This window comes from Trachypithecus francoisi, unplaced genomic scaffold (genome assembly GCF_009764315.1).
Source record: "Trachypithecus francoisi isolate TF-2019V2 unplaced genomic scaffold, Tfra_2.0 Lachesis_group9, whole genome shotgun sequence".
NCBI classification, from domain to species: domain Eukaryota; kingdom Metazoa; phylum Chordata; class Mammalia; order Primates; family Cercopithecidae; genus Trachypithecus; species Trachypithecus francoisi.
The window spans coordinates 25,929,693-26,001,781 of NW_022681474.1; positions in this window are offsets into that span (position 1 = coordinate 25,929,693).

The window sequence follows — 72,089 nt, forward strand, 5'->3', positions numbered from 1 at the left end:
CATCATAATACAAAAAGACACATTGAAGAGGGTAGGAAGGATAGTTTCACAGTACCCATATCATTCCTCCCCCAACTCCAGGCAGCACAGTGTGGAGAGAGATACCATTTGCTTGATGGAAAGAGAAGGAAGTAAGTATAGGACTTTTCCTTGGACCCCAATAGTGGGCCTGCCAAACTAAAACCCAGTGCAAGGCAGAATCTCTCAGCCCCTTATTCCAGGCTAGTACTTGAAGACTGAACCTCTAGAGCCATCCAGGTACCACTTGGGAATTCATATTCCCTGCAAAATGGATTTGAGGTTCAGCCTACATCACCATTGGTCAAATACAATGGCTGTGGGTACTGAATAACCCACAGTGACAGATAGGCCTCTGTGGTTGGGGGCTTGGAATTCAGCTTAATGACTCATCAGCCTCAGCAGTCACGGGATTTCAGACTGGCTGCAGTGATCTTGGGCTTACAACATCCCCTAGTACTACAATGACTGTGGCTGTCACAGGCTTAGGGGCCATAACAAATGACCTGCCTAGAACTTCTAGACAGGCTTACTACTGAAGAACATTCCCAGATAAAGCCAGACCACAAAAACTGGAATAAGTACCTACTTCTTCAATGCGTAGACATTGCTGTATGACCATAAGTACAGGGGCCATTGAAAACAATATGCTAAGAATAGATAGGGCTCAAGGACAGTATCTCCAGTTAAACTTTTAATGAACTCCAGTAGGCGCCAAGAAGGCAGACAAATAAGGAAGAGCCTAGAGACAAGGAACTAAGCAGAAGGTTACATCTGGGTAGAGAAAGTTTGTTTTGCATTGTGTTATTTCTGCTGACGTGAGGTTTATGGAGTATAAATAAAGTGAGGTGGAGGCTCTGTGCACAGCTGCCATGTTCTCTGTTTGTCTTTGTCTCTTGTGTCTGTTCATTCTTCACCACCCCCAGTGCGGTCCTCAATACATAAGTATCAAGAACGATCAGTGAAACATGACGTCTTCAAACAGACAAAATAAAGTGCCAGCAACCCCAAGGAGATGAAGATGCATAAACTTCATGAAAAAGTATTCAAAATAGCTATTTTAAAGAAGTTCAATGAACTTCAAGAAAATACGAGAAAAATTCAATGAAATGAGAAAACTATGAGTAACCAGAATAAGAAATTTAACAGAGAGATTGAAATAATAACAACAACAATAATAATAATAATAATAAAAATCAAACAAATCCTAGAGCTAAAAAATACAATAAACCAACTGAAAAATGTAATAGAGAGCATCAATAGCAGAATTGATCAAGCAGAAAAAAGAATCTGTGAACTCAAAGACAGGCTTTTTGAAAATATACAGTCAGAAGAGAAAAAAGGAAAAAAGGGTCAAAAATGATCAAAACATATGGGATTTATAGGATAGCATCAAATGAGCAAATCTATGAGACATTGATGTTCAAGATGGAGTAGAGAAAGATAAAGGATAGAAAGTTTATTTAAAGAAATAACAGCAGCAAACGTTTCAAACCCAGAGAAAGGTATAAATATCCAGGTAAAGGAAGGTCAAAAGTTACAATCAGATTTAATCCAAATAAGACTACTCCAAGACATAATGTAGTTAAAATGTCAAAGATCAAAGAGAAAAAGAGGATGCTGAAAGCATCAAGAGGAAAGAAACAAGTCACACACAAGGGAGTCCTCAAATGCCTAGCAGACAGAGAAAGACAACTCAAAAAAAGCAGTATAACAAAATGGCCAATAAACATAGGAAAATGGTTTCAAACTAATCAATAAACTAGGAAATGCAAGTTTAAAAATCTATCTATTTTTGCCTATCAAATTAGCAATATGTAAGAAACAATAATATCCAGGATTGGTGAAAATACCAGAAAGTTACTAGAGTCAGACTGGTTTTGTTTCTTATCTCCTCCTCTTACCAGCTGAGGGAACTTGGGCATGCCATTTAATTTCTCTAGGACTGTTGTCCTCAGCTGTAAAATGCAGATAACATTAGTAACCACCTCACAGTCCTTTTGAGGGGATTAAGTGAAATAATACTTATAAATTGTTTAATGTACCATCTGGCATATAGCAAATGCTCTGTTAACACTAGTATTATGATTATTATTATTATTGGAAGCTAGAATCCAAATACACTGATGGAGAAGTATAAATTGGTAAAACCTTCCAGAATAAAAATTTGACATATGTATTAAGGCTTTAATATTGTGCATACGCTTAACTTAATAATTCTACTCTGTCAATTTGTTCTGAGGAAACAGGACACAATATGTTTACAAAGATATCTTTTATGACTTTTTTGTATTGACAAAAAATTGGAACAATTTAAATACCTAACAGTAAGGGAATGGCTAAAAATTTTGGTTTGTCCTTCTACTAGAATTTCATTCAAAGCATGTTTTTTATTTATTTATTTATTTATTTTTTTTTTTTTTAGACGGAGTCTCGCTCTGTCACCCAGGCTGGAGTGCTGTGGCCGGATCTCAGCTCACTGCAAGCTCCGCCTCCCGGGTTCACGCCATTCTCCTGCCTCAGCCTCCCGGGTAGCTGGGACTACAGGCGCCGCCACCTCGCCCGGCTAGTTTTTTGTAGTTTTTAGTAGAGACGAGGTTCCACCATGTTAGCCAGGATGGTCTCGATCTCCTGACCTCGTGATCCGCCCGTCTCGGCCTCCCAAAGTGCTGGGATTACAGACTTGAGCCACCGCGCCCGGCCGCATGTTTTTTAAAGAATATTTAATGGCTGAGAAAAATGATACTATGTGAAAATAGTGGCTATTATTGGTCAGTAAGACAGGATTACCTGTTATTTGTACTTTTTATTAATACTCACTTGTAGTTTAAATTTTTCCTGTAGTCAGTCAAATACTTTTTTCACATCTATTGCATATTAGGTACTATACAACGTGTCATAAACATGGAAGGGCACTGCACTCATGCAGCTTCCAGTCCATCCCTTGGAAGATTTGGAAGGTGTGTTACTTTTATAATAATGAGGATCATTTATAAAACAAAAAGGGAAACTATATTAGTTTGCAAGGGTGGCCATAACAAAGTGCTACAGAAATTTATTTTTCAGCGTGTGGGTGTGTTTTGTTTTTAAGAGACAGGATGTCCCTCCATTACCCAGGCTGGAGTGCAGTTGTACAATTAGAGCTCACTGCAGCCTCAAATTCCTGGTATCAAATAATCCTCCCAGCTTGGCCTCCCAAAGCATTGGGATTACAGGTGTGAGCCACCATACCTATCTCCCTTTTAATGAAACTAAAATTGGGTCTATATAATAAAAGAAGCTTCTGTTTACAGAGTTACATGACCATTTTCACTACTGCTGTTCATCAGTGTCTCATGTTCCCTGCCACACCCAAAGGCAGATTTTATTATCAAAGGATGCATCTGAATCTAGTGAGGTATTAGAATACCACCCCCTACCTCAGGGGGTCCTCCCAGAGTGCCTAATTCTGGGCTGAGATAGGGTTCCTGGACTACACAGGGGCCCCCAAGTCTGGAACAGACTTGAAGTACAGGGAAACCCTGGAATGTCACTGTTTCCCAGAGGTGATTTAGAACTGCCCATATAAGGTCACCTTCACCTAAATTGAAATCATAGCTGCCAATGCTGTGGCTTTCAAAGACAGGTCCATGTTCTTAGTCTTCATAAAGGGGCTCTCAAAGGGGCTGAAAATATGCCATTGAAGGGAAAAGGAAGAAATACATCATTTCTCAAAAGAGAAACTATCAAGGAAGAAATATTATCTCATGGTTTCTGTTATGGGCTGAATTATCTTCCCCAAGAATTCATATGCTGAAGTCCTAACCCATAGAACCTCAGAATGTGACTGTATTTAGAAATAGAGTCTTTAAGGAGATACTTAATTTAAAATAAGGTCTTATGGATGGACCTTAATCCAATATGACTGGTGTCTTTATAAGAAGAAGAAATTTGGACTTAGTTACATAAGGAAAACCACATGAAGCATGAAGGCCCAGGGAGAAGACAGCTATCTACAAGCTGAAGAGAGTATCTCAAAAGAAACCAACTCTGCCAGCACTTTCAAGACCAGCCTGGGCAACATAGTGAGACCTTGTCTTTTTATTTAAAAATAAAAGATATATTTTTAAATGGATATAAACTTTAAAAATGGAAATAGGTGCTTCTCCTCAGCTGGAGGATAACCATCTTTTCAGATTAAAGTAGAAGCAGAAGTGAAACTAGAGAGTTCAACCCTTTGTTTCAAAGATTGGGAAAGCGGGTCACCAAGGCCTCTGGATTTGCCTAAAGTCACATATCTGATGTGTGGCAAATGTTGATCTCAAGTCCAGGGATCAAGATACTGCTCCAGTGTCATTTCCATGATATTCTGTGAGGGATAGAGGAAGCCTATGTGCTGGAGGAAGCATTGGACCTGGGAGTTAGGAACCCTGAGGTTCCACCCCAGCTTGGCCACTAAGAGCTACATAACAGTGGGCAACCTGGGTCTTCTCTCTGGGCTCCTGTTGTCTTTATTTTGAGAATGAAAGTTGGATAATACAGTCCCTCCCATCTCTTAACATCCCCAAAGTCTTTCATGGGTGCCACTCATTCTATATCCAGGCAGGCAGAGTTGGCAAGGGGTCCAGATGTGTTTGGTAGAGAATGGTTGCATGACAGTGTCTAGCATACTAAAGAAAAGACCAGTGGCCTCAAGGCTTGTCTAAGGAATTAATGAAAATTGAGAATTAGGAGGTGCTATGGCTTGACTGTTTGTGCCCCCTCTAAAATTCACATGTTGAAATTCAATCACCAATGTGATAGTATTAAGAGATGGGTCCATTAGGAGTTGATTAAGTAATGAGGGCAGAACCCTCAAGAATAGTACTTAACAACATTTTAAAAGGGCTGGAGGGAACTAGCTACATCCATTTGCTCTTCTGTCCCTTCTGCCATGTGAGGACACAGTGTTTTTCCCTTCTAGAGGATGCAGCACTCAAGGCACCATCTTGGGAGCAGAGATCAGGCCCTCACCAGACACCAAACTTGTTGGTGCCTTGATCTTTGACTTCCCAACCTCCAGAAGTGTAAGAAACACATTTCTATTATGGATTAATTACCCAGTCTCAGACATTTTGTTATAGCAACCCAAACAGGCCAAGACAGGAGGTTAAAAAGATTACAAAAGATAATAAATTACAAAAGAAAATAAATGAGATTTGCAATCTTGTTCACCTTCACTTACATTAAAAAAGTGAGCTTCACTTCACTACTCACATATTAATTACATGCTGACATATTTTGCTTGCTTTCTTACAGGTGAATTCCTGTAACACAGTCTTCACTTATGTATTTATTAACACGTAAAACATCTTTACCTCCACTGTCTTCTCTTCATAAAAAGGTATGCTACTAGGTTGTCAATGTTGCTAAATGTCAAGAAATTGACGAAAGTCATTTTAACTCCTCTTTTTGGTTAGGTCTTCTTTTCTTCTTTCTTCCCTTTTCCTTCTCTTCTTTCTTCTTCAGCGTGTGATTAACTTTGTTTCCAAAAACTATTATAGCCTTACCAAAAGTTTCATTAGCATTCCCCATGCATATTTTAATTAAAGAAAACTCATGTTTTGCTTAAGTCACTGGAGAAACGAAAAGTATAATCTAATGCTAACCGTGCTTGTACTTTGCAATAATTTAAACTGGACTCCCTTCTCTGATATGAGAACAGAAACAAGGCCACAGACTAACACCCACTCTCAGAGAAAAATCATAAGTAGCACTGTTCCAAGACTGTTTCCAATGATCTCATGTCCTTTTTGGTTGTAAAGGACAAAGATCTAAATGAGGTGTTGTGCTTTGCTGTATGAAACAGAGCATTAATTGCTACCATTTTTATATGCTGCTGGAGTGTACGTGAGGTATAACACATATATTTCTACAAGGTGCCTACATCAATTGTACAATTTTTACTTGTGTTACTTGCATTAGCACTTTTACCAAATTGATGTTGGTAATTTCATTCATTTTACAAAAATTGAAATTATAAATCATCATTAGGCTTTTCCTTAAATATATGGAAAACTATTAAACTATTTTTCTACTTGTCAAACTGTCTTTCATCATACAGAGTGATTATGAAAACAAGAGGCCCTTGAAGTTTTCTGTTGCTTTTTTATTCTACCAACAAAGGAAAGTTATCCATTCTCTTTAGGTATAAACTTCCATTGCTGTAATTTTTAAAAATGTTATTTATTTCTTCTTCCTCTTCTTATAGAAAAGAGGGGCCGGGCGTGGTGGCTCAAGCCTGTAATCCCAGCACTTTGGGAGGCTGAGACGGGCGGATCACGAGGTCAGGAGATCGAGACCATCCTGGCTAACACTGTGAAACCCCGTCTCTACTAAAAAAAAAAAAATACAAAAAACTAGCCGGGCGAGGTGGCGGGCGCCTGTAGTCCCAGCTACTCTGGAGGCTGAGGCAGGAGAATGGCGTAAACCTGGGAGGCGGAGCTTGCAGTGAGCTGAGATCCGGCCACTGCACTCCAGCCTGGACGACAGAGCAAGACTCTGTCTCAAAAAAAAAAAAAAGAAAGAAAAGAAAAGAGGTCTTGCTATGTTGCCCAGGCTGGTCTCAAACTCCTGGCCTCAAGTAATCCTCCTGCCTTGGCCTCCTAAAGCACTGGGATTATAGCTGTGAGCCACTGCTCCAGGTTCTCCATTGCTGTGATATTTTTAACACACTATTGCTGGCTTGAAATGACTGTGTTTTTAAAAATGTACCAAAAGCCTTACTCTGTAGCATCAGATCTAAGAGCCTATATTTCTAGTGACTTTGATCGACTTGGCCACTTTTTTTTGAATGCTTTTAGAAACCTTTCATTTCTGTTATTTTGGTCAGTATGTCTTACAAATCACTCAACATGGTAAGTAAATTCTGAGATAGACTCTCTCGATCTACCAGATAATGATGTTATAAAAGCATCCTGCTTGTGAACTATAGTTCTTTGGCAAATAATCCTGAACTAGCCAGGAAGCCACTGAGGGCTAAAAAGAATGGACAGTTATAGGGCGTGGTCCCTGCTAAGGTCACACTCCTTCCACCCTTTGTTGTGAGCATCCAGAGCTTGCTTCCACAACCTGTGGCCACTGAACCTAAGAAGCAAAGTAAGAGTGGTTGAAGTGTCCAAAGAACAAATAGTGGATGAGATCCACTTATCATTGGTTCATAATGAGTGTACACCATAATCTGCAGGTAGTTTGTTAATTCCCTATGAGAATTTACCATCACAGAGACCTGACATATTCCAAATTTGCATATCATTCTCCCTGTAGACAGACTTACATGGGAAACCAAATAATAATTACAAAATTGCTACATGATTATGGAATTACAAAATGGGAAGTTAGTGACATTTGACTAAAAGAGCTGGATATGTCTATTTCATAAATGGGATTTTCTTACTAATGGGATCATAGTGTTTGAAGTCCATTAGTGAATATTCCTTCATTTCTGAGTATGTTTGGATAAGCGCTGTAGCATTTACATCAATAACTCACCTGGTCCTGTGTTTCCAAACTATCTAGCTCCTTTAATGATTGATGCATTCTTTATTTAGACATGTTTACACATTTAATAATATTATGGTGAAATTATCCCTGCCTGGGAGCCATTCTGTCTCTTTAAAATGATGGTCATTCATTCATCAAATATTTATAGAATGTCTCCTATGTACTAGACCATGCATTCTGTATTAGGCATACAGCAGTAAGTGAGACAAACAAGTTATACAGTCTAGTGGGGGAAATAACAATTAAACAAGCTATTACAGTAATGCATGACAAGTGTAACAGAATAAAAAGAGCAAGGAGCAATGGATCACCTTGCCTCTGCTCTAGGGGACTCAAGAGAGCTTCTGGGAGAAAGTGATGCCAAGTTCGAGACTTGAAGGATGGAGTTGGGAAAGGTAGAAAAGGTTTTTTGATAAAGGGAACTTCCTGTGTGAAGGCACAGAGGAGAGAGTGCAAGCTACCTTTAAGGCACTGAAAGAATTTTTTTTAGGGCTGTAATCCAAGATGAAGATGATAATGGCTGTGAGCTAAGCAGGACCAGATCATCAAGGATCTGATTAGACCTGTTAAGGAGACTGGATTCTATCCTAAAAGCAATGAAAGAGACTGATTGGTTTTAAACCTCGTAATGATTAGGTTTGCATTCAGAAATATGCTGGCTGTAGCACAGAGAAAGGATTTGAGAGCAGAAAGATGAGAAAATTAAAGCCAATTGGGGGCCATGGCATGATTTCGGGCAAGAATGGGTGGTGGGTTAATAGGATTAATCAAGGTAGTGGCAGTTAGGATGGAGAAAAATGGTGTTTTGAGATATATTTATGAGAGAGAACAGCTAGAATTTGATATCTAAATGAATGTGCAAGGTGAAGGTGATGAGGAATCAAAAATGACTCTAGGTTCTGCTGAGATAGGGAATACTGAGTAAGGCTGGGTGTGGGGAGGAGATGAATATAGGCCAGGATATGTTGTGCTTGAAGTGTTTACATGGAAGACAGTTGCATACATAAATCTGCAGCCCAGGAGAAATGTCTGGGCTGGAGATAAGACTTTGGAATCATTAGCAGAAGGAAAGTATTTAAAGCCACAAAAATAGATGAGTTCACTTGTGAAAAATATGGAGAATCTGAAAAGAGACCAGCATTAAATCTCAATTGGAAAAAGAGCAGGCTAAAAGGTAATAGGAGGTGGCTCAAATGAATGGGCAATGTGACCCCTAAATTCTGTCCTGCAGGTTTGCTTTGTAGAACCATGTTCCTATTCCAATTATATACATTTTTTATTTTAATAGCTTTTGGGGTGTAAGTGGTTTTTGGTTACATGGATGAGTTGTATAGTGGTGAAGTCTGAGATTTTAGTGCACCTGTCACCCGCTGTTCCAATTTTCTTAGCATAGTTGATACGTAGATATGTAGTCATGCTTGCTACCTCTTCATGGTGAGTGGGAAGTGGCCCAGGTCACTCACAAGTGAGCCTGCTCAGCACTTCCCCAGCTGGGCTGCAGTGAGGCATTCTGCCTTGGAGTAGTCTTTGAGCAACGGGAAAGAGGAGGGACTTGTGTTTCCCTCTCTGCTGTCTTTTGTTTCCTATTAGTAAAGGTTAGCCCAGGTGTATCAGTTACAGTTTAACCAGAGAAGCAGAACCAAGAGAAAGATTTTACATGGGATTTGTCACAGGGAATTGGCTTATGCAGTTGTGCAAGCTGGTAAAATCGTCTTCAAAAAGCTGTCTCCATGTGTAATGCTGGAGCTTCAAGCCCACTGGGCAGGCGATCTGAAAGGGAAGAGCATGGGTAGGCTGTGAGCCCTTGAGGGTGGACTGAAGCTGCAGCCATTTTTGTTCCCTCTCACTCTTATGAACAGGGTGGTCTTGTGCAAACCGGAGTGCTTCCTCACAGAGCTAAACACGTACACCTGGCCCAGGAGTCAGAAAAGCTGAAGGCAAACTGGGAAGGTAGATCAATTTCAGGTCCACATGCTGCTTCAAGCTAATGTGGTGAATTACCCCATCAGCAAGAGGGGTCAGCTGCAAAATGGTCACTGCCTTCCTTCTGCCTTCTGAATCTCAGAATGGTCACTGCCTTCCTTCTCCGTTCTAAACAGGTAAGTGTCTCCCAGTGACCCAGCCTGGGGCTTTGCTTTTAGAATCCCAATTCTCTCCTATTTTCCTCCAAGCCTCTTTCTTGGATCAATTCTTGAAAGCACAGGACTGGGTGGGAATTTAAACTCCCCATATTTCTGGATTGCATCATCTGGGCTCTACAAGTCTGGTGCTTCAGCCGAGTCTTGAATGATGGGAGAAGTCAGAAACTGTGGGTGAGTGCCCATCGGGAGAGCCCAACACATCCAGAACAAGTGCTTGCTTCGTCCTTAGTTGTAGCAGAGTGTTCTGGGAGGCAAGGGTATTGGAGGGAATCTGAGAAGGCTAATAGAATACAGCTATCTGTTGCAATATTTCAATGCATAATAGGACCTTTAAGTCTGAGAGGAGAATGTTTTAAAACTAGACCAGAGAACTTCAAAAGGTTTATTTTTGTTGAGTAAAGAAACTTATTTCAGATACCTGCAACCTGAAACTTACAATTTTTAGATGTTGACCTCAGAACCATTATGATAGTGTTCATGCCCGGTGAAGGCAGCTTTTATGCATATACTACATTGCTTCTGTGAGAATGAATTAAGTGGTAAATAATTATATAAACTTGTTTGTATTCATGCCATTTAATAAAGCAGTCCAGATTTAGTCATAGACCAACTTCAAATATGGTTAGTGGTAATAACAATGCTTGGCTCAAAATTAAAGAAAAGCATGGGAATTGTCAGATTATTGAAAAACAATATTTTTCAAAAATCTCTCTTCTTCCGGGCGCATGTCTCTGACACTATCTTTGCAGAAGCACAGTAAGAACAGGAGAGATCGTTTCTGTGATTAAGGCTTTTCTAGAAAGAGGATATTCTATCAAGATCTATACAGATTTATTTCCTTTACCTGAACAGTTCCATGTGATTTCTATTCTGAGTGACCACCTGTGACAGGTGATGTTTATAATAAATAAAACACTCTGTGGGCTGAGGCATTAGTGAGTTCTGCTGTGGCTTTTGCCCAACCCCCAGCTCCCTGCCTTTGATACCATGCACTTCTCTCTCACTTAAGAAGTTTTATCAGAATGCATGTGAGCCAGAGCGAGTTATACTATAGACAATGTGAAATGATAACTTATTTAAAAACTAAATCATTGGTAAACATCAGTACTTTAACACTAAAGTTTTTATATACATGGATATCGTGATATTAATATATCACACATGTTTATAACAAGGGGCGGTACCACTCAAAGGGTTAGAACTACAAATTGGTTTTGAGTGACAATAACCTTCCATTTAGCTTATGCAATGTTCCTATAAACAAAGCCTACTGATAGGATTACTCCTTTTGATTTGAGTGAATGGTTATGGGGCTGGATAGGGATTAAAACCCCAATCACCAATATTTTTTCCTGGTTTAAAATAGTACTTTATATGATTTTAAAAGTATCAAGTAATCAGTCAATGTCATGACTTTCTTGTGGAGTATATATCTATTTTAATTCCTTGATTAACTTAGAGTGAAAACAAACTGTGTGGTACTTTTAGAAAACTTTTAGAAAGCAAGAAAGGCCATGGGCAGCATTGTGCGGTTGAAGGTTGTTTGTATCCATCCTTCAGCTCCATTTCTGTCCCCACAAGAGTCCTGCAGGTTTTAGACAAGGCTCTTTTGATTGCAAGTGCCAGAAATCTCACCAACTAAGTTAACAACTCCATCCCAAAAAAACGAATCTATTAGCTCTTATAACTGAGAAGTCTAGAAGGAGATTTTCTTTTCACATGGCTAAATTCAGAGACTCAAGAGATATAGGGTGTCTCCCTCTCTCAAACACACATACACACACACTTAAAATCACAGCACCAATGTATAAAGAAAAGTTTACTTGATAGCTTTGGTGGCAGAGCCTCTGGGAGCATCTCATGACCGAGCTTGTGATGTACTCAACCTTGAAGCATTGAATGTTGTCAGAGGATGCGGTGTTCCAATTGACCAACTTAAGTCAGGTGGTGGTTGGCAACCCTACTGTGTAATAGAATATTAACTTGACGCAGAGAGATTACCGACCTTTGTCCCAGCTCCTGGGAGGAACCCCCTAAACCTTTAGAACTTCCAGAGTGATGGGAGTGTCTTTGCTATTCATGGTGGACCCCTCAGACCTAAACCTGATAGTTTATGCTAATGAGGTGACTCAGGGTTGTGGGATCACCATTCCAGAAAGACCAACTGTGTGATTACAGAATTGGGCCTTTGGGCCACAGGATATCAGTCTGACCTCCATAGAGACAAGAAGGGGGTACTGGGAATTGAGTTCAACTATGTGGTCAATGATTAAGTCATGCTTATGTAAGAAAACTGCAATAATCACTCTGGACACTAAAGTTCAGGTGAGTTTTCCAGGTTGGCAGTACTGGGAGTGTTTTATTATATTCTGATAATGGGAGTGTAAGGCATCCTTGATGATGATGAAAACTTTATATTTGGAATCCTCCCAGAACTCACCCTATGTTCCTCTGCTTCTAATTTATATTCTTTTGCCATAATAAAGCTATAATCATAAGTATAATGTTTGTCTGAGTTCTTTGAGTTGTCCTAGCAGATTATCAAGCCTAAGGGTGGTCATAGAAACCCCTGAATTTGTAGCCAGTTGGTCTGAAGCAAAGATGGTGGTGGGGGACCCCAAAACTCACAACTGGTGTCTGAATTGAGGCCAGGTTTGTGAGCACTGTTTCCTTAGACTTTGGAGCTTGATATTCTCATTGCAATTGGTTTGAGAAGTTTTGGCTAGATGTAGCAGTCTGGAGGACTGTGCCCTTAACTGTGAGTTTAGCTAAGTCTGGTACCCACTGATGGAGAAGGGCAGTTTCAGAAAGAAAAAAATGTGGGTAGGCAAAATCAACAAACTGAATCAAACCAACCTAAATCAAATAACCAGCTGCCTCCCTTTGTAAGAGAACCCATCACTCCCAGATGTATGGCCTGTAATAATGTCTCATGACTACTAAGACTTTTCAGAAAATGCTTCCCAGAACCTGTAACTTTGGGCATTTTGTGTTTTGTACCTTCCCTGACTACTGGTTCTGAAATTAAAATTTGAGTTGCATTACTAATTACTAATAACAAATTAACGTGCTACCTTTTTTTTTCTGATGGTTACTTTTGAACAGTCTTTAATGCTTAACCCAAGTCAGAGGAGTAATCTAGAATGTAAGCTTCTCAAGGACAGGCACCTGTTTGAAAACTGCCAGGTGCCAATATGGTTAATTTGGACAATGGGCCAAAGAATACGGCCTTTATTTACTTATTGCAACAGTAGAAGCAAGAGACCAATAAGAGAAGGTGCTGGCTTCCCCATTGTTCCATTTTTGTTTTTCTAGGAATGGTTCACACAGGAAAATCATCTCATTGCTGAAGGGACACTGAACAAAAGGCTCCTTCTGTTTTATGGAATGGGGTATTGGAGGAAGCAGGAAAGGCTAGGAGTGGGAAAAGTACTGAGAACTGAGTCACAGTAGAGAAAGGTGTCTTTAGCTTTAAGCCCCTCCTCTTGCCCCACACCCATTAGGAGGTCTTAGCAGAGGTGTCTGAACAGTGTCTCAGCTGAGCCCTCCCACCCTCTTCCCAATAGGTAAGCAGGCCTCCAACTGGAGTCACCTAGGCTAGGAAATGGGTATGTGTAAGAGCATGTCCAGCCAGGAGCATGCTCCTGAGTCCCTGAGTGCAGCTTCCTTCAGAGGATGCAATGCTTTGGCTGTGCACCAGCTCTAGTGAGAGGAGGGCCACTCCTCTCCCTCAGTCCTTATGATGCCTGTCAGGTGAAGTCTTTGTGATTGGCCAAGGTCTGTCTTGAAAAAGCACATGTAGGATTTTGGCTCAAAGTCGGACACCTCAGGATCCTTGTCTGTCTGTTCCTTAATGCATCTTAAGTTTCTAAAGTTGTGCTCAGCACATAGTTGGTGCTCAGTAAGTGTTATTTTTATAGGTACTAACATGAGTAGAGCCACTGCAGATACTTTAGGGCTTATTCCATGGATCCTAATGTTGCCAAATGTTAGAGCAGCTGGCTCCAAAATTGATGTGTTCCAGTAAGCGTGGGATGATGGGTCCTGCCAAGTTTCCAGCAGGATGAACACAGTGAAAGGTAGAATTGTGGTCTGCAACTGGAATATAGCTAAAAGACAAGCACTGGCAAAAGAAAAAAAGAAGTCAAGAAATGAATCAATGGTTACAGCAACGTGCTTTTGTGCCAACTAGATGGCCATGTAGCTTTATAATTCTAAACACTCATTTGAAGAAGGCAGTTTAGATTATGAAATTTGCAACAACTCTATGCACCTTTTGCCATTTGTCCTTTGGACTCATTCACAATGTCATGGTCATAGTACTCTTTGTTCCCCATACACCAGCAGAAGAAATATCTTCCTATCTCTCACTATGGCATATTCTCATTGAAGGAGAGGGCTCTGCTGATGGTTGCATGCAGCTCCCCCATCTGTCCCTTCAGCTTGTGTGTTTGCCCAAATTCAGAGCTTTAACTCACAGTTTTACTCTACGACATGGAGTACCTTTCAATGCTCAGTGTTAACTCAGTGAATTGAAGGGATTAAAGAGACAGCTTTTCTAAACAAGAAAAGCCTCTTATGTTGAATGCTTCTTGAAAATTTGCAGATTTTCATTTCATTGCTTTATAAATGATTACCAGGAAGTCATATCTTTGTAGTCTATAAACAATGTGATGAAGTGCAATTTTTTTTCTCGAATGGATTTGTTTTTAAAGAAACAAAGCTTGTGTTCAAAGGTTTCAAAGATGTTTTCTATGATCCCGTGTTATTTAAAACTCATTCATTAAACACACCTGATGAATAGGTCTATTACATTTTCTTAGCTGATTAAAAGCTCATTTTGGAAGGGTGGAATGAATTATCACACAATGATTTCATTGCAATACATCTTTGTAGGTGTCTGGCATTATAAGGAATTGAGTTACAAATTGCTCTACAAATTGACAGGCTAGCAATCATTATTTTTCATGTATTAGCTTGAGTCAATCTTTGATCTCATCATAGTTTCAATGGTAGAGGAGATAGAGGTGGTGAAGACTTATTACTTTTCCAGCACAGAAAATTATGCCACAAAATAAAACATGTACAGGGTTGTCATAATGGCCCCAATGGTGATGACAGGAAAAAAGAGTAGTTGCAGCTATCCTTCAGTGCACAGTGAAATAGTGAACAATTTGTTAAATATTCCCTGGAGACAATTAAACTGGCATATGATCAGTTTGGAGGCTGCCAAGCCTCAGTGGGAGCCAATTAGAATTCACCAAAAATGAAAATGGATGAATCTGAAAAAACAGTGTTAGATTTATGAGGGAAAGCAAACATATCATTGAGCCAAGAATAATCTTGGTGAGCACTCTCTAAAAGAGATTGGTAAATAGGTTGTATAGTGGTATCATGTTCAGTGTTTTGAGTGTTTCTTCTGCAATATTTTAAGCCATTACTGCAAAAAAATTAAATTAGTCTGATTTAGCCTACACAACATGAGAGAATCATTCTGCACATTGCAGCCATTATTAATTTTGTTCCAGAAGCAGCCTTACATGAAAGATTAGAGTAATTTTTCTTTTCTTTTTGCATTTAAACTACAGATAAACACTACAGATTGCTGCAGATGAATGCTACTGAAATGCTAAAGACTGTATGACCATTCCTTTTAAAGTCAGATACTCAATTGTGAAAGATGTGTGAACAATCCAGTGATGGATGTCCATTAGTTCAGTGCTGTCAAGCCGAGTTACTATTCCACATCTCTGATACTGATGCTGTTTTTGCAGTCATGATTGAGTCGTTGAAGAAAAAAGTACTCTACAGAGTTCTGCCCAACTGTGTCCAAACTAGCAGCAACTTGAAGTATCATTGGCTTACTCAGCAGCATCAGAACCCACAAAGCAAAGAGGTTAGATCCATCCAAGAGACTTTTCTGCAGTAGTAAATGGATTTGCCCTCTTTAGAGCAGGAAGCCCAGCTCCAACACAATCATTCTTATTGGAACAGACTAAGGAATTTACTTCAAATGAGGTTGTTGGTTGTCCTGTGAAAGCTGTGTCAGAATAAATATTCAACTGCTCTTCAAAGGCATAATTTGGTCTCCCATGAATCATTTGTGATCCATGGGCTGGATATAGGTGACTTTGTTTAAATGGAGGGAAAACTTCTTTCATTCTATTAAAACTTCTATAAAGCTCAGGTACGGCAAAAACACTTGAACATTCAGTTCTTTCCAAAGGGGCCATTTTTATATGCCAGATGTCCTGAAGCAATAACCTTTGTTACTTGTTTACAATAAATTTTGTTAAGGGAAAATTTCCAAGTGACAGATGTCAACAGTAACATCCACGACAGTTTAATGAAGATGTGGCTTTGAAATGTATCATTGAAGGGTAACAGTTTAAATGCAAGGCCAATACTGTCACAATTTGACAAGGTGTGATGCTTTTCACATTTTGGGGGGAAAGGCATTGTAAATTCCTTACAGGAATATGTGCCTCATCTTTCATCCTTTCCAAATCTCTCTGAACCTAAGACAACACTTGAGCCTAACACTCAGGAGATGCTTGGTAATCAAAGAGATGATGATTATGCCCGCAGTGCTTTTTATAGGGTTGTTTGGCTGACTGAGGCAACATTTAGGGTGATTGGTATATGCCAGGGGAACTAGGAATAAGGCTGGGCTGTGCCATTAAGAACAAACAAAATTCCTAGTGAAAAATTAAAAATTTCTTCTTTCTTTATTATTTTTTCTTTTTTTAAAATTATATTTTAAGTTCTAGGGTTCGTGTGCATAACATGCCGGTTTGTTACATAGATGAAGAAACCAACATGTGCCATGTTGGTGTGCTGCACCCATTAACTCATCATTTACATTAGGTATTTATCCTAATGCTATCCCTCCCCCAGCACCCCCCCACAACAGGCCCCGGTGTGTGATGTTCCCTTCCCTGTGTTCAAGTGTTCTTATTGTTCAATTCCCACATATGTCTGAGAACATGCGGTGTTTGGTTTTCTGTCCTTGTGATAGTTTGCTTAGAATGATGGTTTCCAACTTCATCCTTGTCCCAGCAAAGGACATGAACTCATCCTTTTTTGTTCCTCCATAGTATTCCATGGTGTATATGTGACACGTTTTCTTAATCCAGTCTATCATTGATGGACATTTGGGTTGGTTTCAAGTCTTTTCTATTGTGAATAGTGCCACAATAAACATACGTGTGCATGTGTCTTTATAGCAGCATGACTTATAATCCTTTGGGTATATCTCCAGTAATGGGATGGCTGGGTCAAATGGTATTTCTAGTTCTAGATCCTTGAGGATCACCACACTGTCTTCCACAGTGGTTGAACTAGTTTACAGTCCCACCAACAGTGTAAAAGTGTTCCTTTTTCTCCACATCCTCTCCAATATCTGTTGTTGCCTGACTTTTTAATGACCGCCACTGTAACTGGTGTGAGAGAGTATCTCATTGTGGTTTTGATTTGCATTTCTCTGATGGCTAGTGATGATGAGCATTTTTTCATGTGTCTGTTGGCTGCATAAATGTCTTCTTTTGAGAAGTGTCTGTTCATATCGTTTGCCCACTTTTTGATGGGGTTGTTTGATTTTTTTCTTGTAAATTTGTTTAAGTTCTTTGTAGGTTCTGGATATTGGCCCTTTGTCAGGATGGGTAGATTACAAAAATTTTCTCCCATTCTGTAGGTTGCCTGTTCACTCTGATGGTGGTTTCTTTTGTGGTGCAGAAGCTCTTTAGTTTAATTAGATTCCATTTGCCAATTTTGGCTTTTGTTACCATTGCTTTTGGTACCATTGCTTTTAGACATGAAGTCCTTGCCCATGCCTATGTCCTGAATGGTATTGCCTAGGTTTTCTTCTAGGGTTTTTATGGTTTTAGGTATAACATTTAAGTCTTTAATCCATCTTGAATTAATTTTTGTATAAGGTGTAAGGAAGGTATCCAGTTTCAGCTTTCTACATACGGCTAGCCAGTTTTCCCAGCACCATTTATTAAAAAGGGAATCCTTTCACCATTGCTTGTTTTTGTCAGGTTTGTCAAAGATCAGATGGCTGTAGATGTGTGGTATTATTTCTGAGACCTCTGTTCTGTTCCATTGGTCTATATCTCTGTTTTGGTACCAGTTTCATGCTGTTTTGGTTACTGTAGCCTTGTAGTATAGTTTGAAGTCAGGTAGCGTGATGCCTCCAGCTTTTTCTTTTTCTTAGGATTGTCTTAGCAATGCGGGCTCTTTTTTGGTTGCATATGAACTTTAAAGTAGTTTTTTCTAATTCTGTGAAAAAAAGTCATTTGTAGCTTGATGGGGATGGCATTGAATCTATAAATTACCTTGGGCAGTATTGCTATTTTCCTGATATTGATTCTTCCTATCCATGAGCATGGAATGTTCTTCCATTTGTTTGTGTCCTTTTTTCATAGAGTAGTGGTTTTGCAGTTCTCTTTGAAGAGGTCCTTCATATCGCTTGTAAGTTGGATTCCTAGGTATTTTATTCTCTGAAGCTATTGTGAATGGGTGTTCACTCATGATTTGGCTCTCTGTTATTGGTTTATAGGAATGCTTGCAATTTTTGCACATTGATTTTGTATCCTGAGACTTTGCTGAAGTTGCTTATCAGCTTAAGGAGATTTTGGGCAGAGATGATGGGGTTTTCTAAATATACAATCATGCCATCTGCAAACAGGGACAATTTGACTTCCTCATTTCCTAATTGAATACCCTTTCTTTCTTTTTTTCTTTCTCTTGCCTGATTGCCCTGGCCAGAACTTCCAACACTATGTTGAATAGGAGTGGTGAGAGAAGGCATCCCTGTCTTGTGCCAGTGTTCAAAGGGAATGCTTCCAGTTTTTGCCCATTCAGTATGATATTGGCTGTGGGTTTGTCATAAATAGTTCTTACTATTTTGAGATACATTTCATCAATACCTAGTTTACTGAGAGTTTTTAACACAAACCGCTGTTGAATTTTGTCGAAGGCCTTTTCTGCATCTATTGAGATAATCATGTGGTTTTTGTCATTGGTTCTGTTTATGTGATGGATTACTTTATTGATTTGCGTATGTTGAATCAGACTTGCATCCCCGGGATGAAGCCAACTTGATCATGGTGGATAAGCTTTTTGATGTGCTGCTGGATTCAGTTTGCCAGTATTTTAATGAGGATTTTCACATTGAAGTTCATCAGGGATATTGGTCTAAAATTCTCTTTTTTTGTTGTGCCTCTGACAGGCTTTGGTATCATGATTATGCTGGCCTCATAAAATGAGTTAGGGAGGATTCTCTCTTTTCTGTTGATTGGAATAGTTTCAGAAGGAATGGTTCCAGCTCCTCTTTATACCTCTGGTAGAATTTAGCCATGAATCTGTCTGCTCCTGGACTTTTTTTGCTTGGTAGGCCAAATTATTGCCTCAGTTTCAGAGCCTGTTATTGGTCTATTCAGAGATTCAACTTCTTCCTGGTTTAGTCTTGGGAGGGTGTATGTGTCCAGGAATTTATCCATTTCTTCTAGGTTTTCTAGTTTATTTGCATAGAGGTGTTTATAGTATTCTCTGATGGTAGTTTGTATTTCTGTGGGATTGGTGGTGATATCCCCTTTATCATTTTTTATTGCATCTATTTGATTCTTCTCTCTTTTCTTCTTTGTTAGTCTTGCTAGTGTTCTACCAATTTTGTTGATCTTTTCAAAAAACCAGCTCCTGGATTCATTGATTTTTTGAAGGGTTTTTTTTTTGTGTCTCTGTCTCCTTCAGTTCTGCTCTGATCTTAGTTATTTCTTGCCTTCTGCTAGCTTTTGAATATGTTTGCTCTTGCTTCTCTAGTTCTTTTAATTGTGATGTTAGGGTGTCAATTTTAGATCTTTCCTGCTTTCTCTTGTGGGCATTTAGTGCTATAAATTTCCCACTACACACTGCTTTAAATGTGTCCCAGAGATTCTGGTATGTTGTGTCTTTGTTCTCATTGGTTTCAAAGAACATCTTTATTTTTGCCTTCATTTCATTATTTACTCAGTAGTCACTCAGGAGCAGGTTGTTCAGTTTCCATGTAGTTGTGTGGTTTTGAGTGAGTTTCTTAATCCTGAGTTCTAATTTGATTGCACTGTGCTCTGAGAGACAGTGTGTTGTCATTTCTGTCCTTTTACATTTGCTAAGGAGTGCTTTACTTCCAACTATGTGGTCAGTTTTGGAATAAGTGAGATGTGGTGCTGAAAAGAATGTATATTCTGTTGATTTGGGGTGGAGAGTTCTGTAGATGTCTATTAGGTCCTCTTGGTGCAGAGCTGAGTTCAATTCCTGGATATCCTTGTTAACCTTCTGTCTCATTGATCTGTCTAATATTGACAGTGGGGTATTAAAGTCTCCCATTATTATTGTATGGCAGTCTAAGTCTCTTTGTAGGTCTCTAAGGACTTGCTTTGTGAATTTGTGTGCTCCTGTATTGGGTGCATATATATTTAGGATAGTTACCTCTTCTTGTTGCATCGATCCCTTTACCATTATGTAATGACCTTCTTTGTCTCTTTTGATCTTTGTTGGTTTAAAGTCTGTTTTATCAGAGACTAGGATTGCAACACCTGCTTATTTTTGCTTTCCATTTGCCTGGTAGATCTTCCTCCATCCCTTTATTTTGAGCCTATGTGTGTCTCTGCACGTGAGGTGGGTCTCCTGAATATAGCACGCTGATGGGGCTTGACTCTTTGTCCAGTTTGCCAGTCTGTGTCTTTTAATTGGGATATTTAGCACATTTACACTTAAGGTTAATATTGTTATGTGTGAATTTGATCTTGACATTTGATGTTAACTGGTTATTTTGCTCATTAGTTCATGCAGTTTCTTCCTAGCATTGATGGTCTTTACAATTTGGCATGTTTTTGTAGTAGCTGGTACTGGCTGTTCCTTTCCATGTTTAGTGCTGCCTTTAGGAGCTCTTCTAAGGCAGGCCTGGTGGTGACAAAATCTCTCAACATTTGCTTGTCTGTAAAGGATTTTATTTCCCCTTCACTTATGAAGCTTAGTTTGGTTGAATATGAAATTCTGGGTTGAAAATTCTTTTCTTTAAGAATGTTAAATATTGGCCCCCACTCTCTTCTGGCTTGTAGAGTTTCTGCTGAGAGATCTGCTGTTAGTCTGATGGGCTTCCCTTTGTGGGTAACCCGACCTTTCTCTTTGGCTGCCCTTAGCATTTTTTCCTTCATTTTAACCTTGGTGAATCTAACAAATATGTGTCTTGGGGTTACTCTTCTCAAGGAGTATCTTTGTGGTGTTCTCTGTATTTCCTGAGTTTGAATGTCGGCCTGCCTTGCTGGGTTGGGGAAGTTTTCCTGGATAATATCCTGAAGAGTGTTTTCCAACTTCGTTCCATTCTCCCTGTCACTTTCAGGTCCGCCAGTCAAATGTAGATTTGGTCTTTTCACATAGTCCCATAGTTCTTTGAAGCTTTGTTCATTTATTTTTATTCTTTTTCTCTAAACTTCTCCTCTTGCTTTATTTCATTAATTTGGTCTTCAATCACTGATAACCTTTCTTCCACTTCATCAAATTGGCTACTGAAACTTGCACATGCATCACATAGTTCTTGTGCCATGGTTTTCAGCTCCATAGGTGATTTAAGGTCTTCTCTACATTGTTTATTCTTGTTAGTCATTTGTCTAATCTTTTTTCAAGGTTTTTAGTTTCCTTATGATGGGTTCAAAATCCTCCTTTAGCTCAGAGAAGTTTATTACCGACCTTCTGAAGCCTACTTCTGTCAGCTCATCAAAGTCATTCTCTGTCCAGCTTTGTTCTGTTGCTGGCAAGCAGCTGCGTTCCTTTGGAGGAGAAGAGGCACTTTGGTTTTTAGAATTTTCAGCTTTTCTGCTCTAGATTCTCCCCATCTTTGTGGTTTTATCTACCTTTGGTCTTTGATGTTGGTGACCTACAGATGGGGTTTTGGTGTGGATGTCCTTTTTGTTGATGTTGATGCTATTCCTTTCTGTTTGTTAGTCAGGTCCTTCTAACAGTCAGATCCCTCAGCTGCAGGTCTGTTGGAGTTTGCTGGAGGTTTACTCCAGACCCTGTTTGCCTGGGTATCACCAGCAGAGGCTGCAGAACAGCAAATATTGTTGTCTGATCCTTCCTCTGGAAACTTCGTCCCAGAGGGGCACCCACCTGTATGAGGTGTCAGTTGGCCTCTACTGGGAGGTGTCTCCCAGTTAGACTACATGGGGGTCAGGGACCCACTTGAGGAGGCAGTGCTGGGAGAACCACTGCTCTCTTCACCAGCTGTCACACAGGGATGGTTAAGTCTGCAGAAATTTCTGCTGCCTTTTTTTCAGCTATGCCCTGCCCCCAGAGATGGAGTCAACAGAGGCAGCAAGCCTTGCTGAGCTGCAGTGGGCTCCGCCCAGTTCAAGCTTCCCTGGCTGCTTTGTTTACCTACTCAAGCCTCAGCAATGGTGAACGCTTTTCCCCCTGCCAGGCTGCTGCCTCGCAGGTTGATCTCAGACTGCTGTGCTAGCAGTGAGCAAGGCTGCGTGTGCATGGGACCCGCTGAGCCAGGAAGGGGATATAACCTCCTGGTGTGCCATTTGCTAAGACCATTGGAAAAGCGCAATATGTAGGCGGGAATGTCCCGTTTTTCCAAGTACAGTCTGTCATGACTTTCCTTGGATAGGAAAGTGAATTCCCCCAACCCCTTGTGCTTCCCGGGTGAGGTGATGCTCCACCCTGCCTCAGCTCACCCTCCGTGAGCTGCACCCACTGTCCAACCAGTCCCAGTGAGATGAACCAGGTACCTCAGTTGGAAATGCAGAAGTCACCTGTCTTCTGTATCAGTCACACTGGGAGCTGCAGACCGGAGCTGTTCTTGTTCAGCCATCTTCTTCTTTCTTTCTAAAAATAATTATTGTGCCCCCAGTAGGTACAAGATATTAGGCTAGACATTCTAAGTGTTATCAAGTGACTCTTTGATAACTTGGATTTTCTAATGTGGTTTGGATTGTGGATGGTGGCATCTGTTTTTTCTGTGCTGAAACTTAAGGTCTGCCAACTCTGGACTTCTAGTTATAGAAGGTCCTGATATTGGTTTATAATGATATGGGAATTCTTAGCGATTCCTAAAACAGAACCGTTTGGTGGGGCATTATCTTAAGTGAAATAACTCAGAAACAGGCAGTCAAATATTGCATGTTCTCACCTATAAGTGGGAGGTAAATAATGAGTACACATGGACATAGAGACTGTAATAATAGACATTGGAGACTTAGAAGGGTGGGAAGACGGGCAGGATGAGGGATGAGAAATCGCCTCATAGGTATAATGTATACTCTTTGGGTGATGGTTACATTAAAAGCCTAGACTTCACCACTGCACAGTACACCCGTGCAACAATCTACCCTGTACTCCCTAAATGTATAAAAGCAAAATTTAACTTCAAAAAAAGGGGGCTTACATTGTTGAACTGAGTTAATCAATAGGAGCCCTAAGGATACTAAAAGCGATCTTGCGAGAATTTACGTAGGTCATGGGTTTCATATACACCACTATGTATATGAAACAGCCACCGAGATCACTTAAGGCGTACATTTTATTCTTTTCTTTAAGAATGTTACATATTGGCCCCCACTCTCTTCTGGCTTGTAGTTTCTGCTGAGAGATCTGCTCTTAGTCTCATGGGCTTCCCTTTGTGGGTAACCCAACCTTTCTCTCTGGCTGCCCTTAACATTTTTTCCTTCATTTCCACACTTCAATGAACAGTGTGTTCACTGACTGTGTGGAAATGTCAACACATCATTATATATTTGTCCAAAGTAGCCTCCATTTATGTAAAATGGGACATCTTTTTCTGCTGGCATCACATTGGCTGGTCTGCCCCATCTGAAGTAATGCTCCTTGTTGAAGACATGATCCCCCAATATCCTGGACTTGACCATTCCATGTCCTCACTATGAAGTGAAATGTGTCCAAATATTTCCTTTGCATACACTCTGCCTGGCTACTGCAGGTATTCCTGCCTTTTGACAGAAATTACTTTTTCTTCTTAGCATTTCATTTGCTTTTAAGCATTTAACATATTAAACTGAGTGCTAGAGCCAAGTCTGATCTTTCACTGGTGTTCACGTATAATACTGGAACAAATAGTATTGGAAATATCCCCCTATCAAATATACATCTTTTCACATGGCAGCAATGATTTAATCAAATGCTAATTTATCATAGCATATTGGTAACAAATCCAGTTTATTTTTTCTGGGGCCACTGCATTTTCCAGTAATGTCTCCAGAATGAAATGAGTACATTTATCATGAAGCAATTATAAAGGTTTGAAAATGGAAATTTTCAAATAGTCAAAAATAGAGAGAATAATACAAAATAACCTAAATTTACCTGACTTCGGCAATGATCAACATTTTGCTAATTGTGCTTTATTCTTTCTCCCCTTTTTTGCTTGCTATGGTATTTTAAAGCAAATCTCATACTGTGTTATTTTATACCTAACACTTTAGTATGTATTTCTAACAAATAAGATCTATTCCCCATTATTTCTTAAAAAAACATAACTCACCATGCCATTATCACAGGTAATAAAATCAACAATAATTTCTTTAATTTCATTTAAAACCTTACTACATTAAAATTTCCCAGATTGTCTCAAAAACCTCTTTTTATAGTTTTTATAAAACCTTTTAAATAGTTTTTATACCAGATCCACATAATGCATTTTATTAATGTGTTATGTCTTTTGTTTTTTTTTTCATTTTTTTAAATTATATTTTAAGTTCTAGGGTACATGCACACAACGTGCAGGTTTGTTACATATGTACATATGTATACATGACATGAGCCATGTGGGTGTGCTGCACCCATTAACTCGTCATTTACATTAGGTATATCTCCTAATGCTATCCCTCCCCGCTACCCCCTCCCCACAATAGGACCCAGTGTGTGATGTTCCCCTTCCTGTGTCCAAGTGATCTCATTGTTCAATTCCCACCTATGAGTGAGAACATGGCGGTATTTGGTTTTCTGTTCTTGTGATAGTTTGCTGAGAATGATGGTTTCCAGCTGCATCCATGTCCCTACGAAGGACACGAACTCATCCTTTTTTATGGCTGCATAGTATTCCATGGTGTATATGTGCCACATTTTCTTAATCCAGTCTGTCACTGATGGACATTTGGGTTGATTCTAAGTCTTTGCTATTGTGAATAGTGCCACAATAAACATATGTGCATGTGTCTTTGTAGCAGCATGACTTATAATCCTTTGGGTATATCCCCAGTAATGGGATGGCTGGGTCAAATGGTATTTCTAGTTCTAGATCCTTGAGGAATTGCCACACTGTTTTCCACAATGGTTGAACTAGTTTACAGTCCCACCAACAGTGTAAAAGTGTTCCTATTTCTCCACATCCTCTCCAGCACCTGTTGTTTCCTGCTTTTTTTAATGATTGCCATTCCAACTGGTGTGAGATGGTATCTCATTGTGGTTTTGATTTGCATTTCTCTGATGGCCAGTGATGATGAGCATTTTTTCATGTGTCTGTTGGCTGTATGAATGTCTTCTTTTGAGAAGTGTCTGTTCATATCGTTTGCCCACTTTTTGATGGGTTGTTTGTTTTTTTTCTTGTAAATTTTTTGAGTTCTTTATAGGTTCTGGATATGAGCCCTTTGTCAGATGAGTAGATTGCAAAATTTTCTCCCATTCTGTAGGTTGCCTGTTCACTCTGATGGTTTTTCTTTGCTGTGCAGAAGCTCTTTAGTTTAATTAGACCTCATTTGTCAATTTTGGCTTTTGTTGCCATTGCTTTTGGTGTTTTAGACATGAAGTCCTTGCCCATGCTCTATGTCCTGAATGGTATTACCTAGGTTTTCTTCTAGGGTTTTTATGGTTTTAGGTCTAACGTTTAAGTCTCTAATCCATCTTGAATTAATTTTCATATAAGGAGTAAGGAAGGATCCAGTTTCAGCTTTTTTTTTTTTTTTTTTTTTTTTTGGTACGGAGTTTCGCTTTTGTTGCCCAGGCTGGAGTGCAATGGCATAGTCTTGGCTTACCACAACCTCTGTCATCGGTGTTCAAGTGATTCTCCTGCCTCAGACTCTGGAGTAGCTGGGGTTACAGGCATGCACCACCATGCCAGGCTAATTTTGTATTTTTAGTAGAGACAGGGTTTCTCCATGTTGGTCAGGCTGGTCTCAAACTCCTGACCTCAGGTGATCCGCCTGCCTCTGCCTCCCAAAGTGCTGGGATTACAGGCGTGAGCCACCTCACCCGACTGTCGATTCTTATAACTATACACCATTCCCCCCTCTTATTTATGCCATTAGTTTATAAGATAAACTGAGTTGTTTCTATAGGAAGTGTCACATTCTGAACTTGGCCAATTGGTTCCTCATAGTGCCAACTAACTTGTTATTCTCTCTTCCATATTTCCTGTAACTGAAATTTTGGTATAGAAAATTGGTTAGGTTTAGGTTGAACTTTTAAGACAAGATGACTTCACAGGTGGTGCATCCTATTCTAGGCATATAGTAATTTGTTGCACTAGTTATCTAGTAATGCTAAGATTGGGCAGTGTATTCAGGTGGTACCAGTTTAATACCTGCAGCATAAAGTGTGCTATCAACCTTCCTCCAAATAAACACCATTTAATTATATGCTTATGACAACAGATGTATTGACAATGAGTAACAGACTTGACCCTTCTTGACTCATACCCGCTTCAAATACACCCCTACTTTCTATATTATTCCTTATCCCTAGTTTGACATCAATTTCATGCTTCAAAAACCCACTTTTTAAAACAATGTTCTTTACATTCTATTTCTCCCAATGTGCCTATACAATCCTGTTTTTTAAATTGATTGGCACTTTCCTTCACTCCATTTTTTACCAAACATAGAGTCATCAGTGTTTTAGAAACAGACTTTTTAATGAGGCGTGGGATGCCCTTTTATTTTCTCTCTGCTGCAAAACTGCATGATTGCAATGTGGCATTATCCATTTGATAGGTTCTGGTGAGCTTCCACATGTAAGATCCCGCGGGTCCAAGTAGGCTACATGGAGGAACTGCAGCAATGTCTGAGTGCCTTGTGACACAGAACCACCTAGAACCTTGCAGTAATGAATGCTATTAAATTGATAATTATTAAAGTATAATAGGAATTAATAAAAAGTATAATAGGAATTAGTATACAGTATGATAGGAATTAATAATTCCTAATTCATTAGGCTTGAATTTTCAAATTCCCATTATTTATGTGACAAATAAATAGTAAATAGTGTATATTCTCATAAACCCCTTGAACCTCCTTTGCATGGGGAGATATTTAAGGTGGAGACAGGAAACCATTCAGAAAAAGTGTTTGGGGTAATAGAAATATTCTTTAGGCAGAAATTCAACTGGGCAATATTTATTTTTCAACTAAGCCCGTGCATTTTTCACTAACCCTTTTCTACCTCTCCATGAAAGGACATTGGGAAGAAATAATGGTAGTAACTACCATCCTGTGAGTGCTTATTGGTTGCCAATCACAGTAACAGACTTCACTGTCCCAAGGCTCTGAGAGATTATACAATTTGTACAAGAGTACCCAGGTAGTAACTGTCAAAATTTGTCTGAAACAGACATCTCTTCAACATGACACTATTGTTCTCCTTATAGAGAGTCCTAAGAACACCAGCACTTTTCCAGTTTCTAAATGCAAAGATTTGTGCAACAGCCATTAGTAATACTAGCAAGAACTCTGAAGCCAAAAGCTCGTACTTAAGGGTTTAACTTTTTTTTTTTTTTTTTTTTTTTTTTTTTGAGAGACAGAGTCTTGCTCTGTTGCCCAGGCTGGAGTGCAGTGGCGGGATCTCTACTCACTGCAGCCTCCACCTCCCAGGTCCAAGCATTTCTCCTGCCTCAGCCTCCAGAGCAGCTGGGATTACAGGCATGCACCACTACACGTGGCTAATTTTTGTATTTTTAGTAGAGATATATTTTTACCAGACATGCTGGCCAGCCTGGTCTCGAACTCCTGACCTCAAATGACCTACTCACCTTGACCTTCCAAGGTGCTGGGATTACAGGTGTGAGCCACCATCCCTAGCCAAGACAGAACTCTTTACAGTGCAGAATTACAGATTGTAAAGACAGAACTCCTTACAATAACATATTAATGGCAGTGACAGAGGGCTACCAGACTAGCACTTACCAATGAGGAGCACATGATTAAAGAATGTAAATTGAAAACATACAAGCAGTAATAGAAAAACAAATAGAGCTAGGTGCAGTGGCTCGGCCTGTAATCCCAGCGCTTTGGGAGGCCAAAGTGGGCAGATCCTTTGATCCCAGGAGTTCAGGACCAGCCTGGGAAACCAGGTGAAACTCTGTCTCTACAAAAAAATGCAAAAATCAGCCAGGTGTGATGGTGCGCACCTGTGGTCCCAGCTACTTAGGAGGTTGAGGTGGGAGGATCACTTGAGTCCAGGAGGCAGAGGCTGCAGTGAGCTGTGATCATGCCACTGCACTCCAGCCTTCTAGCCTGGGTGACACAGAAAGAGACTGTCTCAAAAAAGAAAGAAAAAAAAAGGAAAAGAAAAACAAAAGGTATATTAAGGACATGACTCTGGCTACATTGTTCTTTCTTGGCCGAGATCTTCATCCAGAGGGAACAGATGGGTGGATCATCCCATACCCAGGCCAAACTTGTACTGTGTATTATTTGTAATTTGTTGCCTATATTTGTGCATAAAATAATTAAGTTTGGTTATTCTGAATCAAAAATTATTTGTTCTTATACATTTTCAAATGTGAAGACTCTCTTCAGTTACTACGAAGGGCAGCTACCTGTCCTAGGTAGGCTTGACCAATATGTGTTGCCACCTTCTAGGTGCTGTAACAAGGTAGAAGAGGTGAGAATTGCTTTCACAAAATGACTGTCACATAGGAATAACACTTAAAAAAACAACTGTTATGCATGAACTAGAATAACACACAGAAGACTTAGTGAAACTGCATGTGCTTAGCATCAGTAAGCAATGTAGCCATTGCGAACATGCGATGCATAGGAAACTTCTCTACTTGACTACAGCAAAGACAGTGCTAACTATGTAACTTCTACATTTTAAAACCAACATCTAATAACATCTCTGCTACATGATATGTTCTCCCTCTAAAAAATGAAAGCATTACTGATAAAGCAAAAATTCAACAGATTTTTGCAGGTAGCAGCGTGAAGCAAATAGTTCCAACGAGCTTTCATTCGCAGTCATTGAAGGGGAGGGAAATTTATTTTTTGTAGAAATGGGGCCTCACTATGTTGCCCAAGCTGATCTTGAACTTCTGGGCTCAAGCCATCAATCCTCCCAACTTGGTTTCCCGAAGTGCTGGGATTATAGGCATGAGCCACTGTGCCAGGCCAAGGGGAGGGAAATTTAGATTGAGGTGTTGAGGATGAATCCTCTGGAATTTGTCCAATTTTTGGTTTGCTTCTGTGGAGGAGCTCAACCATGCATTATGTTAGTTAACAGCTCATGTCTGAGGCCTACTGAAAGGAATTTCAGGGATCATGTAGTTTATGGCCTGTCTGGAAGCAAGATCAGCAGGAATTGGATTTCCCAGATTTCCCAGGAGGTTGGCAATGGCATACACTTAAAAAAAGACCAAGGAGATAGTTTCTGCTTTTGTTTTTCTACAGTTATTTCCCCTTCTGCAGATTCTATAACTGGAATGCTTTAGCTACCCATTCTACTATTTGAGCCCATTAAAATTTTCTGTGTCATGATTATTATAAACATGTTTAGCTTTGTTTTTGTTGTCTTTTTCTGTAAGGATCCCATTAATTATGCCTATGAGAAGAAAACAAAATTAAAAGCTGTTCAGAGAAATGAGAAATGACAAAAAGTTCAGGTTGCCTTCATTATTGCTCTTCAGAAATCACAAATAGCTTGACTTACTTTTCTTTCTTCTTTTCGAACAGTTTAGTCATTAAAAATAAAAAAAAAAATGACCTCTAGTTCAAAAAAAGGCCATGTAAAAGTTCAGTATGGCAGAGAAACCTGGCTAAGGTTTCAGGGCAGTTATTTTCTGGGGAGTTAGAGTAGTAGGCTTAGCTCTGTGGCAGAATTATGAGTGGATTTTTAAAAATTGAGTTTGCCTGGTAAGGGCAAGGGAGAAATTGAGAGGGTTGCAGGGAATAGAGGGCAGTGTCTTCTTTTTCATGGAAAATGGTTTATGCTGCATTTAGCCAGAATAGTTGAGAGGTTCTGTGATGAGCATTTGTCCAGATTCCTCCTCCCTCCCTTGTTTCCTCACTTCTATTTTTGGGGGTGGGGGAACTGATTTTGTTGAGAATCTGAACTCACCTGCTTCCCTTCACAAGGAAGCAAAAAGAAAAAGGCCAGGTACTTGTCCTCACCTCCATCTCCACCAGCAAAGGGTGAGACCATGACTTGGCTTAATCAGTCATGTGTTCTCCCCTGGACCTTAGATTTAGGAGTGAGTGACGCTGAGCAGCAGGGCAGCCCCAGTTTCCAAGGTGCCTGGTGGTGACCAAGGGAGGTAGTTCCAGTGGCCACACTTGTGTGCAGAGCTGGGGAGAAGAAGGCTAGTGGTAGCAACAGAGGAGCTCACGCATATTTCTGGGCCTGATTTTCCCTGGTCTTGATGGCCAATTTAGGGAGTTACTCAATGTGCTTTTAACATCTGCTTTTTCTGCTTCAGTCCTTCAGAGTGGGTTTCTATTGCAGCAACTAAGACTCCGAGCAATGGACCCAGGCTCTTTCTGAGATTTGGACGTGGAGATCTAGAGGTGACCCTGAGCTTCTGTCACACAACACAGAGGTATTGATTGGTGGAGGTGGCCTTTCTGAATCTGCCCCCTGCCCCGTGATGTATCTTAGGACACGTTCCTTGCCCAAATCAAATGCTGAGGGAGAATGATGTCATTACTAACAGCTCACAGAGAACAGAGTCAAAGATGCATCATTTCTAGAAAGAGATTAATGTCAGTGTCCAACTCTTACCATGATAGTTGAATTCCTATTCATTGATGGAGAACGGCAGCTCTGGTAAAGGCCCCAGGAGTCTTGAGATACAGGGCTGGGATTCACTTAGCTAAGCCTGGTGGAAGACAAGCTTGTCAGTACCTTACAGTTAACTTTTCCTGATCCCTTCCCAGGGGCCCACCGAATTCATTTATGGGTGGTGAAAAGTAGCCACACAGAGCTCAGGACCGCTATTACCTGCTAAAGCATTCTGAGACACAGCTTCTGAAAATGAGAATATAATTTATCAAGCAGGGTGTGTTCAATGATTCGGAAAGATCCATATGTGCTTTTGTTTCAGCCACTCTAATGAGAATGTGTCAACTTCAGTTCTATTCTTCTATCATCAGGCTTATTCCTGATTAAACCAGAGTAGCTGCTTTCCAGAGAGGCGTGGTCTTCCTGCAGGGGCATGCGAGCTTTGCAGAGAGCAGCTGGTTCATTGTACAGGATCTTTGAGTCAGGACTGAGACCATTTCAATTGTCAAAAACCAATATATTATTCCTAGAAGGAATTTGACAACATTCCAGTATCATTATCCACCACCGATTTGAGAAGGAAAAGCAAAAGGTCTAAGGCAGTATCTTCAAGAGTGAATGATTTAAAGGAGGGTGGGATGGGTTGGAGCCGAAGGGCAATGCAAAACAAGATGTCACATTGTTTAACAGACCACAAGAAAATGACATTTCTTCCAATTCCCTGCTGAAATGAAGGTTAAATCTTCCCATCTGGAGACAACTGGTGTCCCAAGGGGACAGACTATTTTATAGTCACAGGAACTTATTGTCCAACAAGTAGATGATGAAATACACACATGGCTAGGGTTTAAATGTTCCACTGCAGGGAAGTGATCCTCACCCAAACCCAACAAAACCCTTATGCTTTTGTATAGAAAGAGAGACCCTGAGGACAAAAATTGGAATTTAGTGTGAAGCATATAATCTTTTTTCTTTTTTTCCAACTCAATACCCCATCTGCCTGAAGGGTAAAGAAACATACAATAAGCTGTATGGCAGCAGGAACTAAGAGTTTTCTCCTCTTGTAGATGGATGTGCTCTAGGCAAGGGTATGATTGTAATGCCTCATTTGTGAGGATGGGAGATTACAGAAACAAAGACAACATGACCCGTATGCACTGCTCAGAATTTATCTCTCTGCCATCTCTCTTTGGGTGTCCAGAACCAAGATCCATTTTTTTTTTTTTTTTTGAGACAGGGTCTTGCTGTATCACTCAGGCTGGAGTGCAGTGGTGACCACAGTCCACTGCAACCTTGAACTCCTGGGCTCCTCTGATCTTCCCATCTCAGCCTCTCAAGTAACTGAGCCTACAGGTGCATGCCACCACACCTGGCTAATTTTGAAAAATGTTTTGTAGAGATAGGGTGTGGATTCTTTGTTTGTTACACAAGCTGGTCTTGAACTCTTGGCTTCAAGCAATCCTCCCGCCTTGGTCTCCCGAAGTGTTGGGATTACAGGCATGAGCCATTGTGTCCAATCTAAGATCCTTTCCCAGATATCCCAGGCTGAGCTTTTCATGCTGATTCCTGCATGAGCAATTTTCGTTATACAATTTGCAACTCAGGGACAAACTGTCACAAATATGTGTTATCTTACGATTTTCTGGCCATCTCTGTACCATATCTTCAGTCTCTTAGGAAACTTTAACAATTTTCTGCCCTTAGGAGGACAGCACAATTTGACAGCAAAAAACTTCAGTCCTCTTTGGAAAAAATGTTCTCCCTGATTCTTGAATTAAAATTCATTTGTGCCAGGTGTGGTGGTTCACACCTATAACTCCATCACTTTGGGAGGCTGAGGTAGGAGGACTGCTTGAGCCCAGGAGTTCGAGACCAGCCTCAGCAATATAGGGAGGCTCTGTGTCTACTATTAAAAAATAAAAAAAATTGGGTGGATGTGGTGGGACACGCCTGTAATCCCAGCTACTTGGGGGGCTAAGGTGGAAGGACTGCTTGAGCCCAGGAGTTCGAGGCTTCACTGAGCCAAGATCTCACCACTGCATTCCAGCCTGGGCAACAGAGCAATACTCTGTCTCAAAAAATAAAAATAAAAAAATAAAATTCCATCGGTAACATACTTCCCTTGTTTTTCTGCTTTGAATAATGTCTGTGTTTTCATTGGCTAGTTCCTACTGTTTTCTCTTTATTAATATCCTGAGGAAGTCTAAAAATTGTTGGCACTTTTAGAAAATTACAAGAATTTTGACAGCATGTCTGCTGCATACCTTTTAATGTTCTAATAATATGATTATTTAGAGCCTACTATGTGCCAGGCACCATGCTAGGTGTTTTACGTACATTATCCTTAGTTTTCCTAACGAGCCTGCTCAATGTTGGTGTTATCACCCTCATTTTTAGGATTATGAAGCTCTGGCACAGAGATTAGCTAAGTCATTTCTGGACTCCGGCTGTTTTCTTGTTTAAAATTATACTTCTGTTTTATCTCGTGGATTCAGGGAGAGTCTTGTCAGCTCCATGGGGTGATTAATGTATGTTCCTGGTATTTCACTTCTTTGTGCACGCCTTCCTGCCGTGTCAGTAGTACCTCGTTCAAGTTTGTAATTGTTTCTGATCCCTTTCAAGTGAAAGCAGCTTAGTTCTTCCTTCAGCAGGGCATCAGAGTTGGCTGTTGGGTTGATAGGCATTATCAGAGGCTGCAGATCACAAGAGGTTTCATCAAATAGACCACGCTCTGGCTTCAGGAGAACAAGCGATGTGGGCATTCCTTCCCGTCACTGTGATGGAATGTTCGTAATAATTAATTTGCTATCTAAAGCGGTGTTTGAGTCAAAGCCTTAACATTGGTGAATACTGCCTATTATCTAGTTGAAACCTTGTATTGAAATTTCTAGAAACCCCAAAAGTAGTGTGTGCCTTTGAGCACACAAAATTATACTTTTTGAAATGCTGAGTTAGTCAAGAGTTAGCATGCACAGTAAATGAATTGAATTCTTTAATATTTCTCACAATGCTATCAAAATAATACATATATGAAATGTATAAGCCATGAATCTTAAAATATGGGTACAAAATGAGCAATTTAGAAAGCAATTAAAATTTTTTCTCCCCTCCTCTCCCCTCCCCTCCCCTCTCCTCTCCTCTCATCTTCTCTCCTCTCCTTTCCTTTTCTTTCCTGAGATGGGGTTTTGTAGTGCTGCCCAAGCTGGTCTCAAACTCTTGGATGCAAATGATCCACCCACCTCGGCCTCCCAAAGTGCTGGGATTGCAAGCGTGAGCCACAGGACCGGGTCAAGATTTTTAAAATAATATTTCCCCAAATGATAAGCTTCCCTCAAAATATATTCCTTGGGATGTTAACCCCACAAGTTGTTACCCTCAGAACAGAACTGGAAAAGTGACAGTGCATGTTCGTGTGTTACAGAATCTGAGGCCTTCTGCCACAAGAGATCTGTGCTTTCCTTAAACACATCGTTTTTCAAATGTGCTTGACCATGGAAAATTCTATTGGGTAATTCCTTTTAACAGACTACCCTTTGGAAAATGCTGGACAGTTAAAATGGAAAGAAAGAGACCAGCAGAAGATTTTCCAATGTGGAGTCTTCTACCAAAGCGGTCTTGAGAATTCTAATCCCTTTAGTGAGGGTTATTGCAGGTTCAAGCCTATGAAATGAAATTTGGAGTCCCTTAGCATAGGCAAGTTTGTACAGATATGCATGTGATCAGCCTTAGGCCACCTCCCAACAGCCACCAGCTTCCGCCATCACCCCTTCTTGATGGCACTCTTGGCAGTCAGAGAAAAAATCCTGTGGCCTCCATCCCTTCTCTCACCAAATGCAAAAGCCTGTTAAAAACTGAATAATCGTCCTCTTATTTGTTTTTTACACAAAATTTGGTGCATCAAATCATCTACAAATGTAAATCCGTACTTTACTACAGAGTAAATAATCTACAGTATACACTTTTTTTTTTTTTTGAGACGAAGTCTTGCCCTATTGCTCAGGCTGAAGTGCAGTGTCCCAATTTCAGCTCATTGCAACCTCCACCTCCCAGGCTCAAGCAATTCTCCTGCCTCAGTCTCCCGAGTAGCTGAGATTACAGGCAACCACAACCACGCCTAGCTATTTTTTATTTTTGTTTTTAGTAGAGATAGGGTTTCACCATGGTGGCCAGGCTGGTCTCAAACTCCTGACCTCATGATCTGCCCACCTCGGTCTCCCAAAGTGCTGGGATTACAGGCATGAGCCACTGTGCCCAGGCCAGTATATACTTTTTTAAAAAATGGGAAAATGCTACATTATAGTATCCTAGAATCAGTCTTAAGGTCAGTTTGTGTGAGCTAATCTTTTTAGATCCATTGAACAAGAAAGACTTGTTTATGTTGCAGCCTATTGCATTACATTTGTTTTGAATATGAATAGCATTTCATATCCTTATAGCTTTTCCATACCCCGTTATATCATTCTTGGGAGCTATTTCAATTAGACCAAGGCCCTTTCATGCCAGCCAAGCCTTCTCCCAAAAAGGCACCCTGGTCAGTTTTCATAAGTGCTTTTGTTGATATTACAAGCTTCCAAATGGGAAAGGTGACAAGATAGAGCATAAGAAGGTTCTATTGTCTATACATCAACAATTTTGAATTTAAAAGGAGATTGCGTGTCTTTCAGCTATCCTTAGAGGTGGGAAAACAGATTAGGATTTTTTATGCTTAAATTCTAGTGTATGGCCTCTCGCCAGCTTCCTTAGAAGACCCTGCCCAAGCTTCCGGTGTTACCAGCAGGCTTGTGACGTGCAACCTCTGAAGAGGGCCCTCTGATCTGACAAGTACACTGTCCCCCTTGTTGAGATGGAGTCTGGAAGAGGGGATTCATGGGACTCTTGGAATTTCATTCAGCCTAATGTACTTGGAAATGAATTCGCTTGTCAGAGAACAATTGACAAATGAAAGAGAAAATCCTGATTAAATTTCAGGTCTAAAAAAAAAAAAAGCTGCTTTTAATCACTTCTTAAAATAGTACACTGTTTCATCACTGAACTCACAGGCATGTGCAGGCCTGAAATTTGGTCAGTCTTCTTTTGAAAGATAAGCTTGTAAAGTCTGCGTAGCACTTTGCCATCTAAAACAAAACAAACAAATCTAGCAAGAAAGCAAACAAACAAAAAAAGCCAAGTTTATTTGACAGAAAAAATGTATTTCTTTCTAAGTCTTTCCCTACAATAGTTCAGGAATAATACAGTTTTCTTTACAGTGAAAATATTTTATTAAGAATTTTTTAGCTTTCAGGGAAATATCCAGCCCAGAGAGAGAGTCTTGACTATGGGGTCATGTTTGTGCCTTCGAGTGACAAGTCCTGTGAGATATCCATTAAATACCATTATCAGTGAGGGCTGCAAAGTGTGACCTGAGTCTGAGCCTGCTTCTGCTGTCATTGCTGCATGGCCAAGTTAATCAATTGCCTCCTTGGCACTCAGCCTACGTAGCAGGGAGAGACTAGAAATCTGCCAAAGTGAAAATTACTAGAACTTGGAATTACCAGGGAAATCAATACACACACACAAACACACACACACGTGCATAATGGGAATTGGTTTCAAATTGAGTTTCCTGGGGAGCTGACTCTGAGATGGAAATTAATTTGTAGGATGCGTATTAATGAACCTGGGATCGACACCTCTGGAAAAACAAGTAGCAAGCTGGGCAGTGGAGGAGCTGGGCTGAGATGCAGTCTCAACAAAGACCTCAGTCAACCCCATGGGAAGCTCTGATGCTGGGGTAGTCCTTCAGCATTGTCCCAATTAGCCAGGGGGCTGAGTCTTTAGATCTCTGTGTTGGCCAGTCATTGGGTTTGTCTGCCCTGGGGAAGGGGCATGACCGTGGGTGAGGTGGCTCTTCAGCTGAGGCAGTTCCTGAAGGGCACTGACAGTCAAGTGCCTTCTGACAGCCAAATATACAGCAACTGGGGGAAAACCCTTCATCCTGGAGGGGGATCAGGATGTGTGCAGCAGAGCGTGCACTGCAAAACTCTCTAGTTTTGTTTTCTGATACAGTGTACGTCAATTAATGAACCTATGAAAACAGAGCTCTGTTAGGGCAGAATGTTGTATTCCTGAAGACATCTTCATGACTCAGGAGAGGCAGTAATGGTTGGCAGCCTGTAGCAACAGTGCTGCTTTCTACAAGCTGGGGACAAGCATGGCTGTTACCACACTTACGCTTGCCTGGAAGGTTGGGGAGCACAGTTTTGATTGTAAAGAGTCTGATAAATGATGTCTCAACTTGGCCTTGTCGTTTTTTCTCTGCTGCCCTGACATAGGTCCACCCTTCCCTCACCACGATGTCCCCTCCTCTCATCCCCATACTTTATCTTCTCCCATGACCCCATTTATCCCCTAAGGTACATGATTTTCTGGCACATTTAGTATTTATTTATAATATTTTTGTTTACAAACATCCCTTTGATATCTTTCATATTATATTTCACCATTGGTAATGAAATTCTGACAACAAAGAATGCTACTAAACTTGTTAAAATATACACCGAATCTCACTTTGTTGCCCAGGCTAGAGTGCAGTGGTACAGTCATAGCTCACTGTAACCTTGAACTCCTAGGCTCAAGTGATCCTCCTGCATCAGCCTTCCTAGTAGCTGAGACTATAGATCTAAGTCACCATGCCCAGATAATTAAACAATTTTTTTCAGAGATAGGATATTGCTGTGTTGCCAGGCTAGCCCACTGCAGGCTTGAACCCCTGGCCTCAAACAGTCCTTCTGCTGTGGTCTTCCAAAGTGCTGGGATTACAGGAGTGAGCCCACACTCAGCCTGAGCTTTTTCTTTTGTTACTATGAAAGCAGATGTAAGACTTATGTGCAAAGCAGATGCCCAGAGTTTGAACCCAGCCCACCACTTACCTGCTGTGTCCATTGGGCAAGTTGTTAACTCTTTGTGCCTCAGTTTCTTCATCTATAAGGAGAGATTAAAACAGCACTTTTCACAGGTTGTTATGAGAAGTAAGTTACTATTTGTCAAATGTTTAGGACAGTACCTGGCAAACAGTAAATATTAGATAAATGTTTTCTAACTAAAGAGTAAGTTAAAATATTCTAGGCATGGTGTCTATATTTATGTGGAAAGGAGAGAATTTAGAAGAGGAAAAGAGATTCACATTGTTAATCACTTCCTATGTGTGAGAAACTGTGCTAAGAAACAGATTACCTAACCTTCATAATAGTCCTATGATGCAGATATAAACTCTTCCTTACAGATGAAGAAATCAAGGTCTACACAGTTTAAATTCAACACCAAACAGAGCTGGTGAGTGGAGAGCTGGAATTCAAACCCAAGTTGGCCTGATGTTAACGCCTCTGTACATTCTAATTCTCTCCTATTCCCACTCTTTCTTTTTTTATTATGTTTTCTTTTTTTAAAATTATACTTAAGTTCTGGGATACATGTGCAGAACGTGCAGGTTTGTTTGTTACATAGGTATACATGTGCCATGGTGGTTTGCTGCACCCATCAACCCGTCATCCACATTAGGTATTTCTCCTAATGCTATCCCTCTCCTTGCCCCCCAGCCCCCGACAGGCCCCAGTGTGTGATGTTCCCCTCTCCCACTCTTTCTTAATGATATCCCCTCAAAGTAGTCTGGTGGTTTTCCGTTTTCCAGTGAACAAAAACTGATATACTCAGAAGTGATGCCAACCAGAATTCTGAACTTCCCTGAGAACTGCCCTCCAAAACCATTAGTTTCATTTTGTTTTTGTTATTACATAAAACAAAGAGTAATGACATGAAAAATATGACTTGACAACATCATTTATATTACAATTTTCCCCATATTACGAACTTGATGCCTAAAACAATACGTTTTACGGCACAAGTTAGCCTATTTTGTATTGCTAGTTGCAAAAAGTACTCTTCGATTTTTAGGGTGTAAGAGTGATCAGATAACTCATGAGCAAATATTTCTACAAGGAAGAAAACCCCAACTGAGAAGATTAATTCATAATAAGTCACATTTTGATGCTAAAATAGTTTGATCTGAGATTCCAATTGACTACAAATTGCCATCTGTGCATAGTTGTTGAAGATGTCACTTGTGATTAACTCAATGAACCCTCTATTTGACAACCACTGACAACGGGATTTGCAGAATATATACTGGTATGTTAATTTTCAACTTAAAACTGCCAAGTGGTTGCTGGCTTTGTGAAAGTAGCTGGCTTCCCTCATTTAAGCAAACTTTGAAAGGCCTATAAAGGGAAAAGAAATGATAACTTTTACCTACATTAGCTTAATATACATTACTGTAAGGGGAAGCTATTAGCTCCTCCCCTGAAAAAAAAAAAAAAAAAAGGCCCCAGGAAGTTTTTGTTTCAGACCTCACGAGATGTGAGAACTCTTACTTTAGCCTTTTGGGTTCAAGACTATTCACATCTTCATGCAGACATGAACTTTCCTTCTATATTCTGCAGGGAAATGGAGGATAAATAGAAGGGAATCACTTTATCACCCATGTGTTTCCCAATCGGCACCAGTGGTCAATGGACTTCTAAGGAGAAGTCTTCAAAGGGCTTGTGTTCCTGCTTGAAGTCTAATGGGGAGAAGCAGGTAGATTGACCTTGATCGTATTTGGTCAATGTCATCTTGACAACAAGTAGTGGGAAGGAGAAGAGAGACTGGTAGACTAATAATTTTAAGCCATATCAGAAACAAAACACTGGCAGAGGAAGTTAAAAACAGATCTAAGTCATAAGATTGAAAGAAAGCCTTGACCCAAAAGCTTGACCCTGAAACTCTGCATCTCTTCCTCCAAATTTCCACCCAAGACTCTGCCTCATTTTCCGCGTCCCACCATTAGTCCTGCTTGTGGGATTCCCTGCACTAGCCTACAGAAATCATGAGAAATGTCCAGGGTTGGGGAGGGTCTCACCACCAGTGCTGAGAAGCTAGAGGCGAAAGAGGAAGAGGAGGTTCAAGACCCACTGCAGCATGGTAAAAATGTGTATTCCTGACATCTCAGCTTGAAACTGAATGTATTCCTCATAACAGAACTGTAAGAAATGGTACGTAGACTCTTAAGCATTTCTTTAAAAACTTTTATTTTAGGTTTGGGGGTACATGTGAAGATTTGTTACACAGATAAACATGTGCCATGGGGGTTTGTTGTACATATTATTCCATCACCTGCATATTAACTCAGTACCCAATAGTTATTCTTTTTGTTTCTCTCCCTCCTTTCACCCTGCCCACTCAAGCAGACCCCAGTGTCTGTTGTTTCCTTCTTTGTGTTCATAAGTTATTATTTAGTGCCCACTTACAAGTGAGAGCATGAAGAACTTGGTTTTCTGTTCCTACATTAGTTTGCTAGGGATGATAGCCTCCAGCTCCATACATGTTCCCACAAAAGACATGGTTTCATTCTTCTTTATGGCTGCATAATATTCCATGGTGTGTGCGCCACATTTTTAAAATTCATTTTGCCTTTGATGGACATTTAGGTCGATTCCATGTCTTTGTTATGCCATATATTTGCTGCAGTGAACGTTCCCGTGCATATGTCTTTATGGTAGAATGCTTTATGTTCCTCTGGGTATGTACCCATTAATGGGATTGCTGGGTCAAATAATACTTTGACTCTTAAGTATTATCAGTACTAAACTCCAGCAACAAGCCGTGATAAATATATATATATATTTTTCTTTTTTGTGAACTGGTTTGAAGACCTAATAACCATGGATGACACAATTACTATAAGAAAGTACCTTCCCAACTTCCTAACAATTCATTTTTAAACATATCATAGGATGGGGCTAGCTTAGAGCTGAAGGGATACAGAACCAACAATTGAAATAATCTAATAAAGTTTTAAAAGTAGGGATACGATGATTAACAAGTGAGATTAGAAAGGCTCAAAAAGGAGATTCTAAAATTGAGCAAATGGGGGAAACAAAACTTGCTTGATTTACTTTGAAATAATTTACAAAGTACGTTAATGCTAACATTTACTACATTTTTATCAGCCTTTATCTCAGATAATATGTATTTAACATGAGACGAAATACACATTAAATGTACCAATTTAATTTGTTTATCTGTTTTTATTTAAAGTTTTATGCATTTGTGTTAGACATATGCATATAAATATGTGCTACACTTTTTTTCTGAAAGATAAATTTATACTGTGATAAATATTGTGCCAAAATTCTAGGATGAGTAAGACAAATCAAACCTACTTTTTATAGGCTTACTTATATTCTCTCATTGTATCTTAGCTTTTGTAGTTTTTAGTATTATGTGAAACCCTAAGTGAGGGTTTTTTTGTGTATTTTTATTTCTGGATTTATGTATTTTATTGGAACTTTAAGTATAGTCATAGATGAAAAGAAAAAAGTTTCCTTGCTTTTTAGGCAAGGTATGCTAGCTGAGGAAGGGCTTGCTGTTTCTTTAATATTTTCTACATAATTGGATCTATTTTAGCAGTATGAGCTATTGCAGCTATTATGAACTGAACAATAGAAGAAGGCCAATTATTCTAAAGCTGCATTTAATGGCTGCTCACCTTGCACAGATATCTCTCTTAAAAATCAAATACAATGCAACATGCATTTTCTGAGGAATTCAAGAGCTAGGCAGATTTGCATAGTTAAACAGCAGCATCTTGAAGTCTGGTGACAGACATGAAGAATCTTGGGTCAACTGTACTGTTATTCTGCTTCTTAGTGTTCTTGGTCAGTTGAATTCTTAACACACTATATATGAAAACATATAAATATTATACACATATAAACATATAAATATCTTGTGTGTGTGTATATATATATATATATATAATATATATATATATTTAAAAACCAGAATGATGATTAGGAACCAATAATTTTTGTTCATAAAATCTTCTGTATGAGAGGCATGTTTTCATATGTACTTGTACTCAATATCAGTGAGTTCTCCCAAAAATAGCCTCAGAACTGCCTTGAGCAAACCAAGAAAAGGATAAAACTCAACCTCTTCCTGCAAGTGGGTTATAAACCTAAATGTGAAAAGAAAAAATCTTGTTCATATGATTGTGGCTATCTTTATGACATTGGGCAGGGTTTCAAAAGATCATATAGAAACAAAAGATTGTTAACTACATTGAACTTAAGTAAACTCATGAAAAGACACCAGAAAGAGTGTGAAAACATAAACCACAGAAAAAGATATTGACAACACATAACTAACAAAGATCTTGTATCCACAGACCAATTAAAAAAAGATAACACAATTGAAAAATGAGCAAAAGACTTGAACAAGCACTTCACAAAAAGAAAATCCAAACAACCAGTAAGAATATGCAAAGATGGTCAACATCATTAATCATCAGAAAATACAAGTTAAAATTATAGAGATCCTTGATTGGCAAAATAAAAAAATTTGTTCACAACACATGTTAACTGGGATGTGGGTGTAATGAGCTCTCTCATATACTGCTGTGTAGGAGAGAAAGTAAGTACATTCACTTTGGAAAACAGTTTGTATTATCCAATAAAATTGGAGCTACACATATCTTATTATATAACAATCTCTCTATTGGGTATATCCCTAGAGAAAGGAAGCATTTGTGTGTCAGAAGATATCTACAAGAATGTTCCAAGCAGAATTTTGATATGGTTCTTAAACAAGAAGTGAACCAAATATCCTTCAACAGTAAAGTGTCCATAAACATTAAGTGAATGAATAAATTGTACATATATTAGCACATTGAAATTCTTACAATAAAAAGATGAACTAGAGGGGTTTTTTTTGAAGAAACTGATAACCACAATATGGATCAAAAGCAAGGCACAAAAGTGGGTACAGTATATTTCTCACTGATATAAAATCAAAAACCAGGAGAAATCATACCTTAAAGATGATAAAACTATAAAAAAAAATGTAGAGAACTAGAATAGGACCACTGTAAGAATCAGGGAGGCAGTTTCCTGTAGAGGGAGAGAGAGTATTTCCACTAGAAAGACAATATTTTAAGCATATTTGTTATATATAATCATACATTGCACTACATATTTGAGTGTTTTGCATTCTCTTGTATGTCTGTACTTACTACGTCCCAGGTAATGTGCTAAGGGTCCGTCATACATCAGCTCATTTAATTCTCACATCAACCCTCACAGCTGAGGACAGTCAACCCTCCTTGGGTTCTGCATTAGTGGGTTCAACCAGCTGCTGATCAAAAATATTTGATAGAAGAAAAAAGGTTGGTTGCATCTGTGTTGAAGAAGTACAGACTTTTCGCCCTCATCATTATTCCCTAAATAATACAATTTAACAACTATTTACATAGCATTTACATTGGATTAGGTATTATAAGCAATCTAGAGATGATTTAAATTATACAGGAGGATGTGCACAGGTTATATGCAAAAACAAAGCCATTTTGTATCAGAGACTTGAGCATCCACAGATTGTGGAGTCTTTGGGGTTACTGGAACCAATCCCCGTGCATACCAAAGGGTATGTTTACAATTACGATTATTTTACAAAGCAGGGTCATTCATGTTGGTCAGGTAAGCACCTGCATATAGTGCTCAGATTGAGGAAGGAGCTGAGGTAGACTCTGACCCAGGTGGGTCTGCTGTCCAGTTGGCTGCTGAGTTGCCATCCTGTTTTACTCCTTTGTTAACCACTTAGACATCATCGCCAGTGGCAAAATCTTGACCACAAACAGACAGGTATTATACAGAGGTTAGTTCCAAAAGCATAGCTTTCATTCATTCTAAGTGACAAGCTCTGTGTTGGGTTTTGTGACTACAAAGAGGAAAATGACACTAGCCCTGCCCTCAGGGACCTGCTCCAGGACCAAGAAGAGAGTCAGGTAAACAGACAAACGAAATCAGCAGCTTATGAGGGCATTACAGTGGCGTGGGGACAAACAAAGCTGGAAGAAGAAAATAGATATCAGGCAAGAGAAACTCAGTTTTAATCAGAGCCTTTTAACCAACCAGCCCATCTCTCTGTGTTACTCCTTTACTTGTCTCTGATTCCCTTAGAGTGATCTGTAACCTGTTACTCACTTTTCCCTAAATGGACTCCACGTTTTTCCATTCCCAGTCTTGCAAGGTGTGATTCTTTTAAGTCTATGACTACATCCCCACTCTTTTCTGTTCCCCTCTTCTTCCCACTTCCCCTTTCCACCCTCTTTGGCTACCTAAATCAAACCTATCCTTTACTACCTGTAAATCTCCGGATGGTCCCCGCCAGAAGTGAGCATGACTTTTCCAACACCCTTCCGCGTTTTATTCATGCCGTGTTTGCAGGCTATTGTGCATTTGATCGTGTGTTCCAATTATTTACGTGAATGTTTTATCTTCCCTGCTAGAGTGCAAACTCCTTCAGCCCAGAGAACACAATTAATTTTGCTTTGTGTTTGTCACTGAGGCCAAGAATTGTACCTAGAACAAACACAGCCTTGTTGAATGGAGTTGGACACATAAACAGATGAGAAGTATTTGGCAGCAAGCTGACCAACCCTTTTGAGTTTGGATGGGAGTTTCGGAGCAAAGGAATCCTGAATCCTATAATAATAATAGCAACATAATCTCAAGGCATGTTTATAGTTGAGACAAATGGAATCTTTTGTCTCCATAGGCCAAAGAATACTGCAAAAAATTTATTTACAGCAATATTTTTTCCTTTTGCAAGAAAAATAAGTTATGAGGAAATATAGCTAAGTTTTCACATGGAAACTCATATGGAAAGGATGGCTAATCATCCATGATCTATTTGCCTATGCCCATGAATTCTACCATCAGCAGTAATAATTATGGAATCTAGAAGATAATAGAAGATTCCATTCATTAGTTTATATTTGCAATTATTTTATTTTTGCCCAGTGATGTTGAATGAAATCATTAAAATCCTTTCAATATTTTGGCTTGGAAATTTCCTTTATTTTTGTTTCTTAGTGGATTTCTCATTACTTACTACAGCTTTCCTCTGTTGGAAAAAAAATCCAGTTAATATACCTATACAGTAGCTAGGAAATTTAATGAAAATCTATGAAAGCTTGATTATTTTTAGAGACATCTCATTGAGATTTCTTTGTTTCCTAAATGTTTAATGATAAATAGTCCTCAAGGAGCTCAACTTTGTAACTCCCTAGAAGTTCAAATTTAAAATACTCAACCACTTCAGAGGCAAATACTCAAAAAAGAGTGAAGCACAGAAAAGATGGGATTTTTAATTAAGGTCAGTGGAATGCTAGCCTCAATTCCAAACTCCTTCTTTCTCTGATAGGGTTCAAGGACAGCTCACACAGTCTCCCTGTGGGCATTCGAGTTTTCCTTTGAGGTTTGTGTCTCCTATCTCCCCTCTCCTTAGTCTCTTAAATTACTTGGCTGTTGCCCTTGTGACAGGATAGATAAGAATTGGTCACCATGGCCAGGTGTGGTGGATCACGCCTGTAGTCCTAGCACTTTGGGAGGTTGAGGCGATCAGATCACCTGAGGTCAGGGGTTTGAGACCAACCTGATCAACATAGCAAAACACTGTCTCTAATACAAATACAAAAATTAGCTGGGCATGGTGGCGCTTGCCTGTAATTCTAGCTACTTGGGAGGCTGAGGCAGGAGAATCACTTGAACCCTGGAGGCAGAGGTTGCAGTGAGCTGAGACTGCACCACTGCACTGCAGCCTGGGTGACAGGGTAAGACTCCAACTAAAAAAAAAAAAAAATTGGTCACCATCCAATTGCATTGGCTGGGCTATTTCTGGAGACATACTTGGGGCACCTTGTTAGTGGGGCTTTGACATAAGTGCATATAGGGAGGGAAGAAGGCACAGTACTACTTCAGCAGCTCCAGCCCTGGGCCCCGAGATAACCAGAAACATTTCCAGGATGCAACACCATTGTAAGTGGCCATCCCTGCACAAGCAAGGGCCTATTGCTTTCTAAGCATTTCTGCAGTCACCTCCAAGTGGTTTCAATTCTGTACCCCAACAGCAAACAAATTTGAGCATGCTCCTTCCAATATATATATATATTTTAAAATGTACACAAATAAGAGCAATGAGATAAAAGAGTCAATATAAATAGGAATTGTTGTATTTTCTTCTACTCCCACAAGGGATCATCTCGTAAACTCCACCTTACATAGCACCAAGCTATGGAGATCATAGCTTGGGTGCTCCTTGGTTAGAGCATCTCAGCCACAATCTGTCTCTTTTTCTGCACTTGCAGCTAATAGATAACTTCTATGTTCTGGTTTCGCTGTGTGTCTGTTTTTGCTTTTGTGTTGCCTACTCTGATGCTGATTTCCTATGTATGTGCCACATACAAACTCTCTAAGAAAGGGGGCCCTGTGGGGCTTATCAATTGCTGTTTCATGTGAAGCTTTCTTCCTGACAAAGCTTTCTGCCAGGCCCCAGGAGAACTGCTGATCAGCCTTAACAGCTTTGTGCTGTTGGGGCTCAGCCATCAATGGCCAGGGTAGCAGTATTACATTTTAGCATGGGTGCCATCTGTATGGAGGTGGTCATGAGTGACAGTCAAGACAGGGACCTTGTGTGGCCCAAAGTGTGGGTGGTAGTCTTCTCCTCACAGCCATTCTTCTTGGGGTTATTGTTAGGGTCCTTGGTTAGAGACCGTGTATTCTTCCTTTCTTGTATGATTTTCCTATCCAACGCCCCCTCCCAACCTCTCAACTGCAGAGAAACAACTTACATATTAAGTTCACAATGAAGAGCCCCTGCTACTTCTTTTGTATATATACAAAATATATATCTATTTCAAGATAGGGTTTCTCTATGTCACCCAGGCTGGAGTGCAGTGGTATTATCGTAGCTCACTGCAGCTTTGACCTCCTGGACTCAAGTGATCCTCCTGCCTCAGCCTCCTGAGCAGTTGGGACTACAGGTGTACACCACCATGCCCAGCTAATTCTTTTAAATTTATTGTAGAGTTGGGGTCTCCCTATGTTGCCAGGTTGGTCTCAGACTCCTGGGGTCAAATGATCCTCCTGCCTCAGGCTCCCAAATTGCTGGGACTACAGGTGCAAGTACCGTGCCCAGTCCTTTTTGTAATATCCCCAGTGAAAAAGCATTCATTTAGCCTACTCTTTGTTGATAAAAGCCCATCTTTGAAGGAAGGTAATATGAGTTTTTGGAACAAACTGGTACATCTCAGAGTGAGTCTTTTTTGCACATTGAAACTTTCACAGGGAGTAGAAGTGGGACCCCTCTGCCTACCTCCCCCACCTTGTTGGAGAGTTTTAGATCTTAACTGATAGCAATTATTTATCTCAGTTCTCTTTCTCCAAGAACCCATGGACGTTTGTCCCAACTGTGTCTGGGCATCTGACAAAGCATGCCTTCACAGTCTACGTGATCTGAAAGCCAAGAAGATGAGGCTGTTTCTGGGCCTCACTCCACCTGTCATCCAGAACAAAGGCTAAGAGAGAGGGCTCTGCAGCCACACACCTGGGTCCCTTGTACATAGCAAGATAGTGAGATCCCATTTCTTAGTACCTACATCACAGGATTATTGTGAAAATTAATTTAACATATAAATGATTACTGTAGGTAGTATTGAGTACATCTGGCCTTTTATTGTCTAAAAGGAGTAATTTACTTTGTGATATTTTGGACTCGTGGGGCTTATTATGATTATTTCTGAAATAATTGAACAGGAAGAAAGTATGCGTCTTGGTTTTATTACCTGTGAAACTCACAACCAGCAAGTCTGGGTCTGTCTTGTTCACTACTCTATCCTCAGTCCCTGTGCTGTAGGTACTATTATTACAGTCATTTTACAGATGTGGAAATGGCATGAAGAATTAAGTGATTTGCTCATGTCATACTGTGAGTACTTGGCAGAGCTTAGATTAAGGACCCAGGCAGCCCTGGTATAATGGAGACATTGGATAAATATCTCCATTTTTTGATATTGATTTAGAAAATATTAGGAAATGTAATTACATAAAAATAAGTGTTCTCCAAGGTATTTCAGTAAGTTTTTATTTGCTGAAAGAAAAGTCTTTGACATTCACAGACTCTGGGAATGTGATCACTTCTGTTTATTGAATGCCACTCACTGGCCATAGATCTTACATGCATGAACTTGATGTTCTATAACATCCTTAGGATTAGAGATGAGCAATCACATTTTGCAGATGAGAAGCTGAGCTTCACAGAAATTGTCACCTGCATGGAGATCACAAAGCATTAGGTGGCAGAAAGGGGATTTGCACCAGGGTTCCGTGCTCCTAAATCTGTGCTTTTCTGCTGATCTGTTTCCATGGTGGTGAGGACAGCTCTGAGACAGGGCTGCTGTAGTTCCTCAGGCATCCAGAGCCTCAAGAGTAAAGACTCACTCTGGAAACGAGGGTCCTCAGGCTTTCTAGACCTGTGACACAAGCCATCTAATGGTCATTCAGTTCTTAAACTGGCCGTCAGTAACTGGCATTTATCTGATTAAGAGGCAGACAAATTCCTGTACTAAATTCCAGTGCTTGATAAACTTTCCACCATAAAGCTTGTCTTGTTTGAGATTTCTTCCTTTTAAAAAATAAAGAATCTTTATACCCTGGGAAAAGGATAATTAAAAATAAAAATTTTAAAAATGCAGACTCTAATTGGCAGAGTTTGGAAGAATGAACAATATTGGGGAGCCAGAAGGAAAGTTGGAATGAGTGTGGAAATGGGAGCAATTAACTTCTAACTTTTGTTATCTGCAAGAGGAGTTTAGGCCTATTTACCTTTGAAACCAAAGGGGAGTATGCAAGAAGCATTATTTAATGATTTAAAAAATAGATTTTTAAATATTTAAGATAAAGGCTAAAACTAGCTAGATAATAAAGCTTTTAAATATTTTACCATAGTATATTACTAACATGACTTATAGTTCAGACTGTGTCCTGATTTGGATACTTTGCATTTCTGCAGATTACTTTTTAGATCACTAATCAAAATTAAGTAATGCCTACTCTTAATTACAATGATAATTTTTCATAGCCTGCGAAGAGAATGGCAATCTTAAAAATAAATGCTTTTGTTCTAAATGAATTCTTTCAGATGATTATTTCTAAAATTCTTTCAGATTATTATTTCAAATGAATAATTTGCTTATATGAGTAATTTGTAGAGATAGTTATGATAGAAGGGGTTATGACTAGAAGTGATGGGATGAAATGAAGTAGCAAAAAATTTGGAATGAAATTAGGAAAATTAACAAGAAAAAAGAAAAATAAGATTTTAAACTTTAGACTGTGTGAAATAGTCTTCTTGGGGAATAGGAAAAAGTCCCGGCCTTTCAAAATATTAGTTAAGGCTCAACATGATGATGAGGATGTTTATTCAGCAGGAAATATCTCAGCGCTTTGTAAAGACGAAGATTATTCTCAGCATGCTTCTAATGTTATCCCACAAATCCAGAGCAGGTACAATATTGGTGTCTGTGAGTAAATATTAAATTTTAATTCCATCCCAAGTGATTATTCCCCAAAGTAATTTTCTTTAGAGGTATAAGTTGTCTGACCCTATCTACTTGGAGGCAAGGGAATGTTTGTCTTGAGGAGTTATGATCTGATCTATTCTGCAGCTGCAGAACTGAGGGTGGGAAACAAGCTCTGTGAGTGACTCTGGTTAAGGTTCTCTTGCTGACAGTCCTTAAGTCACAAAAAACCACCACCAACCCAGATACCATCTGGGTCTCACTCAGTTCATCTAGGCATTTTTCTCAGCACAGAGTTTTTGTAAGTTCTCCAGGTGCTTCTAAAGCATAGCCAAGACTGAGGACCACCCCCAGAACTACTGAGACTTGTTTACAAACCATCTCTTACCTGCAGTAAAAACCTGCCTCTGCCTTTTGACTCTCGTGAGCCTTTGATTACCATCTGTGCAGTTTTCCCTGCATTCAAGGAAGATGGGCTATAATGCCAAAGTTCTTAAGCCTTTTAATTCCTTGTCGCTTGAAGCATCTAACAAAAGCAATAGACCCTTTTCCAGGAAAATGCACTTTGTCTTTATCTTGGATATAATTTAAGCATCATTTAGAATCTCCGAATCCCATCTCTAAAAGCATAAAGTCCCTATCTTATCTAGATAATGTCAGAAACCAGATGCTCCTATTCTTCTTTAACTTGAGTTGTTGCTTCTAAAACCTGTGCCTGAGCACAGGTGATATGGTTTGACTCTGTTTCCCCACCCAAATCTCATCTTGAATTGTCATCCTTGTAATCCCCATGTGTTGAGGGAGGGAAGTGATTGGATTATGGGTTTCCCCCAGGCGGTTCTCGTAATAGTGAGTTAACTCTCACGATATCTGATGGTTTTATAAGCATCTGACAGTTCCCTGGCGTGTTATTCTTCTGCTGCTGCCTTGTGAAAAAGGACGTGTTTGCTTCCCCTTCCACGATGATTGTAAGTTTCCTGAGACCTCCCTAGGCATGCAGAACTGTGAGTCAATTAAACCTCTTTTTTATAAATTACCCAGTCTCGGGCAGTTCTTTATAGTGGCGTGAAAACTAATACAACAGGAGACTAGTGCATTTGTCATGTCCTTTCACAAAGAAGTAGAAGAGATCACTGGTAAAGCCCCATGCTGTAGTCTATTCGTGGGGCTGTTAAAAGGTTGCTTGGGCCTGGCGTGGTGGCTGACACCTGTAATCCTAGCACTTTGGGAGGCTGAGGCGGGTAGATTGAGCTCAGGAGTTTGTGATCAGCCTGGGCAACATGGCAAAACACTATTTCTATTAAAAATATAAAAAGTTAGCTGGGCATGGTGGCCTACGCCTGTAATCCCAGCTACTCAGGAGGCTGAGGCACGAGAATCACTTGAGCCTGGGAGGTAGAGTTTACAGTGAGCTGAGATGGCGCCACTGTACTCCAGCCTGGGAGATAGAGTGAGACCCTGTCTAAAAAAAAAAAAAAAAACTGTCTGAAACTCGAGAGGTACAGGGACAAGAATATAGTAATTCAAAACCAGAGCATATTTCTAACAGTACAAGCCCATAAAGGTTACAGAAAGATGCAGTGGGATGATTTGTTTAGGTTCGGGTGACCCACCAGAACCAATCTCAGCAGCAGAGTAGATGAGATTAGCTTGATTGGTTTCGTTGGTGTTCATCCACGCAACAGGGAGAGTTGATAGACATGATAGGGGCCACTGTGGAAACAATCACAGTCAACACAGGTTCTCTCTGGTTACACTGTGGCAGCTCTGGAACATGTTATTTAACTGCATGTTTTTGGATCTCATGACTTCACTGACATGTCCACATCTCTAAAGCAGTGGAAGCTCCATGCATGCACCGAAGTTCAAGCACCTTTTTTTCAAAATTGTTTTTCTATTGTTGAATGGTTTTATTTTTCATCTAAAATTTAAGAAACTGTATAATCAGTATAAATGAGCTTGTCTTATGGCAATTTAAACACAATTTAGTATTAAAGAAGACACCTTTGAAACTGGACGGTATTGTTTTATGTTACTTAATAGAGAAATTGGTTTGAATCATAGCTCCTCTATTCATCTGAACTGATATTTTTTCTATTGTGAAGGAGAAAGAAACAATGTCATCTTTAATCCCAAGAAATACTCTTCCGTTTATTTGTTTGAAAAGTTTAGGCTTCTTTGTTTTTTGGTCTTTGTGCTTGGAAGCACTCAAAGTTAGAAAATCCAGATGAAATGAATGATAGTCTTAAAACATGACTTAGAAAGAGTTACAGAATTTGTTTAAATCATTAACTCTAGATGGTGACAAGTAGTTAACTATGAACACCTTCTCCCAAAGAAAATAGGCCCAGTTTATGAATGAGTTCTGGAAAACTTTTAAGAGCAGATAATTATTATTATAAACTGTTGAAGAATATTAGAAAAGTAGAGGCTTTTTTGTTTACACAGCTGGCATATCCCTGAGGACAAGAATGACACTCAACGGGAAATTATAATCCAATTTGAGAATACAAATGCAAGTATACAAATTAAATATTAATAAATCAAATCCAGTGGTATATTAAAAATGTATGATGGAAAAATAGTTTTCATCTCATGGATAAAAAGGTGGTTCAACAATACAATTCATATTAATCAAATCACTACGTTAACAAATGAAAATGGGCCAAATTCAATCTTCAGCTGGGATAATCTTTTAAGACATTCTTTGTAAACTAAAAGTAGAAAGGGAACTCCCTTAAATCCCACAAGAAACCGAGTTTCATCCTCGGAGCCATCTCCACTATAATGGGTAAAAAGGCAAAGATAACCGCTATAACTGTCACCATGTAATGTTTTATGGAGGTTCAAATCAATAAAAACATCAGGTAAATAATCTGGAAAACTATTGTGACTTAGAAGAAAATCAGCAAATATGGTTGGAAACAAGGACATACAAAATTGATGGCATCTACAATTACTGGTTAGAAAATATAATGAACAAAATAATGCCATTTGCAATTAGTAACTCATCCCTAAAAGACCTAATAAGAAATGTTAGAACTAGGCCAGGCGCAGTGGCTCAAGCCTGTAATCCCAGCACTTTGGGAGGCTGAGGTGGGTGGATCACCTGAGGTCAGGAGTTCGAGACCAGCCTGGCCAACATGGCAAAACCTCGTCTCTACTAAAAATAAAAAAATTAGCCAGGTATGGTGGCAGGTGCCTGTAATCTCAGATACTTGGGAGGCTGAGGCAGGAGAACCTCTTGAACCCAGGAAGTGGAGGTTGCAGCGAGCCAAGATTGCACCATTGCACTCCAGCCTGGGTGACAGAGCAGGACTCTGTCTCAAAAATAAATAAATAAAAAAGCTATATTAATAAAACTAAAAATACAGAACATAAGTCAAAGCGTGTGTGTGTGTGTGTCTGTGTCTGTGTCTGTCTGTCTGTCTGTCCGTCCGTCCTGGATGGGAATAGTTTATTAGGACATAAACCTATCTTAAAATTACTGATAAATACAATCCTAATGAAAATTCCATCAGAATTTTTGTTAGAAACCTGAAGTTTATTCTAAAGGTCACACAAAAGAGGCAAATGCACAACAGTAACAAAGACATTTATGAAAAAGAACACAAGGGGTGGGGCTTCCCTGCCAGGGCAGGAAAACTTAAACCTGTAGTAAATAAAACAGTGAGGCAGCAGCTCAGAAATAGACATAGTGATCAGTGAGACCCAAAGAGGCCTGAGGCAGACTCTTGCAAATGCAGGGAGTTAGTTACGTCACAGGCAGCCTTTCAAATCTGAGATAAAGAGGGGACAACTTAGTAAATGATTACTGGACAATTTCCCACACATTTGAAAAAACAGAGTCACTATAAAGCTCTTATATGTTCACAAGAGATGGATTTAAGAAAAGACTGAAATCCTTTTGGAGGGTAATTTGTCACTATAAAAAATAGAAAACAACATTACAAAGCTAAATTGTAATTATAAAATTACTACAAGAAAATATAGGAAAGCATTTTTATAACTTCAAGTTGAAATAGGCCTTTTTAAACAAGACAAAAATTCTAGAAACATATAATTAAATATTTTTAAAAATTAGTATAAAAGAATGAAAATATGAGCAATAAGACTGAGAAAAACATTTACAATTTATCTAGAGACAGGTTCTCATTCTGTTGCTGAGGCTGGGGTACAGCGGCACAAGCATGCTCTCTGTAACCTTGAACTCCCTGCCTCAAGCAATTCTCCCATCTCAGCCTCCCAAAGTACTGGCATTACAGGCGTGAGCCACTGTGCCTGGCTACAATATATTTAACAAGCAAAGACAAATCAGGAAGATATAACTTAAAACAGCTGAAGGATGTAAATAATTCATGGAAAAGAAGATAAAAATGGACAAATGAAAAGATTCTCAATGTCACAAGTAATCAAAGAAATACAAACTAAAGCCTTTAAATGGATTTTTACCGTTCAGCTGTCAAAATTAGAACATTTATCTCAATGTTTTGGTAAAAATGCAGGAAAACACATTTCAAGAAACTCTAGGTGAAAGTATAGCTTGATGTAGCCTGTTTGGAAGGCAATTTGCCACTCTATAAAAAATGATAGAAAGTTCATGCCATTTGGGTCATGCATTTCATTTCTTGGATTCAAATCTTCAGAAATACTTATAATAAATCTAGAAACAAATGTGCGAAGATAATCTAGCATTGTTTCTTAGCATAAACAATTGGAAATTATCTAAATCTTCAGCAAAACATAGTATCTCTGTTACTATTGAATACAACATAGCTTTTAAAATAACAATAATTGAAAATCATCAAGTCACAAAACATAGCTAGAATAACACGGTACAAACAATTTTACTTATACTGCATAGCCCAATGGTCATGAATTCCCACCTTGCAGCCTTTTCTACTGCAATCAATAGATACTCTTGACTACTGGTAGGTGAACCCAAGTGTTTAATCCTTCTCTTCATGATAAAATTATTCAGCTGAGCACTGAAATACAAGATTAGATCCTCACAGAGTGAAAAAGCAAGACACAAACTGGAAGAAGATACTCACAAAGCATACATTTAGCCAATGATTTCTATCTAGAATCAATCAAAATGTTAAATAGAAACTCCTATAAATCAATAAGGTAGTAAGTCAAATTAAAAATAAGTGGCAGAAGCACATATGGGATGACAGAGGAAGGACCTCCAAAAAATCCATTTCTATGTAAAAGCAGTAAGAACATTAACAAAAGTGGAGAAAAATAAACTTTTCCAAAACTCTGAAAATTAACCAAAGGTTTACAACAATCCAAGGGCATATCTATTCAAAAAAAAAAAAAGTGTGATATCAGTAAAAACAGTGAGTTTTGGGACATTTTAACTTGCTCCATCCTCTTCCCACTTGCTCTGCAGAAGCTATGAAAGCTAACAGTGTTGTAACCATGGTAACTGTAAAAACCAGCAGCTTAGCAGCTACTGGGGAGAAGGAGAGAACAAGTTTGGAGCTGCTCCAAAAGGTCCATCCCCAGAAAATTGTTACTATTTGACCCGTCTGGCTGTTCCTGTAGAAAAGCTCCACTTTCAGGATTTGTCTCTATTTCGCCCCACTGAGATCTTGCTTTTGCCTATCCTCAGGGTGTTTATCAAGAATAATCAGTGTCAAGATTGTTTGACCTCACAACAACCTGATGTGGGGATAGAAGTTGGGTACACAGGAGGCTGATCAAAAGACTTGAAAGAAAAAAACATGGGAATAAGTTATCCACAGGGCACATTGAAAAGCTCTTGCCTATGCCTGGGAATCTAGAAGACTACATGCCTATGCAGGGCTGTGCACAAGCTCAGGAAAGACCCAGGAAAACGTTAATCTCTCACCTCCGGTTTACTTTGAAGCTCTGTGTAAATAGAAAGTGAAATCTAAGGCAGATTTGTATACTGATGCAGAGTAAAAGGCATGTTGTAGCACATACCCAGAGCTCCTTGGCAAAGGCTGGGAGGCTTGCTGGTTCAAGGAATTTAAGGAATCTCTGTTCAATCATTATCATACTCAGCACAGACTTCAGGGCTGCACAAAAAAAGAACAAAGGCTTTAAAGAACTTGTCCAGGAAAGTTGCTAAACAAACACAAAGAGCAACAGCAATGACCTGCAACAATGACAAACCCATACAGAATAAGGGGTGATCTGATTTCCAGGATTACTACATGTTTTCTTTTGAAATGTCTAATTTTCAGCAAAAATTATAAAACAAACAGAAAAGTATGGTTTATACACAGGGAAGGAAAAGCAATGAGTAGAAACTGTCACTGGCAAAGCCTAGATGTTAGACATACTGTACAAAGACTTTAAATTAGTTTTGTAAATATGTTTGAAGAGTTAATAATGTTTAAAGAATTCAGGGAAAGAATGAGAATGATGCCTCACCAATTAGAGAATATCAATAAAAAGATAATTGCTTTCTCAGACTTTGGGCTAAGATAAAGTGTAACAGAAGATAAAAATTCTAAGAAAATAGAAATTGCTGTGTTGAAAAGTAAGATATTAGAACATTTCAGCAGAAAATTTGAGCTGATAAAAGAAAAAAATCGGTGAACTTAAAGAGGAGTCACTTGAAATTTTCTAGTCTGAGGAACAGAAAATAAAAATAAAGTCAAAAAAAGTTTCAGAATTCAATTGGAATCACTGGAATACTAACATGCAAAATTCATAATCAATGTTTCAGGAGAGGAGAAAGGGCAAGAAAGTAGAAAGAACATTTTATTCTTCTATATGGCAGGAAACTTCCAAATTTAATGAAAAACATTCGTCTTTACATATAAGAGGCTTAACAAATTCCAAGCAGGGCAAACCCAGAGGTCAAAACCTAGGCACTTCAGAGTTGAAAGTCAAAGACAGATAATCTTAAAAGCAGCAAGAGAAAACTGACTGAGCACATGTAATGGATCCCCAATAACATTAATAGTTGACTTTTTATCATAAATCATGTAAGCCAGATGGCAGTAGAATGACATTCAAGTGCTAAGAGAAAAAATTGTTGGCCGGGTACAGTGGCTCATGCTTGTAATCCCTGGACTTTGGGAGGCCGAGGTGGGCAGATCACAAGGTCAGGAGTTCGAGACCAGTCTGGCCAACACAATGAAACGCTGTCTCTACTAAAAATACAAAAATCAGCTGGGCATGGTGGCAGGTGCCTGTAATTGCACCTACTCGGGAGGCTCAGGTGGAGAATTGCTTGAACCCAGGAGGCGGAGGTTGTGGTGATCTGAGATCGCGTCACTGCACTCCAGCCTGGGTGACAGAGCTAGATTCTATCTGAAAAAAAAAAAAAAAAAATTGTCAACCAAGAAGTCTATATCAAGAAACACCCATCCTTCAAAAAGTAAGCAGAAATTTGGATGTTTTTAGATACAAATGAGAGAATTAATCACTACTATACTTGCCCTCAAAAAATACAAACTCAGACTGAAATGAAAAAAAAATTAGACAAACTCAAATGCGTATGAAGAAATACTACCAATAAAGGTAACTACATATGGAAAGTATATAAGGCATATAAAGTATAAAAGATAATATCAATGTGCTTTTGTTGGTTTTTTTTGAGACATAGTCTTGCTCTGTCACCCATGCTGGAGTGCAGTGGCATGGATTCAGCTCACTGCAACCTCCACCTCCTGTGGTCAAGCAATTCTCATGGCTTAGCCTCCTGAGTAGCTAAGACTACAGGCAAGCACCACCACACCCAGGAATTTTTTGTATTTTCAGTAGAAACAGGATTTCGCCATGTTGGCCAGGCTGGTCTGGAACTCCTGACCTCAAGTGACCTGCTTGCCCCAGCCTCCCAAAGTGCTGGAATTACAGGCTTGAGCTACTGCACCTAGCCAATATCAATGTACTTTTGTTTGTACCTCTTCTCTACACTTAACATGATTTAAAAAGACAACTATATAAAACAATAATTATGAAGGTATTGAAGAACTTATGATGTGTAAAAATGTAATTTGACAATAGTAGCACAAAAGAAGGGGAGGAAATAGAGGTGTATAGAAGAAAAGTTTTTGCATACTTGGAAAATTAAGTTGGTATTAATCAGAACTAGATTTTTTCAAGTTTTATTTTTGACTGACACATAGGAATTGTATATACTTACGGGGTACAATGTGATGTTTTGATACATGTATACATTATGTAATGATTGAATCAGGGCAATTAGCATGCTCATCACCTTTAAACATTGCCATTTCTTTGTGATAAGAACATTCAAAATCCTCTTTTCTAGCAATTTTGAAATGTATAATACATTATTATTAACTATAGTTGTCCTGTACAATAGAACACCAGAACTAACTAATTCCTCATATCTAACTAATTTTGTACCTGTTGACTAACATCTCCACATCCTTTCCTGCCCCCTCCCATCTGCATCCTCTGGTAATTACTACTCTCTCAACTTCTGTGGGATCAACTTTTCTTAGATTCTGCATATGAATGAGATCACGTGGTATTTGTCTTTCTGTGCCTAGCTTATTTCTCTTTATATAATGTCCTCTAGATTCATCCATGTTGTCACAAATGACAAGATTTCACTCCTTTTTATGGTTGAATAATATTCCATTTGTGTATATATACCACATTTAAAAAATTCACCTTTTGATGAACACTCAGGTTGGTTTCTTATCTTGGCCATTGTGGATAAACACAGGGGTTTACCACAATAAACATGGGAGTGCTGATGTCTCCTCAACATACTGATTTTATTTCCTTTGGATATACACATACACAGTAGAAACATTGCTGAATCACAGTAACAAGTTCTATTTTTAATTTTTTGAGGAATTTCTATCTTGCTTTCCCTAATGACTGTACTAATTTATATTCCTACCAATAGTGTGCAAGAGTTCCCTTTTCTCCAAGAACTAGATTATTATAAGTTAATATGTTAATTATAATTCCCAGAGTAACCACTAAGAAAATAACTGAAAACATATAGTAAAATAAACAACAAGGAATTAAAACGTCATACTAGAACATGTACATTTAAGACAAAAAAAGATAGTAATGGAGGTACAAAAGAAGAAAAAATGTATTAAAAATGTAAACTAAAAAGGCAAAAAAGCAGACAAATTCTACGTTATCAATAATTACACTGACAATAAATGAAACACTTCAAAAGGCAGAGATTGACAGAATGGATTTAAAACAAATAATCCAAGGATACACTATCTACAACCAAAAATGATTTATATTAAAAGAAACAAATAGTTTAAAGGTAAAAGGAGGAAAAAAGCTATGCTATGCAAACAGTAACCAAAAGAGACTTAGAGTAGCTCTACTAACATAGACAAACTGTTGCTGGAGACAAAGATAGACAGTTTATAATGATAAATGAGTCAATTCATCAGGAAGATACAAGAATTGAAAACATACATGTATCTAATAACAGTTCACAAAATACATTAAACAAAAACTGAGTGCACTGAAGGGAGAAAGATAATATAAAAATAACAGTTGGGGACCCCACTTTTAATAATGGACAGAACAACATGGCAGTAGGTTAAGGAACTAGAAGACTTGAACAACACTATAAGCCAAGTAGATATGGCAGACATCTATAGAATACTCCACCCCAAATCATCAAAATATACATTCTTTTCAAATGCAGATGGAACTTTCTCCAGGATAAACAATATGTCAGGACATAAGACATACCTCAGTAAACTTGAAAGGCATAAAATCATACAAAGTATGTTCTCCGACTTTGAGGAAATGAAATCAGAAATCAGTAACAGAAGAAATGGAAATCAGAAGAAAATTCAAAAAGTTGACAAATAAGTGGAAATTTAATAAGTAGAAGTAATGGTAGGCTTGATATTGGGTATGGTGTACACTGCTCAAGTGATGGGTGAACCAAAATCTCAGAAATCACCACTAAATAATTTATCCATGTAACTAGAAACCACCCGTACCTCAAAAACTATGGAAATAAAACGAAAGATGTGATAGGTTGGGTTTGCTCTAGGACTGCCTCAACCAAATGAGGATCATTAGATTATTATCATTCAGTTCTTTTTTTCCCCCTCTTTTCTTTTCTTGAGACACAGTCTCCCTCTTTCGCCCAGACTGGAGTGCAGTGGCGCCATCTCGGCTCACTGCAACCCCTGCCTCCAGGATTCAAACGATTCTCCTGCGTCAGTCTCCTGAGTAGCTGGGACTACAGGTGCGCACCACCACACCTGGCTAATTTTTGTATTTTTAGTAGAGATGGGGTTTCACCCCGTTGGCCAGGCTGGTCTGAAACTCCTGACCTTAAGTGATCTGTTCATCTTGACGTCGTCCCAAAGTGCTGGAATTACAGGCATGAGCCACCACACCCAGCCTATTATTCAGTTCTAAATATTTATACATTTTAGTATGGTTATTTGAGTTATGAATTGTGTTGAATTGGGATTTTTCTAATTTCTAGTTTTCCAATCTTTTTACTGTTTATTCTAACTTAATTACATTTTGGTCAGAGAATGTGGTCTGTGTGATATGTATGCTCTGAAATGTGTTGAAAATTTGTGTCCCAATATGTGATTGGTACTTATTAATGTTTTTTTCTGTGCTTGAAATTAACATGTATTATCCAATTAGTGCTGGCAATACTTTATGTTCATTAAATCAAGCTTATTAATTGTATTGTTTTAATATTTTATTCTTTCTGGGTTTTTCCTTTGCCAGATCCATAAATGACAGAGATTTAAAATGTGTCAATACAAGGATGGATCTGTCAATTTATACTTAGAGTTCTATCAATTTTATCTTTATTTTGAGGTACTGTTATGTTGGATTTAATCATTTCTTCCTCATATTTAGTAAGGGACCTTGTAAAACTAGTAATGTTTCCTATGTTAAACACTTTTTTCTTTTTTATGTGAATGTAGTAATTATATTCACTTCTCCCCCAGCTATATTTTAGAGTAGTATAATTTCAAGCTTACAAAAAGGTTTTATAAGGAATACAAATGCTCTAATATCTCCTTCACCCAGATCCCCAAATTGTCAGGATTTTACCGCATTTGATCCCCCCCGCTCCACCCTCAGTGGGGCAACTTCTTCAAGACAAGGAAGTAATAGAAGAAGAGAGGAAGGAAAAGGAAGGAGAAAGAAAGAAATGAATACCAGTTTTTCTTTGGTTATTTGCCTGGTATACATTTCCCCTTTTAAAAAAATTTAGTGACTCCTTTTTATAGTGTTCTTACACATATAATGTCACTGGCTTTTTGTTAATCTAGCCCAATAATCTTTGTGCCTAAGTGTAGAGTGCAGTCACTTTTATTATAATTTTTGATATATTTGGGTTTATACCTGCCATCTTGTTTTGCATTTTCTCATTGTAAGACTCTTGGTTTTTCCTTTTTCTCTCTTGCCTTCTTCTGTATTACTACTGTGGAAATAAAATGTTCTACTTATTATGGTTACTCTAGAAATATACTATATTTAATAAAGTCTAAAATTAGTTGTTATCAGCCAAGCACTGTGGTTCACACCTGTAATCCCAGCAGTTTGGGAGGCTGAGGCAGGCAGATTACCTGAGGTCAGGAGTTTGAGACCAGCCTGACCAACATGGTGAAACACCATCTCTAGTAAAAATACAAAAATTTGTAGCCAGGTATGGTGGCACGTGCCTGTAATCCCAGCTACTCAGGAGGCTGAGTCAGGAGAATTGCTTGAGCCTCGGGAGACAGAGGTTGCAGTGAGCAGAGATTGCATCACTGCACTCCGGCGATAGAGCGAGACCTTGTCTCAGTAAGTAAGTAAGTAAGTAAGTAAATAAATAAATAAGATAAAATTAGTCATTACCTTTCTCCTGCCCAATACAATGATGTTAGGATATTACCTTGAGTCACAGGCATCCTGATGCACTTACTATTGCTGTCCAGTAGTGTCAATGAGATCCACCAACCTTTATTAGTGGGCTTGCAGTTAGGAATTATAAGAAGAAATTTTTTCTGTTTTTACTCAGGACCAAGGTTGATAAAACCAGATTTCTTTTCTGTTCCCTTCTGCAGGGTAAGTTTATTTCTACGTCGCCTTTACCCTGACTCTGTATCTCTCTAGGGTCCTGGCTTCCTGTAAGTGCTCCTATTAGTCTCTCTTGTTACCTTAGGCAGGTTCCAGGTTTGGTCTCTTAGTCCTTGACCTTGCATGGCCTACAGAATGGAAGCAACAGTGGCCAGGGTTTGGCACCTTGGTATTTGGACAAGTAACCTGTGAGTAAAGAGTTATATCAGGCTTGGGTTGATGAAGGCCTGCAGAAAACAGTGGAGCTCAGATGAACAGGGAAGGTAGTGTCTACTTGTTTGTTGTGTGACAGTCAACACTTGCATCATGGGAGGTGTTAGCTGGCATACAGCACGTGAATCCTCATAACTAGAGGGGTTTAAAAGATTGGTCAAATATGGAGGCTGTGGCTTCTGTGTGTCAAGTTGACCTACACACCTTGCCTGTTGTCTCTGGCAGCCCCATGTGGGTAAGCGGGTGGGAGACTTGTATAGTTGGCCTCATGCTGGGTCAGTCAACGAGACAAAGATGCTGCACCTGAAATATCTGCTGCCTGGGATCCTTCTATAATTCTAAGTGAACAGAATATTTGATTAAAGGCTAGTTGGGTCTTCCAAATCTAACTGCACACTCAAACCCATAATTCAGCCATGGTGTTGTATTTCTTGAATGCTCTATGCTTCTATTTCTTTACCTGTATGAATCTCATAGATTTTAAGAGTTGTGCACCTAGCCCAAAATAACTGCTACATAACTGTTAGTTGTTATTACTATTATGTCATTATCTTACTGAACAATTGTGATTGTTTTCAGTAGGATGGTGGTTTAGTTTCCCTAGTCCATCACACTGCAGAAAATAGAAGCCCATACATTTGATCACAAGCAGGACTATGCAGTTAGCTGTGTTACCTGAGGCAAATTACTTGACCCCTCAGTTGGGAGGAGGCTGGAGAATTCTGCTTCCATCAATCTCTCCCTCTCGGTTACTGCCTCACAATACCTTAAAATGGTTTCTAAGAAGAGTCTGCAATCTGTACTCTCTCTCTGCCTCTCAATTGCATTCTGTGTCTCTTTTCCTTCCCCTCCTTGATATTTTAAAAGCATTGTCATGGACTAAGCAAAAATATATGAAGATACTTTACAGAGAAGGAAGTAAAATGAAATGACTTTATAGTCCACTATACTAATGGTCTCCAACTCCAATGCCTGTAGGAGTGAGACAGGTAACATAAGTAGGTGAGGTGTGCTGGGCCAGACAGTAGCAAATGATGGAAACTGTGGTGAATGGGAGAGCACAGGCCTCATTCCAAAGGGTGCTGCTCCCACCCAGCTCTAGCCAACTGCTACCATGCAGGAATGTGGGTCCAGAATAGTTTTTTTCTGAATTTTTCCCAAAAGGCAGAAATGATAGTTTGCTTTGGTAAAATCTCCTAACTTTTAAATATTGAAACTATTTCATATTCTGTTTTAAAACCATTCTGTGGCTGGGCACTGTGGCTCACACCTATAACCCCGGCACTTTGGGAGGCTGAGGTGAGTTGACCACTTGAGGGCAGGAGTTCGATGTCAGCTTGGCCAACATGGCGAAGCCCCACCTCTACTAAAAATACAAAAATTAGTGAGGCATGGTGGCAAGCACCTGTAGTGCCAGCTACTTGGGAGGCTGAGGCAGGAGAATTGCTTGGACCCAAAGGATGAAGATTGCAATGAGCTGAGATCACACTGCTATACTCCAGCCTGGGCAAAAGGGGGAGACTCTGTCTCAAGTAAATAGATTAATAAATAAAAATAAAACCATCCTGCATGCCTAACAAACACATTGGTAAGTTCTCTTCAGCTCATGGACTGTCATTTTGCAATTTGTGATTGAAACTCTTCTTGTTCTTTTTTTCTAGGGTTAGGTAATTATAATAAATCTCTGGTTACAAATACTCATTTAAAATACCTTTGTTAGTAGCTACTTTACCATAATATATAATGAATAAATTTCAATAGTAAGAGTTTTAGTTCACTAAGGATGACATGAAATTAACAGTAATCCAATTGTCTGGGAGTTAATCCATTGTGGGGTAAAGTAATATTCTTTCTCTTGTGGAAAATTATAGTAAAATGTGATATATTTTTAGAAGAATCACTGACAAGTGGAATAGGGAATAAAAAGAAATAATAAAATAGAACTGCATTTAAAATAATAGCACATAGAAAAAGAATTAGAGAAAAGATAGATCTAATGCCATGATGTCAGACTTATAAAAAGCATAATCTCCCAAACACAAATACCAATTCTTTCTTGGCTTTAGTGATTGCATCTAAAAATATTACAGCTTCCTTTAAAGCAGGTTATAATTCAGATGAGTACGTGCAAACATAGCAAACCTTGGAAGTTATAACATATCCCACAGGTAGCACTTTTCACCTAGTAAAGTGAGAAAACTACTTCAGGGTCACATATCCAGGAGAGTAATTGAACCTGGAGAAAACAGGAGATGCTGGCATTAGGCTGGGGACTGGCTTTTACTGAGTTTGAGATGGAGTCCTTATTACAGGTGCTGAGTAAGATGCTTTTCAAAGGACGAGGCAAACAGTTGGAAAATAGTGGTGCTGCAAGGTTGATGAGTCTTATTTCTAATAAAAAGGAGGGGAGCCAATACTTCTCATATTTGTGAGTTGCAGAGAATGTACTTGGGAATAGGCAATTGTTGAGTTTCATCCCTCAAAGCATTAATGAGTAAATATAAGCATTGTAAGTCATGGTTCTCTGTCTGACTACCTATAGAGATGAAGTAACACTACCTAGGTGACAGCATTAGTTTCCCAGAGCTGCCGTAACAAAGTACCAAAAACCATGTGGCTTAAAACAACCAAAATGTTTAGTCTTATAGTTCTGGAGGCTAGAAGTCTGAAATTAAGGTGTCATCAGGACTCTGCTCCTTCTGAAGGCTCCAGGGAAGAATCCTTTCTTGCCCCTCTTCCCAGCTTCTGATAGCTCCCAGCAATCCTTGACTTGTGGCTTCATCACTCCAATGTCTGCCTCCATCTTCACATAGCCTTCTCCCTGTGCCTTTGTATGTTCAGCTCTTTGTCTTCTTAGAAGGATGGCAGTCATTGATGTACAACCCACTCTGATTTAGTAAAAACTCCTCTTCACTTGATTACATCTGCAAAGACTCTATTTCCAAAAAAGGTCATATTCACAGTACAGATTGAATATCCCTAATCTGAAAAATCAAAATCCAAAATGCTCCAAAATTTGAAACTTTTTGAGTGCTGACGTGACACCACAAGTGGAAAATTACATTGTACACTAGAACTCATGTGGCAAGTTACAGTTAAAATGTAGGCACATGACACACATTCAGTGCTCCCAAGGGAAAAAAGATGACCATAAGTGACCTTAGGAAACAGAAAGGTAAACTATTGCAGTTCTAAGCTGAAAGTGATGAATGAGTGTTAATGAAAACATAGAAAAACACTGCATAAAACTAAAAGTGAAGATTTTGATTGTGTATTGAAAGGGAGGATCCATCAGCATAGCAGTGAGTACACACCACTTGATGGTTTGCTGATCATAAAACAAGCAAAGATCTATCATGATGAACTGAAAATTGAAGGGAATTATAAATATTCAACAGGCTGGTAGCAGAAATTTAAGAAAAGACACAGCATTAATTTTCTAAAGATTTGTGGTGATAGAGCATCTGCTGGTCACAAAGCAAAAGAGAAATTCATTGATGAATTTGCCAGAGTCGTCATTGATGAAAATCTAATGCCAGAACAAGTCTATAATGCTAATGAAACATCACTTTTTTGTGTGTTATTACCCCAGAAAGATACTGACTACAGGCAATTAAACAGTCCTTGCAGAATTAAGGATGCCAGGGACAGAATAACTGTGCTAGAATGTGCTAATGCAGCAAGCACACATAAGTGTGAATTTGCTGTAATGGACAAATGCTTGCATCCTTGCTCCTTTCAAGCCATGAATTAGTGACTTTCTTACCAGCCTATTATGCTAACAACAGGCATGGGTCACCAGGGACATCTTTTCTGATTGGTTTCACCAACATGTTGTGCCAGTGATACATGCTCACCACAGGGAAGCTAGACCAGATGGTGACTGCAAGATTTTGTTATTTCTTGACAACTGTTCTGCTCATCCTTCAGCTGAAATTCTCATCAAAAATAATGTTTATGCCATGTACTTTCCCCCAAATGTGACTTTATTAATTCAGTCATGTGACCAGGGTATTCTTAGATCAATGAGAAATAAATGTAAAAACACCTTCTTGAGAAGCATGCTAGCAGCAGTGAACAGAGATGTGGATGGTAGAAGACTTTCAAAAGAAACTTCGCATGAAGGATGCCATGTATGTGGTTGCCCATACTTGGAACGCAATGACTACAGACACAGTTGTGCATACCTGGAACAAGCTGTCCTGCAACTATGTTAAGTGATGATGATGAGCAACATAATTACTTATGCCAAGTGAGGAAGAAATGATGGTATGACCTCCTTACCGATGCAAAAACTATACCTTCAGAGTCCGTTAGTAAGCTGGGAGAAGTGGATTTTGAAGAAGCTTTTAACATCCATAATGAGGCTTCAGGTGTTCATTTATGGTGAAATAGCCAAAATGGTTTTGAATCAGTGTGACAGTCAAAATAGTGATGATGATGATGATAACACTGAAGCAAAAGTGCCTATAGACGACATGGTGAAAATGTATAATGGGCTTGTTGAAGGGCTAGAGCAGCAGGTATTCATAACTGGACAAGAAATCACACCAGTTTGTAAAATCAAAGAGCAATTTCTAAGACAAAAACCCTTGTTAAGGAGGCAGATGACTATGGAGGGAATATTTTTAAAAAGCCACTCAGTAGAATGCCTCCTCATCCCTAGAAAACCCACTCACTGGTCCCTCAACTTCTCCTGATGTTTTTGTTTTACTTAAAAAATACAGTGTACAGTAATGTTTTAATCATAACACCTTATTATAGGTGGAGACTAAAAGCCTGTTGCTGTTTATTGTTGCTGTTGTCAAACAGCTGATGCAGATATTCTGATGATGCTACTGTGCTGCTTAGCTACCTTGAGCATATTTTTTTTTTTTTACTGCATTGGTGGTATGTCATGTTTTTCACTGTTACCTATGAAGAAGGGTAAGAAAATGATTACTTTTCTGTGGCATATAAATTAACAATCAGGATGATGGTGATGTCAAACAACCACAGATTGTCCACATTGGGTGACTGAGATCATGACAGCTTTGCTTTCTGATGGTTCAGTGTACACATATTTTTGTTTTATGCACAAAATTATTTAAAATATTATAAGAAATTACCTTCAGCCTATGTGTGTCAGGTATACATGAAACAAAAATGAATTTTTTTGTTTAGACTTGGGTTTCGTCCTCAAAATATATTATTATGTATATGGAAATATTTTAAAATCTGAAAAAATAATTCAAAACCCAAAACACTTCAGTACTGGACTTAGGACTTCAACAAAGCTTTTTGGAGGACATAGGTCAACCCACAATGACCACAGCTTGCATAACTATGTAAAAGGCATGTGAAAGAAATGAAATAGAAATCTTGCTTTAAAATATTATGTTGGTATAAAACTAATTGTGGTTTTGCCTTTTTAAACTTACATTATATGAAAGATCTGACACAGGTATGGATACAATTTAAATACAGTCCTATGCATAAAATATAGATAATATCATTTTAGAGCTTGAAATGATCTTCAAAATCATGTTTCCAGAGCCTTCATTTTACATATGAAAAATTATGGTGAACTGAAACTATCTTTGTTTTATTACTATACAGAATATATATATATTCTAATTTATTGATCTTTTCATTTTCCTTTTGCTATATCCATCAAGGTATTTCCCAGCCCAGAATTTTAATATTATGAATCAATCTTACTTTATAATTTTAGTTTTTTACACTTAAAACTTGTGTGTGAATTATAATACAGAATGTTCATTAATGCTTTTCTCCAAATCACTTAATTAAATAAGTTAGTTAAATAATGTTTAGCTAACTTATTATTTCTTTGCTGACTATAAATATGATGATCTTCTTCAATCTGCTTCTTTATGCTCTGTTTTTTTTTTTCCATGGATTTGTCAATTCCTGAGTCAGATGCAAACTGTTTTAATTCCTGTGGTTTTACAATATGGTGCAATATATGATAAAGTAAGTCTTTTCAATCTTTTTTCAAACATATTTTGGTAGATCTCAAGTTGTTCTTCAAGTAGAATTTTTAGCATTTTTTTTTTACAGCTCTGAAAAGATTTTGTTTAGAGTTATGATTGAGATTGAGTTACATTTATGGACTCTTGCCAGGGCACATCAGAGACAGAACAGGCTAAGGAAGTGTTTACGTGGAGGGGAAGTCTGGAGTAGAGTGTCAGAGCCCAGATAAGGGGAAGAGGGAACCATTGCATAGCTATTGCTTGGTATTGCATGTCAAAGCCTAAGTAGGGCATGGAGATTTTCCACAAAGTGGGGATGCCCCAGTGGGGAAAGTCAGAACATGACATCAGGTCTATGATATTCCTACGAAAGATGCATTACTTAAATTCAGTCCTAAGGAAGCATCAGACAAGCCCAATGTAAGGAACACTGTACAAAACAACTGACCAGTAGTCTTCAAAAGGATCAAGATCATGAAGTCACGGGAAAAGTAAGGAACTGTTAAAGACTGAAGGAGAATAAGGAGGTATTATAACGAAATGCTATGCATTCTGAGCTGAATATTTTTGCTATAGTTTTGTGTTTTGAGTCAGGGTCTCACTCTGTTGCCCAGGCTGGAGTGCAGTGGTGCGATCTAGGCTCACTGCAGCCTCTACCTCCTGGGCTCAAGTGATCCTCCTGCCTCAGCCTCTTGAGTAGCTGGGACTACAGGGATGTACCACCACACCTGTCTAATTTTTGTATTTTTTGCATAGACGGGGTTTTGTCACATTGCCCAGGCTGGTCTCAAACTCCTGGGCTCCAGTGATCTCCCTGCCTCAGCCTCCCAAAGTGCTGTGGTTACAGGTATGAGCCACCACACCCAGCAGCTATAAATATTACTGAGACAATTGGTGAAACTTGAATATTGGGTTTGATGATTAGATGGTAGTAATATATCCATGTTAATTTCCCAATCATAATAATTGTACTGCCAGTATGTAGACCATCCTTCTCTGAAGAAATACACACTAAAAGTTTAGATGATGGGGAAACAGGAAAGCAATTGACCCTCAAATAATTCAGCAAATGACCTGAAAAAAACAGGTCATTGATTATACATCAACTTTTCTATAACTATGTGATTGCTTCAAAAATAATTTTTAAAACAGGAAGCAATTAAGTGCTGAAAGTTAATTTATAGACTAATTTGAGAGAGAATTTAATGTTTTCAAGATTAAATTTGAGAGAAAATTTAATGTTTTCAAGATTAAATTTGAGAGAAAATTTAATGTTTTCAAGATTAAATTTGAGAGAAAAGTTAATGTTTTCAAGATTAAATTTGAGAGAAAAGTTAATGTTTTCAAGATTAAATTTGAGAGAGAATTTAATGTTTTCAAGATTAAATTTTCCATTCCAGGAATATCTAATATATATCTCTATTTATTCAAGATTTTGAAAGATACTCTCCAGTATTATTTCTTTCATGCAGGACTTGTACATTTTACTCTTAGGTATTTTATATTTTTATTGTTGCAAATGGGTCTTTTTTCCATTTGAGGTTTTTTTTGTTGGTCCTTGCTGTCACATGGAAAACCTATTGACATTGATAGTTTTATTTTGTACCTTTGGTACTCAGCCTACTTCTGACCTTTCATTAGTTCTATATCTTTAGTTCTTGCTCTTGTATTTCTTAGCACTAAATTATATATCTGCAAATAATTTTAGTTTTATCTCTTCAGTTTGCAAGTTTGTACATTTCTTTCTTCTGGTAATTCCAGAATAATGTAATACATAGTTTTTTAAAATCTAATTTTAATTGACAACAATTGTACATATTTATGGGGTACATAGTCATGTTTTGATACATAATAATGTATAATGATCAGATCATGGCAATTAGTTTTAAAAGCTGATGTCCTTGTCTTAATCTGGGGTCCAGTAGGAATGCCAGTCATGATTTTCTGTTAACTCTGATACACTGTTTATTTTTAATAGATAACCTTTATCAGAGTACAAAAATACCCTATTATTCCTTAGCTTTCTAAGAATTTTTTTCCCTATGAATTGGATATTGAATTTGATCAAATATCATTGTGGCAATTATCAAGATATTTCTGTGACTTTTCTTACTTAACCTGGCTGGGTAATTAAATACCTAGTTTCCTTAAAGTTGACTCATTCATGAATTCTTGGAAATCATTCATCTTTGGGGTTTACATAGCATTGGGTTTAATGTGATAATGTTTTAGTAGGATTTTTACAACTATATTTGTAAACAATATTTGTCTTCATTTGTTCACATCCATTATGATGTTCTTGTTCATTTTTAACTTTAAGGTAGTGGTAACCTCATAAAATTAACTGGAGAACATTCCAATTTTTCTGTCTTCTATAATTGCACAGATAACATAGGCTTTAATTAAACCTTTGATGAATAGAGAGACCTTGCTCCTAAACCATGAGGGTCTATTGTCTTTATTTTCTTTTCCTTATGATTTTTAACATTTTTTATTTCTTTCTTGGTTATTATGCTATGCAAATCTGCTATGCTCTTGAGTCTACATTTTCCTAGAAAATTATCTCTTTGCTATGTATTCTAACTTTTTTTCTTAAAAGCAGATGAAATGCTGTATTCTAGCTTCTTTTGCTCTCTTGCTGTCTTATCAAAGTTTCCTTTGATACTTTTTTTCTAATGATTTGAAAGTTACATGTCCAATTTCCATTCTTTTCCTGGTTATCTTTACATTAACAATATATTTGAACTCACATTTCTCTGCCATTCTAAAGAACACAGTAATATCTACTTACTCACCTCATGCTGTCTCCCTCTCCTTCCCAAAGAAGCTAAAAAGTTTGGGAGGCCGAAGAGGGTGGATCATGAAGTGAGGAGTTCAAGACCAGCCTGACCAACATGGTGAAACCCTGTCTCTACTAAAAATACAGAAATTAGCCCAGTGTGGTGGCATGCACCTGTAATCCCAGCTATTCAGGAGGCTGAGGCAGGAGAATCGCTTGAACCCAAGAGGTGGAGGTTCCAGCCTGGGCAACAGAGTGAGACTCTGTCTCAAAAAAAAAAAAGTTAACATGTTTTACATCCCTCTTTTCCCAATCTCTTCCTAGATTTTACTTAAGTACCTCCAGGTTATTTTTGTAAAAAAATATTATACACTTTTATTTTAAAATGTATATTATTGCTTTACCCTTCAAAACCATAATAAATTCTTACTGAAGTATTTCTTTTTAATCATCAAGTAATACAGGAATATATTCTAATAGTAAAAGTTTAGTCCTTCTACATACACCTAAAGTCTTTTATCACCACCTATAATGCCTGTGCCTTTCAAAGAAGGTATTACTGTTATAAATTTGGTATATATCTTTGCAAATATATGATAGATGGCATATATACCCAATTATATTGGTATATGCAATATTTATAATAAATAGCTTAGTTTGGCTTAAATTATTATATAACATCCTTTCTTAAAAACTGACCAATATGCTTTGGAGTTTTTTTCATGTCAGTATGCATAGATTTACTTTACTTGTTTGAACTGTGGTATCCCATAGTACGAATGCACCATAATGTATTCAGCCATTCCCCTATTGCTAGATGGGTAAGTAATTGTTGTTTTGAAGTTATTACAATGTTCCAGTGAGTACATGTACGAGTGTTTCATGTACATGTATCAGCTGGGCTTTAATCTAGGAAATAGAAAATGCTGTAGGTTTTCCAAACATGAAAGGATTCAATATAGAAGTAAGTTGTCAATAAAATAATTATACATGTAGAAGTCAGGTTTTATTCTGTTGGAACTTTGCCTTCAATTTTAACCATTGTTGATGTGACTCCAGGATGAGGCAGTTGCTGCTGCTACTGCTGCCAGAACTGGGGCCAGCATCCATATCCATGGAACTGGTGACTAGACAGTGGATTATAAAGTTTACTGACTGCATACCTTCTCACCCATTAGAGCTTTCTTGTGGGCCCATAGAGTTGCAGAGAGATGGTGCATTCCTCCCTTCTGTGTTTAAAAAGGTCATGTAAAATGCATCTAACTGGCAGAACCAAGTTCACATGTAGAATCCTAGCAGCAAGAGTCTGAGAAATAAAGTTTTCAGCTTTCTAATATCTTCACATAGAAAAAAGGAATGAACTAGGAGTTGAGACAGTCAAACCAGTTATCTCTCACCGTCTAAACTTTCGAGTACTCAGTATTCATAAACAAGTTTGTATGCTTAGGAAATCTTCCAGATGCCCACATTGGCAACAATGCATTCCCACCCAACATTATGCAACTTTGCCTCATACAAATAAAATAAAACACATTTCCCCTCTTGCCAAAGAAAAGATCCAAATCCCATCAAAAGCTGTATCTTTCCCTGATGATGATCATTCTTTTCTCTAGTTCAATCATAAACCTATCTTGCTATCCTATAACCCCAAATTAAATTACAGTTAATCACAACCTCACAAAAACAGATTGAAGAACGGAGAAGAGAAAATACAAAATTGGTTAATACATACAAATATATTTGTACAAAGCAAGGAGAAAAATATGTGCAGCTATTATGATAGTCCTCAGTCCTGCAACAGGTCAAAAAACACAGTCGGTATTCATAATTTCCTTTGTTCACTACCAATTGTATGGATCAATGTGCTCTCAGTCAGCAACTCAGCGGTAAGAGTTCTATGTCTAGTAGACTGACCCAAATCTTCTCCCTAAGCACCCACGTCCTTCCTGGTTTGCCTGTATTGAGTTGTATGGTTTTCCGTT